This window comes from Zalophus californianus, chromosome 5, assembly GCF_009762305.2.
Source record: "Zalophus californianus isolate mZalCal1 chromosome 5, mZalCal1.pri.v2, whole genome shotgun sequence".
Classification (NCBI taxonomy): domain Eukaryota; kingdom Metazoa; phylum Chordata; class Mammalia; order Carnivora; family Otariidae; genus Zalophus; species Zalophus californianus.
The window spans coordinates 132,078,753-132,150,841 of NC_045599.1; the positions used below are offsets into that span (position 1 = coordinate 132,078,753).

At 34.9% G+C, this 72,089-nt stretch overlaps 1 non-coding gene across 1 annotated transcript; it reads right to left on the bottom strand.

The window, feature by feature from the left end:
• Positions 1-16,203: 16,203 nt before the first annotated feature.
• On the bottom strand, positions 16,204-16,335 carry LOC113930065. Its single transcript, XR_003522436.2, has one exon. It is a non-coding gene; the product is annotated as a small nucleolar RNA SNORA72 (small nucleolar RNA).
• Between the last annotated feature and the right edge of the window lie 55,754 nt (positions 16,336-72,089).

Consider the following 72,089-nt stretch of genomic DNA (forward strand, 5'->3'; position numbering starts at 1 on the left):
GTCCTTGGTAGTGCTAATGGCAGTCCTTGCAATGTTGGTTTCACGGGTGTATATAAATTTCAAAACTTTTCAAGTTGTACAGTTTAAATATGTACCATTTAATGTTTGTCTACTCTTCTATAAAACCATTTAAAACTTTAAACATTGTAAAGAAAATCTATCAAGTAAATATCTTCCTCTTAATTTTTACCCAATATGTTAGAATTATCATTTAAACTTTTCTATAAATACATTGATTATTTTGATAAAGCCATATGGAATGTAAACTAAAAGTGAAAATCTAATCTCCCTTTGCAAATAACAGCTAAATACCATCGTTATGTTTAAAATGTTACCAAATTGCCAGTACGTCATGATTTTTATGTTTAGTCAGTAAAGCACAAATTCTGGAGCCAACTAGGCATGGTTTCAACACTTGACCTTAACCATACTCTTTTATGAGGACCTGAACAAGTGATTTTTTTCAGAATTCTCATTTTTTGTAACATGAAAGGCAAAGTATCTATCAAAAACTGTTTGAGAAACTAACCATCAAAGGATCTGTCCTTGTTGCTCAATAATAGTTTCCTTTTCTTTTATTCTTTCTTTTTTCTATTTCCACTTTTTTATTTTTTAACATCTTTTTTTTCTTATTCTCTATCAAGTGCCTAAGGTTTATGAATACTGATTTAATTTAATTTCCTCAGAAGAATCTCATTATATCTGCCTCTCTTCTGTTTTCTAAGCAAGGTACACATACATCTTTGGAAAACATCATATAAAGCATTGATTAATAAGGCCCTTAGACTTTAAAATGTCATTAAAAAAAGATAAGTGATGAGAGCGATCCATTTTTAGTTTGCAATGTATGGAAAGCATTTTAGTTTATTCAATAGTAATCAACAGTCTCTGCACTGTTATTTACTGATTGCTATTACATCTTCCTAAGGGGCCTGAGTAGAGATTAAGTGCTTCATAGAAAAGTTACACAGCCTGAGCCTGAAGGCATTTCATAATGAAGGTAAAATTAGAGAGACAGTATTTTTGACATCTGTAGGAATCACATTTTGCAAATATAGCTTAACATTCTGGGATTTTTTCCTTCAAATTCAGTTTTGCCCCAAACCTCTGCAGATATTGTCAGAATAAAACTGTCAGCATGGTTGGTTTTCTCAGAATAAATCCAAATCTCCCTTCTAAGTTCCTGACATGTTTTTCATTTTCCAGTGGACTGAAATAGGTAGAAACCACAACACCTTTTCCCATTAATATAAATGTTATCTGATGACTCTTGGGTTCACATCCTTCTTTAGCAAAGATAAAGAGAAGAAAAGGAATACTCTCAGGAACAAATTCAAACTGAATACAAACTCTCTCTCTCTTTTTGATCCCTGCAAACTTTTTTAGAATAATGCAAATAACTATCATTTCAAAATCAAAGAAATTTTTCAAGACTGTTGAATCACAGATGTGTACCTTTGAAACAAATAATACAATATATGTTAAAAAGAAAAAAGGAGAAGAAGAAGAAGAAGATAGCAGGAGGGGAAACATGAAGGGGGGGAAATCGGAGGGGGAGACGAACCATGAGAGACTATGGACTCTGAGAAACAAACTGAGGGTTCTAGAGGGGAGGGGGTGGGGGGATGGGTTAGCCTGGTGATGGGTATTAAAGAGGGCACGTACTGAATGGAGCACTGGGTATTATACACAAACAATGAATCATGGAACACTACATCAAAAACTAATGACGCAATGTACGGTGATTAACATAACAATAAAAAATTTAAAAAAATCAAATGGAAGACTGGAGCAGGAAATAATCCACATGAACCTGAACATCTTATAGTTCCAGAAAATAAAAGCATACTCAAAAATAAAAACGAGCAAACAAGCAATCTTAATGGGGGTATGTCAAAGCGTTTCATTCTTAGTTAAAAATGATCTATTAAGATTGCCTCACTAATTAATATAAATGAAACTTAGTAACGTAACATTTTAATAATTGGGAAACTAGGTGAGGGGTATTTGGGAAGGAATTCTATCTTTGTAATATTTCCATAAACGTAAAGTATTCTAAAATTTAAAAGTTTAGTACAAAAAGAAACGAGTGTACTTAATCACACAGATTTTTAAAAATAATGTTTGCATTGGGCTTATCATTAAGTCTAGTATTAGTCACTACATATTTTTTTTTAACTTAGGAAATAAGATTATACACAGATATCCTTTACAGACTTAAAGAGAATATACCAATAATTTTCAAGTGTTCATCTAAACAAGTCAAATTAATTATTATTATTTTTGTAAAGGAACATTAACACTTCAAGATTGAGTTTTTGTTTATTACTACAAATACCTTTCCTTTTGACCATCATTTTTCATTTTTTATTTTCTGTGTAAGAAAAGGACTATGATAATAGAAACACTCTTTATGGATTAGAAAGATCTGCAGCAGAAATGAAGTAATAATATGTAAAATTTTTCTGAAGCCTCTAGAGCTTAAAATTATTCTCATTTGTAGTGGTTTTATTCATTGTGGCAAACTAAACAATGTATAAAAGTAGTTGATTGGAATATGCCATAAATTCAGTTTAGAAGCCTAATTTCAATAGTTACGGCCCAAACTCTGAGAAAGCTATGGAAACTTTATTATTTGGAAATAACAATAGGATAAGGTCCAAGCTTTTGCAATGTATGATCCATAGAACATAAGTCTTCTGAAATGGCATATATTATATTACTTTTTGGGTATTAGAACCATGTATTTTATATGAATAGCTCTTAGAAGTCTTACATTAACAAAGTCTGTGCAACATTGTTTAATACAGTATTTCCCAAACTGATTTAACTATCAAATGCTTTTTCGAGGTTAATAGTTATTAACCTTGTACAAATATGATATTTCATGGAACATGACTGGACAAATGTTACCATGCTAGACAACTCATGGGCTCTAAAAACTGAGACTAGAAATGATACATACCTTTTTGGAAATGAGAAATTCACTTACATTTTCCTAGAGTTAGCTTAATCAGATATAAAATGGATGTAATAAAACCTATCACGAAGAACCATGAAAATATTTTAATAAATGCAAATATATGCAAATAAATTTATGTCTGTGTATTTAAGCCTTATATTAGGATTAATGATATTTTAAAAAATCATATGTATTAAAAAACACACATAGACAACCATTTGGGGAGTGAAAATGGGATAGAAATTCTTAGAAATTGTATAATTTTCATGTATGTGAAGTGCCAGTATTTTATAATTGATACAGATTTCTCATCCTATTTAACAACCCTGAATTCAATACATGTATCTAGCAATTTTTCTTCTGTCTTGTACTCTAATGTTGGTTGGTTAATTTTCCCAGGCTGCAGTGATTTTTTGGAATTGATCATAGTATCCAAGACTCACCAATTACATGGTGATCTTTGCCTTCTATTCTCTTAAAACATTTCTTTGCATTTATTTGAACAATGAGTATTAAATGCTTCCTGTGTTTCACTGAGGTAATCTTATCAATTGCAACATTTGTCCCAGGCACTGTGAATGAAAACTATTGGTTAAAATAAAAATTTTTTTGATTTCACTTTGATTTACTACTTTACTACTTTGATTTTGCTATTTAGCAAGGAAGCCAGAAATTGTAAACAAAACATATTGTTGATCATTCTGAACTCATGAAAGTGTCGAGAGCATTTTGAGTATAATGTGAGAATGATTATGATAGAAAAATAGCACATTTTTTTTCTAGTTCCCATTAACTAAAAAAGTAAAAATACACAGAATCCATGGGGAAAATGTATCAAAAGTTTTATAAGATTATCTACCTGTCTGTCCATCTATTATTTACATACACATACATGTATGCATATGTATGTGTATGTATGCATACTTCATATTTATTTATATTTAGAGATATATAAATACATGTTTAGGGGCACCTGGGTGGCTCAGTTGGTTAAGTGACTGCCTTCGGCTCAGGTCATGATCCTGGAGTCCCGGGATCGAGTCTCACATCGGGCTCCCTGCTCAGCAGCGAGTCTGCTTCTCCCTCTGACCCTCTTCCCTCTCGTGATCTCTATCTCCCATTCTCTCTCTCTCAAATAAATAAATAAATAAAATCTTTAAAAAAATACATGTTTAGAGAGATATAAATACATGTTAAGTACATAGATATTTAACATTCTCTCCCTCTTTATAAACATTTTAGGACTTAGACTATTATAATGAATCAGAGGGCTAGGCCTGTCTGAGATTGTGCTAAACGGGGTCCATAGATACTGGTTTTCATTACAGCTTTTGTCATTTTCAATTATTTAATAAATAATACATACTCAATAACTCAAAAGTTACAGATCTAGAAAGGAAATTCTGTTAATTTTGATTACCTTTAACAAAAGAGTTTGGAAGAAAAATTGGAGTAAACTAAAATAGCAGCACTGGATGAAAACTTAAAAATCATCAAATGTATCCTGTATAAAAGGTGAGAATCTTGAGTTCTATCCAAGTTTGTAGAAATAAAAATAACCTGAGTTATTTGGTTTTGAATGTATACTGTTCTTTATGTATGTCACACTGATTTTATCCTATGTGTGTAGAGAAAATTACTATTGATTTAGAAAAAAAATTCCTCATAATCAAGCTAGATTTTCATAACTAAGAGAAGAAATGATATACTATAAAATAAAGATTACAGTAAAATCTGGATGTGAATACTCTCTCTCATTTAATGGCTACATGTCCTCCATGAAGTAACTTATCCATCTAAACCTTCTTAGCAATATATTTAAAATGAGTATAATGATAGATTAATCTCTTAAAGTATGGCTGTGATGGTGAAAATAGATACAATTTAAGACAGGCTTAGACATTAATAAAATGTCTAGTATGAAATGAATTCTAAATAAATAACATTTCTAAAAATAACTGTGAGGAAAAGTTAAGTCAAAATTCCAATTCAACTAATTCCTATGACGTTATTAAAGGATAAGTATAAGAACTGGTTTAGAGACCATTTCATATATTAATTCATTGTGAATTATAAAAATTACCTGATATAATTAATTTCATATGTCAATTTGACTAAGTTATGAGTTGTTTCAGATATTTGACTACATACTATTTTTGGGCGTGTCCCCGAAGGTGCTTCTTAATGAGATTTACAATTCAATAAGTGAACTCAGCATTAATTCCACTGGGTGGGGCAGCATTTAATCCACTGGGGGCCTGAATAGATCAAGATGTAGAGGAAGGAAGAATTCACCTCTTGTTCTGCTTGACTGATTGAGATGTGACATCAATCTTCCTACCTTAGACTGGGATTTAAACCATTAGTTCCTCTGGTTCTTAGGACTTTGAGGTTTGAGGACTTTTCGGTTTTCTTTGGTTGAGAACTTAGACTAAATTTCACAACTGGCTTTCCTGGCTTGTAGAAAGCAGACTGTGGGATTCTCAGCCTCCATAACCACATGAGCTAATTCCTTATGATAATCTCTTTCTCTACATGTATCTTATTGGTTCTGTTTTATTCTGCAGAATCTTGACCAATACAGATTTTGGTGCCAAGAGTGATTCTAGAGGAACAGAATGTTAAGGGTTAGTTTTTTTTAAATTGGGTTAACAGGGTTCTAGAATTGATGCTCTGATTAGAGTTAAAGATGATAATGAATTTTTAGTAGTAAAGAGAACACTGATAGTCCATGTCATCATCTAACAATAGAGATATGCAAAATTTCTGCATTGGATGCTACTAATCAACCACTTATAAGAAGCAAGGAGCTGGGTGACTTTGTGTATGATGTTTTTGAAGATTTTTAGAAAACTAATATAATGGGTTTGGCTGTAAGGGAGGATAGTCAGAAGAAAGACAGGCAGGGCCAAGGGAACTCATGCTAAGAGGAAACTACTCTTAAAAGGAAAAAGACCCCATCCTGTTATTCTACACCACCATGAAAGGAGCCCTCCACCTTTCCAACCTGATAGGTAGATGATCAGGTGGACAAAGACCTGATTGGGTGACAGAAACCTGGAGGGTTAATCAGATTAAAGCAGCCTGTCAACAATCTCATAAAAACACTAGACTTAGAAAGACCCAAAGACAACCCTCTCAGGCTCCCTCCCTCTTTGGGAACTTTGTACTATTGCCCAGTAAACTTTGCTTTGCTGGCCATCACTCTTGGTCTGGTCCAACTCTTCATTCTTCAAAGTGGCATGACCAAGAACAGTGGGCACTAAAGGAAAAGAAATCCTGAAACACCTGGTGGCCCCTAATGTCACTGGACAAAGTGGTCAAGATAAGAATGAGTTCAGGGATTCAAATTCCCAGGTAAAGCACTAGTAAATGACCTAAAACTTTCTATATGTGCCTTGAAGTTCTTTACCTCCTATGGCAACATGGCTGAGATTGCTAAATATTGAATGCAAAATGTCCCCTCAAGACTGGCTGAATCACAGGCCAAGTTGAACTTCCAGCTTCACAGGATGTCTACTATTTAAGTGAGGGCATTGACTGGGAAAGAATGGATCCTTCTAGTTGGAATGGGGATTTATGGGAAGACTCTGATGAGGACAGGTACATCTAAGTTCTGACAGTGGAAGAAACCTTTCCACCCCCAGGAAAACCAGCCTCCCCACCCCCATCAAAAGTGATGTCCACAGCCTCTCCACCCTCTTCTGAAGGGATTAACCCTATATTCACTGAAGAAACTGTGATGGCCTCTCCTGAGGTAGTTACTTTGCAGGACAATGAATATTTTTCTCAGGATCCACCCCTTACTACGCCTCTTTGTTTTTAGACTTTTTGTTTTGGACTCCAGTCTCAGCAGGCCCCTAAAGGTAAAGTACAAAATGTGACCCATAAAGTGTTGTTTTATTTTCCACAATAACTACTTGAGTTTTCAAATATATAGAAGTTAGAAAACTAGGGAACATACAGGGGGTGAGGTAATATAATGGCATGGTATGAACCTGGAAAGAACATAAAGTTGAGGGCACCTGGGTGGCTCAGTTGGTTAAGAACATAAAGTTGGATCAGGCTGAATTTATTGATATGACCTCACTTAGCAGAGATTCTGTGTTTAGTGCTGCAGCTCTGGGAGTTAGAAGGGATCTAACTATTTAGTTGGTTGGCTGAAACATGGGTCAAAGGTGGGCACATTGGAAATTTCAGACCTGCCTTGTTTTGATGTAGAAGAGATTCAGCTTAATGAGATTGGAATGTTAGAGTTGATTTGCCATCTAAGGCCTACTCAACCACACTGGAAAGGTCCAGAGAACATACATTTTGCCACTACTATGATAAATAATTGTATGAGGGGAGCAAGTCCCAGAATCCTTGAAGAGCTGTCATTAATTTTCTCGGCAGGCCGGATCTCAAGAGGGTAACTACAATCACTGAACTGGGAGACCTAAATGCAATAGAAGTAATTGGATCCCTAGGTATCAGGGGCCAAGTGGTGGCACTCAACTGACACAGGCAAGGTGTATATGATTTACCATAATGGACAGCAGAGTCAAAGTAGGAATCAAAATAGTCTGGCTCTCACAGACCTCTGGCATTTGGTATTTGATCATGGTGTCCCAGGAAGTGAAATAATAGGCCTACTAAGATATTACATAATCTGTATAAGCAGTAAAGTTCTATGTCGAATGAACAAAAATCTAATTTGAATTATAAAAGCAGAGTCATGATCTCTGACTTGAGCCAGTTTATACACCCAAAAGTCCTTGAATGAAGGGAAGGCTGGGACCTTTAGAGAAAGGACCTCATTAAACTGCCAAAAATTTATACTATTAATCTTTCTCCCAGGCTTTGCCAAGGACACCTACAACCTTTACTAAGGACACTGTGCATTGGGAAAAAGGAAATAATCAGAACTTTCAGGAAAAACTGGACATTTTGAACTGACAATAATTCCAAGAGACTCCAAAACATCACTGTGGCCCACCAATCAGAGTAGGGCCTTAAAGCAGTAATCAATGGAGTTTTAGCTCAGGTCCACTTCACAGTGGGCCCAGTGGTTTCCAAGACCCAGCCCGTGTTGTTTTTCCCGCTAGTCCCAGAATGCATAAGTGAACAGACATTCTCAGCTGCTGACAGAATTCCACATTATTTCCTTGATCTGGAGTGAGAGGTGTTATTGTAGGAAGGAAAGTGGAAGCCACTAGAGTTTCCTCTACCCAATATATATATATATATATATATATATATATATATATATATATATATATATATATATATATATATATATAGCAATACCATATTCCTGAATGGATTGCAGAGATTAGTACCAACTTCAAGGATGTGAAGAATGCAGGAGTGGTGATTTCCACCACATCTCCATTTAACTCACCCATTTGGGCCGTGCAGAAGACAAATGAACTTCTGAGAATGACAGTAGGCTTAACCAACTGGTGACTACAATTGCAGTTGCTGTACCAGATATGGTTTCATTGCTTGAACTTGAACAAATTAACAAATCCCCCAGTATATGGCATGTAACAAATGATCTGGAAAATGGCTTTTTCTCCGTCACTCTCAATAAGGTCAGCAGAAGCAGTTTTGCTTTCATCTGATGATGCCATCAATACACCTTCACTCTCCTACCTCTGGGGTATATCAACTATCCAACTCTGTGTCATAATTTAGTTTGCAAGGACGTTGATCATCTTTCTCTTCCACAAGATATCACACTGGTTAATTACATTAATGACATTTTGCTAATCAGACCTAGTAAGTGAGAAGTAACAACTACTCTGGATTTATCAGTAAGATACTTGCATACTACATGGTGAGAAATAAATCCAACAAAAATTCATGGCCTTCTACTTCAGGGAAATTGCAAAGGGGTGTTCTCTCTAAGGTGAAAGAAAAATCTTTGCATAAGACCCTTCTTGTAACCAAAAAAGGGTAATAATATCTCACGGACATCTTTGAATTTTGCAGGCAACATAGTCTTCCTTTGGGCATGTTACTCTGCCCATTAACTGAGTGCCCAAAAAAGCTGCTAATAGCATGGCCCAGAACAGGAGAAGGATCTGCAAGACATCTACGCTTCTGTGAAAGATGCTCTGCCACTGGGCCATAAGATGCAGCAGATCCAGTGGTGCTTGAAGTGGCAGTGGCAGATAGGGATGTTATTTGAAATTTTGGCAAACCCTTATAGGTGAATAATAGCTCAGGCGCTCAGGATTTTAGATCAAAATGTGCCATGCTCTGCAGATTACTACTCCCCTTTGAAAAATATATCTTGGCCTGTTATTATTCCTTAGTACAGATTGAATGCTAACCATGAACCATCAAGTTACCATGCAACCTGAGCTGCTCATCTTGAACTGAGTGTTTTCCCACCCATCAAGTCATAAAGTTGGAACAGCACTCCAGCATCAAAAAAATGGTGTATATGTGATCAGGCCCAATCAGGCTCTGAAGGCACAAGTAAATTACATAAAGAAATGTCCCAAATATCCATGGTTCTTTATTCCTGCCACAAGGCCTCTCTCCCAGCCTGTAAGCATGGTCACATGGGAATTTCTCTTTGATCAGTTGGCAGAGAAAGAAAATACTCCAGTCTGGTTCACAAATGGTTGTGTGGTATGTATGCATCACCCCAAAATGGACAGCTGTAGCACTGCAGACCATTTTTGAGATACCCCTCAAGAACAGTGGTGAAAGGAAATCCTCCCAGTGGAAAAACTTTGAGCAGTGCATTTGGATATTTACTTTCTGTGAAAGTATAAATGGTCAGATGTGGCATTATCTTTTGATTCATGGGATATGACCAGTGATTTGTATGGATGGTCAGGGAATTAGAAGGAAAATAAATGGAAAATCTCTGATAAGATTTGGGGAAGAAATATATGAATAGATCCCTCCAAGTGGGCAAAAAAGTGAGGATATTTTTGTCCCATGTGAATATACACAAAAGACTTACCCCGACAAAGGAGTATTTTAATAATCAAGCAAATAGAATGTCCTGTTCTGTGAATACCAGTCAGTTACTTTCCCCAGTCTCCTGTCATTGTCCAACAGGCTCATGAACAAAGTGGCAATGGTGGCAAGAATGGAGATTATGCATAGACTTAGCAACACGGACTTCCATTCACCAAGGATGACCTAGCTACAAGCACCACTGTGTGCCCAATCTTGCTAGCAACAGAGACCAACACTGAGCCCTTGATATGACACTATTTCCCAGGGTAATCAGCCTATTACCTGGTGACAATTTGATTACATTGGAATACTCCCATCATGGAAAGACAGCATTTTGTTCTTCCTAGAATAGATAATCTCGATGTGGATTCACCTTGCCTGCACACATGGTTCTGCCAAAGCACCTGTAGGTAAAACTTAAAGAATGCCTTACCCACTTTCATAGAATTCTACATAGTATTGCTTCTGAACAAGGAACTCATTTCACAGCAAAAGAAGTGTGGCAATGGGTCCATGCTCATGGGATTCACTGGCCATACTATGTTCCACATCATCCTGAAACAGGTGGCTTAATAGAATGGTGGATAGAATGGTGGCTTTTTGAATACGCAGTTACAGTAATATCTAGGTGATAATACCTTGTAGGCCTGGGACAGGGTTATCTGGAAAGCTGCGTGTGCTCTGAATCAGCATCTGATATATGATGCTCTATCGTATAGCCAAGCGTCACAGGGCCAGGAGTCAAGGGGTGGAAATGTGAGTGGCATTACTCAATATTAACATTTATGATCCACGAGCAAAATTTTTGCTCCTTGCTCTCCTTGCCTGGAGGTCTTAGTTCCAGAGGAACAAATGATTCCTCCAGGAGGCACAACAGTGATCTCATTGAACTGAGAACTGAGACTGCCACTGGGACATTTTGGATTCCTCATGTGACTGAGTCACAATGCAAAGAAGGGAGTGACTGTGCTGTTTGGGTAATTGGTCTTGACTACCAAGGGGAAATTGGACTACTACTGCAAAACAGAGGTAAGGAAGAGTATGCCTGCAATATAGGAGGAGATTGCTTACAAAATCTTTTAGTGTTATCATGCTTGTGATATCATGTTCTATGATTAAGGACAATGAAAAACTACAATGACCCAATCCAGACAAGGTTACTAATGGCTCAAACCCTTCAGGAATGAAGGTTTGGGTCACCCCAGCAGATAAAGAACCATGACCAGCTGAGGTGTTTGCTGAAGGCAAAGGGAATACAGATCAGACAGTGAAAGAAAGTAGTTCTAAATACCAGCTACAACCACATGACCAGTTACAGAAATAAGGACTCTAATTATTATGAGTTATTCCTCCTTAGTTTGTTATGAATATATTTGTGTGATGTTTGTGTGTATGAAACAAATATCTTTTTCTTTCCTCTCTTATTCCCCTATCATATAACATTAGAAGTGCTGAATTTATATTACAGTTTTTAATATTCTTTTAAAGATTCATTTATTTATTTATTTATTTGAGAGGGAGAGAGAGAGAACAAGTGGGAAGAAGAACAGAAGGAGAGAGAGAATCCACAAGCAGACCGCCTTCTGAGCGTGGAGCCTGATGTGGGGCACGATTCCAGGACCCTGAGATCATGACCTGAACTGAAACCAAGAGTCAGCCGCTTAACCGACTGAGCCACCCAGGCACCCCCAGTTTTTAATATATTTAATTTTACATTATAATATTCAAGTTATGGTATATCGAAGAGAAGAGTGAAACTCACACAAGCAGTTTTCCTTCTTTTCTGGGTAAGGGATTAGTACTTTTTCAGTATGTAGGATAGTTATATCATGATAGACAGAATTATGACATGGTTGTCTTTATTTGGAAATTAAGTATAATTGAAGGACCAAGTTGAATAGAAGTAAACTTGTGATGGTTACTTTCATGTGTCAACTTGAGCAGGTTACAGTGCCCAGTTATTTTGCTAAACATTATTTTGGGTGTGTCTATGAAGGTATTTCTAGATCAGATTTTCATGTGAATTTGGTGGACTCAGATTACCTCTACTGCTAAGGATAGGCATCATCAAATCCACTGAAGGCCTGAATAGAATAAAAGGTGGAAGAAGAGAGAATTTATTCTTTATTCTGCCTAACTGATCAAGCTAGGACATCCGTCTTTTCCTGCTTTCAAAATGTGATTTACATGGTTGGCTCCCTATATCTCAGGCCTTTAGACCTGGACTGAATTACACCACCGACTTCTCTTGATCTCAGCTTTCCTTCTAGACAGCAGAATGTGAGACTTCTTGGCTGTTCATTATTGTATAAGCCTATTTCTCATAATTATCTATCTATCTATTATATATCATCTATCTATCTATCATCTATCATCTTCTATCTATAGATATCTCCTACTGATTCTATTTTTCTGGAGAACCCTGACTAATACATACCTAAGGTACATGATTAAATAATTTTCCATGATCTTTTCTAGGGGTTTTGATTCAGAACATATGAAGTGGAAGTCAGAGATACATATTTTAAATAAGTATACAAGGTGATTTTTATAATCATTGTTTATTCCAGTTGAGAACTAAAAATAAAAAAAAAAATAAGTGGGTTCAACTATCAGATTTAGTTGTCAGGAAGTTGTAAGATCCCACTTATTAGATATTTGAATATGGACATGTCACTAAATCTCTGTATCCATAACATGGGGGAAATTACACGTATTTTATAGAATTATTATAGGAATTGAATGAGAAAAGAAGTGTAGACTGAGGATGCAGTGCAAAATATTGGTGGTTTGGTTCTTGTTTAACATAGAAACTTTTTCTATCTCTATCACCATTCTACTTATCTATCTTCTATCATCTACTACCTATGTTAGAGTTTTCTAACCATAAATGTCCTAATGTTGATATAATTGACTAAAACAAAGAAATATCAGAATTCCATATAATTAAAGGTGATTTGTGGCTTGATCACAAAATTAATGAATTATACTTTTGTTTCTTTTTTATAATAAAAGAAAAACTTACTGAATAAACCTTCAAAAAAAGCTAATAGAAATCAGCCTTAATTCCATAACTCAGATACAAAAGTGTTAACATTTTTTATTCAAATGAGTTTTCTTTGCTTGAATAGGTATGTGTTTGTCACATTATTTTTTATTTTAATTTTTGCCAAAGAGGGAATTTCCACAGCATCATTGAGCAAATGATTTTTGCTTTCCCATTAATTATTTTCCCTTTTATAACATATATTATGTAATTACAAATTTGAAGCCTATTTATATGTGTGTAACTATGATTATGTACATTTATATATTAATTATAATTAAATTTGTTTCACTAACGTAAAAGCCATAGCTGTTAAAATATGACAGACAAAATTTTTGCTTTAACTGAAAGAAATGTTGGATATGACAAAAATTAAATGAACTGGCAAACATTAAATATATTTGCTATATTAACAATCAAAAAGAAACATCTCCATAAATGTAAATTAATTACTCTTTTGGGAGAAGTGATTTTAGCTGTCATGTAACTGAATGCATTATTGTTCATTTTCTTGTTCAAAGATACAAGTTGTGCTAGAAAAAATAACTTTTATCAGCACGTTGCAGTACAAACTGCAATTTGAAAAATATATATTATAGATGGTATTATGTTGGCATTTGTTATTTTCATTTTCAAATTCTGAAGACATATTGTTGTTGAGAGCCTTCGAATCAAGTAAGCAATCTTTATTATTTGACAAAAGTTTATCTCTGATTCTTTGCCTCTTCTGTAGTGGATTTCATTCTCCCTATTTTTCTCTGGAAAAATAAACAATAGTTTTCAGTATCTCCATACTTTTCATTCTGAAGTAGAGACTTACTGGTCAATGGCTAGAAGAGGAGAGATAGGTGACCATCAAGTGCTCTGAACTGCCCATTACCTACCCATTGACTTGGCTTGACTAAAATTTAATCAAGTTTTATTCTGGATGACATATACTTTGGATTTAGATTTGCCCTTCATTGTCTGGTTTCTCTTCAGATCCTATGAATTTTTCTCCTTTTAGATTTGCCCCTAAGCTTAAGAAAGAACTAAGATGCAGAACATCTTCCCCTTACAGCTCATCCTGAAAACAGACTGACTCCAGGGGGAAGAAATCCTGTTCAACATCCCTCATAATACCATCTGTTCCACTCCCACCTGCTATCACCTACAAAGTTCCTGCTAGCCCCTCACAAGGCTACCACCCCTCTTTATTAGAAAAAAAAGAAGTCTTTCTTTGCTTTGATTTGTAACTGCAGATCTGTGGTCAGAGCATTCTTCTTATTGCTATAGTCTCTTTAAGTCTCTCCTTTCTCGAATTCAAACTGATTGTTTATTTGACAGTTACATACTCAGATTTAGGATAGAAAAATAAACCTAAAAATAATTACAGATGTGGGTAAGATGAGAAGAAACTTTACAGAAAAGAGGAAGATATCTATTTCTAGAAAGAGAAAGACAGAGAGAAAGAGAAAGAGGGGAAGAATGGAAGAATAAGATCTCAAACGCCCAGATTCAAGTAAGAGACTTGAAATGTGAATGTTTCATAAGTAAACATTTGCATTGCTTTCATTAGACTTTATGTATATTCATTAATTAAATGTTCACAATAGCTCTATGTAATGTGGTCTATTATTATTTCATTCTCTACACATGGGTAAAATGAGAAACAGAGAAACTAAGTAATTTGCTCAAGGTCACGGTTTTGAAATGAGATGGAGTTGGAACCTTAGCTGCCTGACTCAGGGTCTCTCCTTCCAAACATCACATTCTCCACATCATTCTATTGGTGATTTAAAAAAAAAAAATCCAAGTTTGAATCATCAGAACATGGAAACTGATTATTTCTAAAATAGTACACATAAAAATGGAAGCTAATTATCAATCGAGTGGCTCAGAATCACTCCATAAACTTTGTCTCGAGAAAAGTAAGGAGATTTTGTACTTGGATGCAGCTTTCATTTTAAAAGGGAAACACAATCATCTTGTATGATTATACCTACTTTTTTTTGGTCAATTTTTTTTGGGGGGAGGCAGAGTTGCTTTCTTACCACCATTCTAGACTTCTACATCATCATATAATTAGTACTGCCACATTGACAGCATTATCTGTAAATTATTAATGAACTTATTTTACTTTGCTGGAGTACTAATTCTTTTGAAATAAAAACAAAAAAATGTTCTGTATAGAATTGATGCTCATGAAAAATAACAACGTGACAAGAGCAGATGTTTCCACCTCATTCTTAATCCCTTTATAAGTCAATTCAAATGTTCTGACTCCCTGAAATTCCAAAAATAATTAGTGAAAAACAGTGTTTGGAAAGACATCCAACTTTGATAATATCATAATCTTTCTCTTGAGATAAATCTGACTAAGACTGGATCTGAACAACAACTGGCAATCAGTGACACATTCTGTATTTTCATAACTTAAAATGATGTCAACTCTTTTTGTAACTGAATTTTAAAAATAGTAATTGAAAATAGCAGACATTTATTTTTTACTATTTCTTTTGTAGGTTTTAGTTTAGAAAGCCAAATTAAAGTACTGAAAATCAGCTCTTATGTTCACAATTCCTTCAATTTACATAAATAGTTAACACCGTTAGGATAATTCTCTAATATTTAAACCAACTTATATTTTACTTTTGATTAAAGTGCTTTCTTAGTTTAGCATTGGGCCATGTTTCTGTCTGAGAAGTAGTATGAGGGTATACCTTTTACTTTATTGAAATTCTTCTTGCTCTCTTTCCCTTTATTAACCATTTGACATTTGCAGACATCCTGTCACTTTACATACTTTAGAATGCATCTCTGAAGAATATACCATATAATCATAATACAATTATTGCACCAGAGACTTAATAATGTCAATAATATAATCTTGAGGTGCCTAGGTGGCTCAGTCAGTTAAGCTTGATTTTGGCTCAGGTCATGATCTCAGGGTCCTGAGATCAAACCCTGTGAACTCTGCACGGGGCTACGTGCTCATCAGGGAGTCAGCTTGAGATTCTTTCCCTCCCCTTCTACCTCTCCCCCCTCGTGCATGCATTCTCTCTCAAAAAAATAAATAAATTGAAATCTTTTTTTTTTTTTTACAATTCATTTAATTGCAACTGGTAATCATCAAATTAGCAATGGCTATCTTCAAAGGTTGTGACACTAGCTTTGAGGTCATTTCTCAAGGATAATCAGATACTGAGTCACAGGCACTTCCCATATATGATACATCATATAATCAGACTTGGTTTATCACCAGCATTGTTGAAACCAGACCTAGGGAAAGAACTAGTTCTGGGGACACATGCATGGTCTTAATATAGCGAATGTTTAGCCTGCCCTGATTATTACAAAATCAGAACAGCGAGAATATTCGCGGAATAAATTGAAATCTTAAAATATATATATCTATAATCTAATATATAGTCCCTTTTCAAATTTGCTCATATATTTTTTAGATGTTTTATTTTCGTTCATTTACCTTTTCAATCCAGGACTCAATAAAAATTCAAGCATTGCATTTAGTTATCATGTGACTTGACTCTCTTTTGATGTTATGTACACTCTCTATTATTTGTGTCTCTTATGACACTGATAGTTTTGAAGAATCCTGATGGGTTGATAGGTTTGCATTACCATCTTTTTTCCTGGAACATGTCAACATGTCTAATTCATTTTACCACTTTATACCTTAGAGAATTTGTATTAGCCCACGGAATTTTTTGGCTTTTTTCAAGGGATAAGGAGTTAACATTTACTGATTGCTTCCAATTTACCATGCAGGGGCACTTGGTTGGTGCAGTAGGTTAAGCAGCAGACTCTCTTTTGTTTTCTGCTCAAGTCATTACCTCAGGGTCTTGGGATAGAGCCTCCTGTGGGGTGTCTGCTTTAGGATTCTCTCCCTTCCTCCCTCCCCTTCCCCACTTGCTCATGCCCTCTTTCTTTCTAAAATAAATAAATAAATCTTTAAAAAAATTACCATGTAATATATTTTCCCAAATTTTATTACTTATTTATAAGTATATATATTATTTATATGCATAGACATATGTATATTTTTGTATATATATATATATATACACACACACACACACACACACAACAGAATAGCATGCACATGTGTTTTTTTTCACAAATTCATCTGTAGTATTTCTTTTCAGGTAAAAGGTATCACTATTTTTGTTATGAGATAAATGGAGCTCAGAGGTAAGCATGTTATTTAAGACCAATTACAAATGGAAGTTGGGGTTTTCCTTCAGGCTCTTTACCTGAAGACACACTGCTTACTCATTGGGCAGCATGTTAAGGAAGAAAATCTGTAAAGTATCATTTCTGTATTTTAAATCAGGAATACTCCACTGGGGAGATGAGATACAAAATATCCTGTACCTGTTGGGACAACTGAAAGTAGAGATGGGGGTGTCCAGGCAAGCCTTACTATTAAAGAAATCCTACTCAGTTAACCTTGGTCACCAATCTTTTTAGAAATACTCCATTCAGAAAAGAGTAATTGTGCCCACTCTTTTCAGTTTGATAATCATGATGGTATCACTTAATTATTATAAGTAAATTGTCTAAATTCTGTAATGTATATAAATGAACTGAGTAAACTTTTAAGTTAGAAGTATCTCAGCATTATTTAAAAACTTACATCAATGCAAGTGTATTCTTTATATTCTGAGACTCAAATGCCCTCCAGTTAGGCCCCTTGATGAAGTAAAATTAGTTTGCAACCAGGAATGCAGAAGAGTCTGTAGCTAGACCTGCAGTGAATCTTGCCTGGTTGAAACTCTGTTCCAGCCTGAGAAGAAAAAATCAGGTGTTTATGGGTCTCTGCCTTTGCTTGAGTCCTGATATGACTTTTTAATCCAAGGTTTCTAATTAAAGAATAAATTTTTAAAAATATGTTTTGTTAATTTCATTTTTTATAAAAATTGTATATATTTAAGATGTACAGCATGATGCTTTACTATACATCTACATAGTAAAAAGATTACTATGGTTAAGGTGATTAATGTATCCTCTTTCCATATAGTTACCTTTTTTTTAAATTTAGAAGAACTTTTGAAATTGTTAAATTTGTTTCTTCAAAAACTAAGGGAGACAAACCATGAGAGACTATGGACTCTGAGAAACAAACTGAGGGTTCTAGGGGGGGGGTGGGGGGATGGGTTAGCCTGGTGATGGGTATTAAAGAGGGCACATTCTGCATGGAGCACTGGGTGTTATGCACAAACAATGGATCATGGAACGCTACGTCAAAAACTAATGATGTAATGTATGGTGATTAACATAACATAAAAAAAAAAAACTAAGGGGAAATGTGGCCTTCAAAATTTGTCCTAAGAACTACAGTAAATTTAGAATCCAGTTTCTCAAAATAGGCTCAATTGGATAGACTGCATCACAATCATCTGTGATGATGTAAAGGTGGAAGATTCTAGGCCCCACATCCAGGTTTCCTTCCTCTGAATGTCTGGAATTTGATTCTGATACTGGTAATTTAAAGAACCACCTCAGGTTTTTGGTCAGCATTTAAGTTTAGGGACCATAGGATTACAGGAAATTCCCCCTCTTTCCAAAAAAAAAAAAAAATGCTTTCTGGGTTCAGAAGATTTATGCAAAACTGATTTCTTAAATACACTTCTTAGGTCAGAAAAAAATCACTGCAATGATTTTGGTAGTTCTCAAACTATCACAAATTCTTTTGCAATTCTATAGAAGCAAAAGTATCAATCTTTATGGGTTCAGGACAAATAGTAAAAATGATTCAAAAGATAGGTTTCTCCAGCTCTGGATTGTGGACAGAGTTTTTTGAGATTCTGGAAACACAGCTGGACAAGGTTGCTGTCATTGAGAAAAGGAAATAAGTACAGTTTTAGGAAATTAGAGAAGTTACAGGCTAGCATTTCCACTGTCTTGGCAATGTCAAAGAGATAAGGTTGTACTGTGGGATAATGCCGAGTATCTGGTTTCCAGGAGCCACAGGTAATAGTTTCCTCAAAAACCAGAAAAAAGATTGGAACAATAACATCTCCAAGAACTAAGCACTATTTACATTGTGATTCCTATGGGTTTTCTCGCAATTATTACGTTTTGATCAGCCAAAAACACAAAGTGCTAGCATAGTCCCGCCACTGATCTCTTGACATCTCTACCTCAAAGACCTCACCATAAGAATTCCAAATGAGCAACTTCTTACGTTCTCTGTCTCTCTGAGCACACCCTATATCTTTTCTTTTTTTACCTGCTAACTAATCCTCAAACCTGAGGGTAATTAGTTCCACTGAGGGCTTTCATATGACTGCTGTTTATTTGGTCACAGTCCCATCATTTTTATTGCAAGAGGTGGGAGTGATATACCATTTGATCTATATTTATCCAAGTAGACTTTCAATTGCTATTTTTTCCTAAGAAATTCTAGTATGTTGAGGCTTCTGCCATTTCACCATGAGGACAAGCATGCTCTCACTTTCCTTTTAATTATTCTCTACCATTATACAGAGCACTTCTATTTTATTGAATAAGAATAATAAGTAAAGAAAATAAAGAAAGGATGGAAGGAGGGAGGGAGGAACATAGGGGAAGAAACAATAGCCACTTGACTTAAAGTGTTCCTTTCATCATATTTTATAACCCTCCTGGTAATTCCAACATCCATGAAATAAATTGTCAAACTCTTGGTCTTTCAGCAATTCAGATTTTCCACGTATAAAATTATTTCTCATCGAGTCCAATAATAAGACTCAGCAAAACTCATAATCAGTTTTATCACTTGCCTTGCTTCCACCCTCAAAACCTCCTCACCCAAACATCCCATTCCCTACCTACAAACTTTTATCCCTCCATCTTGTTTCACTCAGTTTCTTCAGTCATTCTCCAAGCTTGTTCAGAGTATTCTGCTTTCATTACATCCATTCACTTTATGTCCCTCATTACTAATCTCAGATTTCTCGGTCCATCACTTCGGAGATAGCTTCCTATGAATCCAAACACTCTAACTGCTCTGTCGTTTTGTTTCACAACTTGAACAAATCTCAAATCCTAGTTGAGTTCAACTTTCTGTTCTCTTCATTTCTGAAGCAGCCTAAGCTGCTGGAGGAAGTCACAAAACAGGGAACGTGGACATGTGGCTTCGTATATGTTTTATTGGCGATAAGCTAATCTCTGTATTCCTATTAATATTCTCTGATGAATACACTCTCCTATAATCCCCTTTCATCACTGCTGTGTACATAGAACATAGAAGGAATCTGATTGAAATTTACTCATTTCACAGATGTTAAGTGTCCAGAGCTTTTTTCTTTTACACTTGTTAAAACATAGATGGCCCTATTTCTATTCAAATATCTTCCAAGTATTTTAGATTCCATCAGTACAAACTTTTTTTTTACTTTGTTGTATATATTATAAATTGAAACTCCCCCACTCTACTAGATTTTTCCTACATGTATATATATTTTAATAAAATCAGGGAATCAGACAGGAATTAATTGAGGTTATGAGGTCTAGGTAACATTTCAACAACAAAGATAACTGTGGGAGTCTTCTATGTCTCCAAGTATTTGATAATCTAGAAATATATTGCTCAACTCATTATTTTATCCTACATGATCTCCTAACTAAAATTAGCTAAAAAGTCTCATCTTGTTATTAGAATATAGATTGTAAACCAGCACAGAGGATTATTATTAGAAATATAAGGCAAAATGAAAAATTCAAGTTAATATTAGAAAAAATTATACAATGCCTACTGTATGTTGCTATTATACAATTGGTGTGTATGGATTATCTAATTCCATCCTGACAATAAATTATTTTTATTATATCTTCAAGCAAACTTCATTTTAAATGAAAAGTGCTGGGAAAAAAAAAAGCAAGGAGAATCCATGAGGATCTCGGGATATAAAAAAGGAATGAGTAGCCAAGTCGAGGTGAAAGTGGTAGGAGTGCTCTACCAGGTGAAGATTGGCAAGATTTCAATTAAATTATTATTGATTTAAAAAACGTCCTGTGGTATGTTGTGTATAATACTTTCTTGAGAAAAATAAAATGAAAAAATATTCTAAACTTTTCACTGTTTAATGCAAATAGAAATAGATTTTGGAACTGACGTAATGAAATTGAAATCTTGTGCCAATAGCATCTCAAATATCATCATCATTACTATTATTACTGTAATGATTTTTTTCAAGAATGTCTAAATTTTTACATAATAACATTGTTCTTTTAAACTTTTTTCTTATTGCTACCATAGTGTAAATTTATTCTGTACAATTTAAGAGTATTTTGTTTCGTTGTTTTAAGGAAATAGATAAACTAGATATTCTTTTCCATAACATTTTTTAAAAGGGAGACTAATCTATAAAAATTAAAAGAAAACATTTGCAAAATTGCATTTTCTTTTATCTTAATGATTATTACAAGCTTATATACATCATCATAGTTTTAAGTACCTAAACTTTCTAAAACTGATTTAGACTCTTTTAGTAATATGCATACTGAGTAAGAACAATGTGCACTGAATGTTCTATGAATTAGAAATCAGTGCTGCAAACACTGTGCTCAAAAAAATAAGCAGCCATAGAAACAGCTGGAAAAAAATTATGCTTATCCAGCCTTATGAAATATAGTTTAAAATGAAAGAAACGAGGAAAATGTTATTCATAATTTCTTTTAGACACAAAAGAATCATAAAAAGGCCTCCCGGAGGACTAGTGTACTCAATTCCCCCTAATGCTAAAGAATAGATTCCAGAAAAAGTATGTAAGAATATAATAACACGACTTGTCAAAACCGGACTTCTTTTTAGTTCTTATAATTTAGAAAAAAAAGTCAAGTCCTTGTTCTGAAATACAGAACAAAATTAAAGTTATAATTATACAAAAGACCACACAGTGGCAGCGGCAAAATCCCTTATATTACTCCGTAACTTTAATTCCCAGAATTAATCCTGATCTTATTGACTGCCTTATTAGCTGCTGTAAATAGCGAAGCGAAGTGTGTTTGTGGGAGGAAGCTGGAGGTAACTGAGTATAGGATGACAAATGGCATTATGATAATGTATTCTCCCCATCCTGAATGGTATAGTTAATTCCCAAGTATATGAAAAAGTATATCAAAAATATTGATAATAATATCAAAAGTTTATTACTTTCAAAATTAAACTTGATATATTTAATATATATATATATTTTTTTAATTTTACACGGACTCGGAGCATCTGTTCTCCTGATTTGTTAAAGAACACAACAGAATATAATTATTGTGATTTTCTCCCCTAGTAATTCTATCCTAATTTTTCTTGTGTTAAACTAGTTCTTTGCTTTCAGTTGCACGATGTTCAGTGCTCACAACTATTGATTGTGACTTCTCCAAAAACCCTGTATTTTCATTCAGCTTATGTTACTCTAACATTTGAAATTATACAATATATATAGCATATTCATTTGTTTTTATTACTGCTTTGGGTCTCTTTTTTTGGATCTCTCATAGTTCTGCATAGTGGATATTTTAAATATGTATTCCTAAATATGTTCCTAATATGTATTTCATCTCTTCCATATGGTTCTGGAGTAATACAGGTTGGGGAATTTGACATGCTCAGGAATGGCCCATACTTAGTCATAGCTAATCATTATAATTGCACACTCTTACCAGAGGATGATTTAGGGAACAAAGCCTATATAAGCCAATATAGGCCCTATATCCCTCTTTCTAATAGTCCTTGGTTCAGGAAAACACATGACATGGGTTTGCCAATTTTGACTATTTTGAAATTTCAAGTTTGATTCTTCAGGTTCTAATAATTACAATTCTTCAGCTCCCATTAGTTTACTAAAAGGAATACTAAAAATTAATTGAATAATACTTGAAAACCAAGGGAATTTCTTTTTTTAATTGAGATACAATTGACATATACCATTATATTAGTTTCAAGTGTGTAATATAATGAATCAACATTTGCATATATTGTGAAATAATCACCATGATAAGTCTAGTTAACATCCATCATCACACAAAGTTAAATTTTGTTTCTATGATGAGGAGTTTCAAGATTTACTCTCAGCAATTCCAAATATGCAATACAGTATTACTAACTATTGTCACCATGCTGTACACTATAACCCCAGGGCTTATTTATTTTATAACTGGAACTTTGTGCCTTTGACCACCTTCACCCACTTCATCCACCCCCCAGCCCCCATCTCTGGCAGCCACCAATCTAAACTATTCACTTAAAACTATAAAGAAATGTCTTAACATAAATAACTATAACTAAAGAAATGCAGTTTCAAAAACTAGAGTATTTTTTCTTTTGACAATATTCCAACTATTCCAAAATGACTTATTTCTGCATCATTCTACTGAACTCACTCTTACAAAAGCTATCAATTCATTCACTGTTGCCAAAATATGAATATGCCATTGTCCTCATTGTGCATGATCTATTTGTAGCATTTAATGCAGATGATATTTTCCTCCCTTGGATTTTCTGACACGTGTCCTTTGGTTTTGTTTCTCGATCACTGGAAACTCCTTCTCACTGTGTTACACAAACCAATTATTGATGATGAAAGTAGTCTTCATTCCCTCTTCTCTCCATGTTTTTTTCCTTAATGTTATTACATTATATGTTGGCAATTCCCAGATTTATCCTCTACCTTACACTCCAATTTCTTCTATCCATTTGCATGCATAATCTCCCACTTGCATTTCTAATAGTATTTGAAACCTAACAAGTTACAGATGTCAGTCATTTTTTTTTCTTCTAGAACATGGTACAGCATATGCCCAGTTCTTCTCCACTTCAGTTAATGTCACCACCAGCAAACCAACTGCTTCATCCAAAATTCAGGTGTTAGCCATAATTTCACACTTCCCTCAAGGTCCACATCCTTGAATCTGTGGTTAAAATGTTTTTGGATCCATGGCTAAAATATATCCTTAATCTGTCTAGTTCTCTCCAATTTTATTACCATAGCCATAGTCAGTTCATCATCTTGATCTGCCTGCCTTGCAAAATAAAACAGTTTATCACTCCTTGCTGTCATTGTTGCTGTCCTAAGATTCATTCTCCACCAAATCCTGTAGTTAATTCTTTAACATAAATCAGATTATATAATTCCCTTAATTAAAAGCCTCAAAACCTTCTCTCTTCACAAGAATACAATCTAAACTCTGTATTGTGCCTACCAAACCTTGTATGATCTACTTCCACTTACCCTATAAGATCTCAAACTATCCCAGAATGTATTAGTTCACTGACCCTTTGGCTGTCTTATCATTCCAGTGTCCAAAATGTTTGTGTTTTCCCTCTCCCTTACTTTGTCAGGAACCTATTATTAATCCCAAATTATGGGAAAAGCTATTGAAGTCCAGGATGTAGGACATAGTTTTTAGTATGTTGGAAGAATAGACAGAGGGTCACAGAAAAGAATAGACAAAGGGTCACAGAAAAGAAAAAGAAAAAGTTGGAAATTCACATTATCTTTAGAGTTTCCACTTTATATTGTAGATATGGTATCTTTGTAAGAAGAGAGAACAACTATTATTTGCTTTAAAACTGGTATATTTATTAAGATTTTTAAGGAAATCAAACTCAAAAAAACTAAGCAAAAATAGAATCAATTGTCTCTTATGACTGGAAAGAATACTGGGCTAGTTAGCAACATTAGATATTGAGCTGCAAGAAATAGGTACTTAAAGGTCCTGACAGCTTGCTTTTCTGGTTCATTCCTCTTTTCAAGGTAAAGCAAAAAAAAAAAAAAAGGAAACAAACAAACAAAAAAAGTATACAGTTTGGAAAGGAAGAAGTAATGCTACCATTTTTATTCTCAGAGTATTTGATCATCTATAGAGAAAATATAAAATCTACAAAAAAAGAAAAAAAAACACTAGTGAGGTAATGAGCTTGTTTACAACATTTGTAGGATAAAAAATCAATATAAAAATAAAATGCATTTCCATATAATGCAAAGAACATTTAGGAATTAAATTACGTTATCATTTATTCTGATAAATTATGATATATTTTAAGAATAAATCTGACTAAATTCATGTGAGATCTTTATACTCAAAATGGAAAAAAATTACTGAGAAAAACTAAGGAAAATCTAAAATTAAAAAATGTTATATAATGTTCTTGCATTAAAAAAAACCCTCAATATAGTTAAATATAAATATATAAATATATATTAAATATAGTTAAATGCCATTTCTCCCCAGAACCAATCTGTATATTAGGTGCTACCCTCATTGTAATCCTTGCAAGCAGGGTTTTTTAATCTTTGTCAGAAATTGAGGTACTATTTCCAAAATTCATACAGAAATGCAAAGAACATAAAATAGCCAAAACTAGTGCAAAAAAAAAAAAGTGAGGAGAATGTAGGAACGTATGCTGTGTGACTTCATGCTTATTAAGTTACAGTAATTAAGAAAGCATGGTATTAGCATCAAGATAGATCAATAGAACGGAATTCCAGAAACAGGCCAACAAATATGTTTGATTATCAGTTCATTAAAGAAAGGACAGTCATTACAACATATAGTTCTAGAACAACTGAGCAGTTTTATGATGAAAAATAAACTTTAATCCATTATTTGCACCTCAAAAATTAACTCAGTGTATCATAGACATAAGTGAAAAATCTGGAACTGTAAGAGGAAAGCATAAGGGAAAGTCACTTTAACTTTAGTTTTTAGACAAAGATTTCTTGCAAATAATACCCAAAACCCAAACCTCATAAAAGAATAAATTGATAAAAGTTGATTTTGTAAAGTTAGAACTGCTCTTTTACATACACTATTAAAAAAGGAAGTAATCAATTTGGAAAAAAAATATTGACAAATATTTCAAAGCTTGTATCCAGAATATATAAAGAACTTTTGAAACTCAATTGTAAAAAAAGCAACTATTTTAAAAACTAAGCAAATAATTCAAACAGACATTTCTTCAGTGAAGATATATATGAATAACAAACACATAAAAAGATGCTCAGCACCATTAGTCATAAAAGATATCCAAATTAAATCAACAATAAAATAAAAAATATTAAATTTTCAAACAGCTGAAATTAAACTAACCTTAAAAATTGTTGCGGAGGAACCTACCAAAGCCTACCTATTTGAAGTGAGTTTCTAATTATATTGAAAGTATTCCAACCAATACCATTTAGAAGCTACTCTAGCAAAGCTTAAGCTTTGAAATTAAAACTAGTAATTCTCATACCCTTATGAGGTAGGTGGTCTTGGCAGAAACGTTTTCTTGAGAAACAGGTGTTGAGGTGAATGTTTCTGAAACGAGTCTGTGACAGATTAGTCTATAGAAACCCTATAGTATTGGTAATGATATGAAGTTAATTGGGTAGGTAAATAAAGTCTTTCACGGCAAGAAAATATATCAGTATTTGAAGATCAGATAATCCTCTTAAAAGAGAATAGTTTAGGAGTTGCAAAGAGATAATCAGTAGGTGAAAAATGACAGATATCAGAAAACAAGTTGCATTAACTAACCTCTTATTCATTCATTTAACAAACATCTTGAATAACTGATTTGTGACTGGTCTTGCTTATTGTACTGAGGATACCATATGGAACAAAGCCGAACACCTTTGACTTCATAGATTTATGTTAAAATAAATTTTCCATGGTAAAAACAGCACACAAGTTGTCTGCCATTATGCAGATCCCTTTTTTTAATAAAGTGCAATTTTATGAGGCACCTATAACAAACGTTATTACTGCACTACAACTAAATTACATTGTTAACTTATTAAGAATTGCCATTAAACATAAATTTGCCTCGGACTTTTTTTTTTTTTTAAAGATTTATTTATTTATTTATTTGAGAGAGAAAATGAGATAGAGAGAGAGAACATGAGAGAGGGGAGGGTCAGAGGGAGAAGCAGACTCCCTGCTGAGCAAGGAGCCCGATGCGGAACTCAATCCCGGGACTCCAGGATCATGACCTGAGCTGAAGGCAGTGGCTTAACCGACTGAGCCACCCAGGTGCCCCTGCCTCCGACTTTGACTACAAAATCTTGGAATATATTTTCAACAACACAATGCCATATCTAATTGAGAAACAATATGCATTTCATTCAGGCAAATTAGACACTATACTTTGGAAACATAGGTTTCAGCATTTGGTTGGAAGCAGCATTGCAGCAAATGGCCAATGGTTATTAAAATAAGGGGCACCTGAGATATTTAATTGTTTTATATCAAAATGTGGACTGTATCAACAAGGGGTGTCAGTCCAAGAGGTAGTTCAAAATACTGTTTATCATGATTTAAAAGAATATCAAAGCATTGAAGAGACAATACTACAAGACATAATTTTATGCCGACCAGGTATTATGATTCCATAAAATCTACACTCTCAAGATCATGCCTGGGTGGTTGAAAGCAGTGAAATTTCATTAAAGTATGGATGATGAATGATGGTGGGCCATAGTCTCCTGCATGGCAGGGCTCTTCATTCTCTGCATGATGCTTTTGGTAGAACTCCTTTGCCTGAACTTGGGAATAAGCTATTAAATTAATGAACCAAGTTAGGATATTATCACAAATATTTTATATATAAATAAATATACATGTATATATATCTGGGGTTTATTCTCTGGTAAGAGAGCAGGACTGATAAGCATACAATGCATTAGCCCAAAATTAATGTGTAAGCCAAGAGAATAGATGATATCCCTAAAGAAACGATAACATGTATTAAAAACAACCCAAATTAAAATTAAAAAAGAAAGAGAAAAAAAAGTTGCGCTCAGAGAAAATAGAACAAAAGCACAAATTGAAGAAGTGGATTTTAATCCAGCATTTTAATATTATAAACCAAGAGGACATATTTGAGAAAAGAAAATTGTAGTTAATGCTAATAGCTGCTGTTTGTGAACAGAAATCGTGTTTGCTGATTTTACACAGCTCGCGTTAGAGACAAAACCAACTACTAAAATCAGCACCACAGAATTACTAATCTATATGTATTTTGCACCAACCAAAATATTTTATTGGTTTCATTATTTGTTCAGCTATAAAGGACTCCAGTAAAACTAGTTTTAAGATAAAACTTTGAGGAGTTTGTATGTCTAGTTTATAAAAAAAAAATGTTTTCTGCAGAAAATTATATGAAAATTCAGGGCCTAGGCAATTTTGTTTTTAAACATAAAATTAAATTGTAACATTTGACCGGATTATGAAGTCTCTGGTTAGCCTTCATGAAAACCTTAACAATATAAGGGAATAATATAAGCTAACACATTCAGAGATGAGAAAGGGATATTCCTAAAACAATTGGATTGTGACCAATCGTAGGTTAAAACTAGATTTTCCCTTATGCTAAAATTGTATATCTCTTCTGAATTAATCATTTCCTTAGCAAGAGACTAAATATCATTTTAATTTAAATCTTTCAGCACAAAGGTGCTAAGGGATGAGATTTAACTCGGACTATAAAACTTCAAATCATGAGGACTGAATAATTTACCTGAATGAAATGTATACTGTTTCTCAATAAGATATGCTGTTGTGTTGTTGAAAATATATTCCAAGATTTTGTGGTTAAACCAGGATGCACATCCATGTTTAATAGCCATTCTTAAACAGTTAGCAATATAATTTCTTTGATTAGTGCAAGATAATATTTGTTATAGGTGCCTCATAAGATTATAGCAATAAGTATCAAATGCATTTTGGAAATGCAAAACTAATGTATGGTACTATTATATATAAATTGTCTTATGTTTAGAAGGTTTACATTTTTGCATTGTTTAGTAAATGCCCTTATTCTCTATAAAAAAATCAAGACAACCCTGATTTTCTACTATAGATTTGACATTATATTACAATTACATTAAAAAAAGAAATATCCCTTGGGGCGCCTGGTTGGTGCAGTCAGGTGTCCTGATTCTTGATTTTGGGCCAGTTCATCATCTCAGGGTCATGAGATGGAGCTCGTCCTGGGTTCCACGTTCAGCTGGGAGTCTGCTTGAGATTCTCTCCCTCCACCCCTCCTCCTGTTTGTGCACTCATGCTCTCTCTCTCTCTCAAATAAATAAATAAATCTTTAAAGAAAAAGAAAAAAAGAAATATCCACACCTATCCTAGGTAGTTACATGTGATTGACAAACGTTTAGATAATAATGAATTATGTCAAAATTTGCAAGGCTCAAATGCTATTTCATACTATTGTTTTTAAATTTGTTTAAAGAGATTAGAAGAACTCGACTGCTTTAGTGATAGTTTTTGTATAAATTCATTACCTCATTCATTCAACAAATATACTTGAGAACCCAGAAGTGTTGTGTTGAGAACGAAAAATCTAAGCAAAGTGTTTGGTCATAAGGAATCTATTTTTTTTAAGTAGAGCGCAGCAAGCAATATATAATATATATAATAAGAAAAGTTCATATAAATATATGAAATGCACTATAGAGGTGACAAAATAAAACAGGATAATGTGACAAAGACTGGAGGTTGGGGGAGGGAAACTCTTGCACTGGTTATTCAAGGAATACAGTGTCTGAGGACTTAACATTTATTCACACACAGGGAGACAAGCTGGAGATAACGGGGCAAACAGCTGGAGGCTTGGTTCAAGGAGATGCCTCAGTGGGAAAGAGCAGCCTGCTCCTGACAATACTGAACCTTCAGGCAGCGGTCAGTGGTTTGTGGTTCAAGAATGGCACAGACTGCAAAACCCCGAAACACAAGAAAACTACTTACTATACCTAGAAGATCCAAAAGGAATCAAGAATCAGAATCTAGAAAGTGTCAGCTATTAACTTTCAAGACTGAACTCAGTTTAACATAAGCAGAGGATGAAGGCAAGCTACCCATCAAAATTTAGCATAAATATTTATTCAAATAGAAAGTAGAACCCAGAAATTAAGAATAAAATTAACAAACTCTGCTCTGCAATGCTGGAAGGGATATATTAAAGTAAAAAATAAAAGAAAGAAAAGGCATGCAAAGAAAACAATTAAAACCAAAAAAATAGGCAAAGAGATAACATTTCTATATATTTTATTGTAAATAACAGCATACATGCAAACATAGAACAATTTAGAACATAAAGAATAATCATCTAGACTATCCAGATGGCAGAATTGACCTTTTTACATATTCTGACAATTCCTTTAGTCTATATTTTTTCCCCAGAATTTGACAGTAATGTAATTGTATAGAAATCAGAATTTCTTAGTATATATGTTTACTTCAAATAGTGGGGCAAGATTGTTGCTTTCTCTGTCAATTGGAGTCTTTAATCTCCACCTAGTAAATCATTTATATCAGTGTATTTCAACCTCAATCTACCCATCTACAAGAGGTGGACAACTATTGTCCATGAAAGTCATTCATAACTTTTAGAGATAATACACAGATCAATATTAGGGTGATCATTTTGCTTTTTAGAATTCCACAATAAGCCAGGAACTTAGACCCTAAAAGTAGGAGATGGTTCTTTTGCCATCAGTACATCATTGTAAATGCTTCAAGAAAATTTTTGCAAAGAAAGAGAAATGCTTTCTTTGTAATAAAAGATATTCAAAATCATTTGATTTTTACATAAAATTAAACATAACCTTTGGAAATATTGGTTATAGCACCACTAAATCACATGCTTTATAAATGACTTGAAAGGCAAAAGTACCAACAGCATAATTTGGAAAAATAAGAACTTTTTTTTTCCCTCAGGCTTTATAAGAATATAAAAGTCTCCGCCTCTGTCAATGATATTTTATATATCACCAATAAAAAACAAACATTTTCTAAGCGTTGCGAAGCATTGTATTTATTGGTTAGGGCTTGAATTCTTGACAGATTTGTGACCATTTGAGACAGGAGATCATTGGGTCATTTTCTCATCTATAAACAAGTAAGCAACTATTGTAACTGCTCTCCAGGCTTTAGAGGATGTTATAGCTGAAATTCTAATAATTTAAATGATTAAATGCAACATATTACTGGAATCACATTTTAAACGGCTACGTAAGAAGCATATGAGAGCAAGGAGAAGCATCGTCCTTCATGAAGAAATTTTCTTGCTGTGCATTAAGTTCCATCTCTTGCTGAGGAAAACAGAAAGTTGTCCAAAGTGTTTAGCATCATATAATACAGGGGTATTGATCCTTCTCTTTCTAAACGTGTTCTTCTAATTGCCTTGGTTAGTCAGCTGTTATTATTTTGCTCTATCCATGGGTGTTTCTGTAGTTCACTTGTTATTTTTACTGTTATTGATTCTACTGTTGTATTGTGCTCCTCCCATAAACCAGAAAGTTTTCTGTGCATCCATCAGATTGCACACAGCCTAGAACCAAAATATGTGCATGTCTTTTACAGAGTTCAAGATTATATCATCAATCTGTGTTGCTTTTTGGTGTAAAAAATGTATGTGTTCAGAGTATTTCACCTGAGCTACTGTGTCCAGGATGATGTTACATACAGAGTAATATGTAATAGCTATGAAAACTAGAAAAATTACTATTCTATTGGCTCTCTGTCCATCACCTGGGAGGGAAAAGTAGCATTGTAGGGCAATGCTCAGAGTAGAATGATAGCTCCAAGAATAATACCCAGCCTTCTTGGGGTTCATAAAACAAACAAACAAACAAATGCACTTGCAGAGGATGCTGATGAAATAAAGCTTCTGCACTAATAAATTTTTGAAAGATACACTTGGAGTAAACTTTGAATATTCACAGGTTCCAACTAATAGGGGACCACCATTAGAGAAGTGACCATTTTAGCAAGGTAGAAGCTGAGAAAAATACACTGAGTCACATGAAAGGAGATCAAAAGACAGAAATTCAAGTGAGACAGTCAACCAACATGCATAATATATGTGAGAAATTCCCCTGGATATTATAACAATTCAAAGAAAGTAAAATCTCTTTAGTTGTCAAGGAAATACATAATTAGAGCAACAATGGGTTATAACTATACAATTGAGTAATCAGAAAAAAATGAAAAGACCAACAAGATCCACTGCTATGGATGGAAATGAGGAGAATAATCTCATAGATCAATGGTGGAAATGTAAACTGTTACAGCTTTCTTGTAAAACAAACCGAAAAAATGAATAATATGAAACATACATACACAAATATAAGTTTGTGTGTATACATATATGTACACAGAGATGTGTGTAGCAGTCTGTAGTAGAAGTATATTCCATATCAATGTTATAAATGATTGAATGTATTAATAAATGGCTAATGTATATCATAGAGTATCACACAGATATTATGTAGTTGGGACAGATGAGAAGTTGTCTATTATGTTATGGACTGAAAACATTTTATGTAATAAAATCCCCTTAAAGTGAGTGAGAACAACTTTCTAGTATGTGGGATTATATATTTATTTATTATGATGAGCATGAGAAGGCTTTGGGTTACCACAGAAATGACTTATAAAATGGGAAGAGCCTGGGGACTTCCAGAAGAGAATAAAACAAGAAGACCTAGGTGAGTTACAGTGAACAAAGACCACTAAAATATACATCCAAAACTAAATAGCATTAAGATCTTATTAAGTTTCACAGCTTTAACTACCTCTTAGTTTTGGCACACTTGTAATTTGTGTTAACATACCTAAAACTTCTCCTGAACTCCAGGCCCTTACATCCAAATGTGTTTTCAATTTTTACCTAATAATCCCCATCACACATTTGGTATGTTTTAAATAACACTCTTGATTTTTCTCTACAAACCTATTTCCTTTCACTGTTTCTTTATGAGGAAAGAGCAAAACCAATCTTCTAAATAAATCTTAGAGCTCCTCTCAGAAAGTCCTCTCTCCTATCCTTAAATTATATCCCGATTCTGATTATTCTCACGGTCTCGTACAAGCGGATCCAAAGTACCATGATTTCTCTCCTAGGCAATTGCAATCAATAATCTCCTGATGTTGCCCCTCTTTGCTTCTCTAGTATCAAATCAAAAGCAAAATGACTTTGCTAAAAAAATAAGTAATATATTAGTGTTCTGTTAAACTCTTGCTATAGTTTTCAGTCTTACGTAGAATAGTAACCATAGACCTGTCAAAGACTTAGAAGGTCAGCTTCCAGATTTCCTCTCTGATCTCATCTTTTAAAGCTTTTATTCATTCTGGTGTAACCATTCTGTCCTCATTGCTGCTAATCAAACTCATCAAGCACATTCATTCCCAAACCATGGCCTTAATTCTCGCTCATTACATCCAGTATGTTTTTCCTCCTGATATTCATGTCTTGTTCCCTCACTACCTTCAGATCTCTGTTCAAATTTCACTTTATCACAGTGATTTTCCCAAGTGACCTACATAAAATGGATCCTCCACTCCATCCTTTATACTCCATCAATCCCACTACCCCATATTATCACCACTCAAACACCTTCCCCCATGTATACACACACACACACACACACACACACACACACACACACACACAAATAATAGAAAAAAGAGAGATGAGAGGGAGAGAGAGAAATGACAGTCTCCCCCAGTAACCTTTTTCTCCACCATGTCTTTGAAACTTTGTTTTTAGAACTGAACATATGTAATAGTAGACTTTTTAAAAAATCAAGGTATTTTATTACTAAAAATGCCCAGTTATTTTATATTTTTCAAAATAGTCTCTTTTTCTGGTTGCCTTACTTTTTCACAGTGGCAATGTTAGTATATAAACATTTCCTCTGCCTCCTCAATACAGACATAAGCACATCTTCATTAGATGACTCTCATGTTTGCAAGGTGTCAGCATCTTTCTTCTCCTTTTTGGTCTTACTACCACCATCATAGGAGAACTATCTCTTGTTCTCTTGTCTAGATTCCATAGATTCCATTTATTTTCAACTCATGAACATATTTGTTACAATTTCCCTAACCACTTTGTAAGCTCTATCTCCTCTCCTCTCTATCTTTCTCTGTTTTTAGATATAACCATGTACTCTGAGACCAGGTTGACCCAAGAGAAGTCTGACATTATGACATCTGACAAATGGGCATCTCACCTCCACTTGCTGCATTTGCTGGATCTCTTGCTTCTTTAGTAGGGGTTACATAACAAGATATACATGGGGGAAAAATAACCCAGTTATGCAAATAAATCTACCAAATGACTCCAGGTTTACAAAAGTAACCTGATAGGTATACCATGTACCAGCCCAACCTATTAACTTATGGTCCTATTTCTATAAAACATTATTTGGCAGAGATATAGGAATTCATGGACCTCCTAATGTACTATATACCTTCCTCCAAATTCTGGAGTATTTTTGGCATTATTAAGCTTCCTAGTACTCTCCCCATGAGTCAAATACATGATATATAACTCTAGAGCATCTGTCTAAATATTTTCCCCTTTGCATTTCCTTTAAGAAGACATGTATATTTAAAAATGTTTAGACATACCAACTTACAATTCAAAATAATTAAATGTTGCCACTTATTTTGTCACAGAACACATGATATAGCCATAAAGAATATAATTCACCATTTAGCAATTGAGATACTCAAGAAGAGAACATGAAAATCCTCAATTTTAGGGGCGCCTGAGTGGCTCAGTTGGTTAAGTGACTGCCTTCAGCTCAGGTCATGATCCTGGAGTCCCGGGATCGAGTCCCACATCGGGCTCCCTGCTCAGCAGGGAGTCTGCTTCTCCCTCTGACCCTCTTCCCTCTCGTGCTCTCTATCTCTCATTCTCTCTCTCTCTCTCAAATAAATAAATAAAATCTTTAAAAAAAAGAAAATGTTCAATTTTAGGTACTAGAAACTGAAAAAAAATGAAAAAAAGGTAAGAGAAGAAAAAATAAAATGAAATATTTTTATTCAAAAATGTTATATTTCTTTAAATAGACATTCTCTTATGAAATTACTAAAATTGTATTCTTTTTTGTGGGGGAGGAAGGGTAAAGTGTGGGGTTTCCAGAAAAGGCAAACAGGGGCTCACAGGGTGTGAGCTATGTGGCTTCTGGTGATTGTGGGGACTAAGGGTGGTCCTGATGGGATGGGCAAGGAGAATATGGGGGCCACTGAGCGTCAGAGTGTGTTCAGAGAATGGTGCAATCAGGCTGGAGGCAGAGGTGGTACAGCTGGGCCACTCTTCCCAGAGGAAGCCTAATCTGGCAGGATCTCAGGAGTTCTCTAGGGGCAGCCAGGGAGTCCAGTGATGAGAAACACCTGGAGGTCTTTCGTCCCAGACCCCTCGGGAAGGAGTCTGGCTCATGATACTACCAAACTAACCGCAATTGTTGGTGATGCCTCCCCTCACTAAGCATTGCAGAGCAGTACTCAAGGAATCATTCAATATCTACCTAAAAGGCATTTAAAAAGTATATTACTGTAGGCAACAGAGACACAAGTAAAAATAAATAACTCCAGAAGTAGAAAAAGTGTGATTTAAATGGGCAGATGACAAATTGTGAAAAAAAATAACAAAATATCAGTTAATTATGAAATCTATGGTTGTAAAACAGAAGGCAAGTATCCTTCATAAAAGATACAAACCATTGAAATTATAAGCAGTAATACATATAGACACATATATATATTTATATATAAATGAATGTTTAAAACTTAGGCATATGTAACTGCATTGGATATATATAAAGAGAGAGAGAGACCAGTTTCACAAAATGTACCAAAACAAAAATACAGAGGGAATGGCAGATGAAGAATACTACAAGTGAATTATTTACGGTATTCTAAAATATGGAATCCATGTATGCTATTTCACTTGTTGCATGTTAATCCTTGAAATGTCCAGAGGAATCATAGAAAAATAAAAAGACTATCCTAGCAAAATACAGGAGAAAAAAAGTATAAAAACAATGAAAGGCAGAAGATCAAGGAATCGAATTACAACAGTATCTATACATTTTCACCACTTCCTCTGCTATTGCTTGATCCAAATTCCATCAAGATTATTGCAAGGGTTTTCTGTGTGCTCATGTCTCTCTACACCCTCCCTAGTCGCAAAACAGCAGCCAGGGTACAGCAGCCAGGGTGAGTCTCATAAAATGTTAGATCATTTTAGGGGCGCCTGGGTGGCTTAGTCTTTAAGCGTCTGCCTTCAGCTCAGGTCATGATCCCAGGGTTCTGGGATCGAACCCCGCATCTGGCTCCCTGCTCCGCGGGAAGCCTGCTTCTCCCTCTCCCACTCCCCCTGCTTGTGTTCCCTCTCTGGCTGTCTCTCTGTCAAATAAATAAATAAAATCTTTAAAAATAAATAAATAAATAAATAAATAAATAAATAATAAAGTGTTAGATCATTTTAAATTTCTTCTCTGGTAAGTACACTCAAATAGTGTCTTAGGTCACTCAAAATAAAAGTGTTTACCTTAACCAAAAAGACCGATTGTGATTTGTTCACTCCCCATCTTACCCAGCAAAACTTACCTACTATTCCGTTCACTCCTTTGAAGCCACACCTGATGCTCCTGCGGTCCCTTCAACATTGCCTGACAACAGTGTCCATGCTGTAAGTGCTGACCACTATCCTATATTCCCATAGCAGAAGGATAGAAAGAAAGAAGAAACAATTTATTCATTTTTTATACAATGGTATAATCCTTAAAATGAACTTGATAGAAATAGTAAAAGGAAAATAAAACTAGATGTCAATCTCATTTATAAGCTTGGACATAAATATTACTGGTAAATGTTCTGAGTTCTATACTCCTTCTTGCATTTGCTAAGGGTTTTCTCACGGGGTGTCCCATTGGTGCCTCCTGCAGTGTGACAAATACTTCCTGATCCTCACTGGTATCATTTCGGTAGGCACATCTGCTTCTCCAAGCCTATTCATTGCCTGTTATCGCCTTCTCCCTCCCTTGTACTGTCTAGTTTCAACAAAGCAAGACAAATTATTATGCTAAAACTTGGGTCGGTTCATGTCGTTTCACTATTCAGAACTGTTTAACTAATTCTTAATTCATTCAATAAAATTCAAAATCCTAATGATGTCCTGAAAGGCCTTCAAGATTTGCCTCCCATCATTTTTCTAATGCCATCTTCCAATGCCTTTCATTTATTCACTCCACTCCAACCAGACAGGGCTCCTAGCTCTTCATTGTTCATCCTCGCACCCTGCCCACCTCATGGTCACCTCATACCATTTCCCCCGAAAACTTTCTTTTAATATCCAGATGCTATCCTCTCCCCTAACTATACCTCACTTCCTTTATGTCTCTTCAGAAGTTGATTTTCAGTGAGGTACCCCCAGGACTCTCTATTTCCTCTCCTTGCTCTTGACATCTCATTTATATGTATGTGGTACATTTTCTCTATAGCAATCTTCAACACCTAGAATAGTGCCTGGTGCTTAAGTGGAGCTCAATACATGTATACTAAATGAGTATGTGGTTTTGTGTCCCTTTATCAATGATTTTAGATGCTTGGATTACCTTCCCCCCTGTTAGTCCTTTCCAGTAATGTCATTCTTACTTTGGCTTGGTCCTAACTCCGCATATCTGGTCTTCAAATAGTTTATTATAGAGACTTAAATCTCACAAGCAGAGACCCATGTCACTGAGAATACTGACCATCTGAGCATTAGAAGTACTAAAAAGGGGGACCCATGTCACAGATTATTGACCATCTGAGCATTAGAAGTACTAAGAAAGGGAAAAAAATCTTGGAAAAGTCCTTGCTTCTTAGAGAAAGGATCTTAGATTTTTCCAGCATCTGTGTGATCCCTAGAAGCAATTAAGTGGCTCTTCATTAATGAATTATGTTTCCACAAGTATAAAATGAATACTCAAAAATAAATAATTCATGAAGTATAAAATACAATGTTAGATTTCATTTAGGTAACCCAAATTTAGATTATGTGGGCCACTGCTCAGCACACATAGCCTCTACTAACAAAATGAAATTTTATATGAAAAATGTTGTGAACCATGTGGAGGATTTGTTATTAGTCCTCTCTTCATTTATTTATTATTAATTAATTAATTTATTTATTTATTATGTTCAGTTAGCCACTGTATAGTACATAGTTTTTGATGTAGTGTTCAGTGATTCTTTAATTAAGTATAACACCCAGTGTTTATCACATCACGTGCCCTCCTCTATAGCCATCATCCTGTTAACACTCTCCCCTGCTTCCCCTCTGAAATCCCCAGATTGTTTCTTGGGGTCCATAGTTTCTCATGGTTCATCTCCCTCTCTGATTTCTCCCCCTTTGGATCTCCCCTCCCTTCCCTATGGTCCTCCATGCTATTGCTTACATTCTACATATGAGTGAAACCATATGATAATTGTCTTTCTCTGCTTGACTTACTTCACTTAACATAATCCCTTCCAGTTCCATCCATGTCCATGCAAATGGTGGGTATTCATCACTTCTAAAGGCTGAATAGTTCCTCTCTTAATTTAGAAAATTATACTATGAATTAATTTTTTTTAATCTAATCATCTTTGATAAAGAGAGTATACTATTCCTTCACTATTCATTTGATGATGTCTTCATTAAGTGAAGAAATAATTGCCAAGCATCTATTTGTGTCAGACAGTGGGGTTTTATAAGGTTGAAGCTCACATGGGCTTTCAGTAATGAAGTTACAAATAACCATTTAACCAAATATCAGACATTCTATGGAGAATTTAGGTTATAAATAAACAGAGGTAGAATATTAACTGAGTTGTTACTTCAATTCAATAATTTAGAACTAATACTCCCTTTTACAAATGGGAAACAGAGGAAGAAAGAAGGTACCTCATTTATTTAAGACCATGTAACTCATATTTTGAAAATTCAACTCTAAATCATTTGGTTCCAAATCCTTGTTCCAAGAGACTAGAGTCTATTTTCTTGAATATGAATAAATACCATTCCTACGGCCAAAGACTTCATAGTATAACAGAAAAGATGAGAATATAAAATATTTAATTCTATGGTATAAGTTGATCTAAGTGCTATAATAAAAGTTTGTATTGAATTTTACAGAAACTCAGATTAACATGTAATTTTGCAAATGTGTAATACGTAGTAAAGCATGGAAAGCTTAAGTGTGATGATGATCTAACTAAATCTGAGAGATCATTTAACAAGGATATCTAGCCCATTCTAGAAAATAAGAAAAAAAAACATTACAATGAATTATCAGATGAGTTTGTGAGGTCACTTATAATTCTCTGTGAGTTGTTTTATCTATCTCTGTCTCCATGAAACAGCTTTCTTATTACTCTGAGGTATGAATATCTATTCTTGGAGCACTTAACTTTATAAACACTCAAAGACTGGAAGGGGGTATATTAACATTCATTAGATGAATCCTTTATTCACTGTTAATGTGTCTCGTTTCTCTCCTTCTAAATACAAGAGGTGCCTTTCAATTCAACATACAGTAAAAGATAATTGGGTTCTTGGAAATAACATAACCAAAGATGAGACCCATGAACATCCCATTGTCAGTCTGTCACATTAATAAAAGTGCAATCATCTTGCTTTATTTTAAATATGCCATGTGAGAAAATTAAAAAAAAAAAAGAAATCCAGCATCTTTGGTATGCACCATTGATATTTTTATTGCCAGGTTATTCTCTAATGCAAAAATCACAGATGTTGACTAAAATTAAAGTAATAGCTCACTCTCATGAAACTAGTGCTTTACAGATTTCTTAGATAATGCGATAACTAGGAGCATGGCCATATGCTTTACGTCCAGCTATTAGAAATGTTACTACATTTGTTTGATTTAAAACTTTACATCACATAATCAACCACTCAAAAAGTTTATGTTAAAATATTTTTGAAATGGTACTTCATGTTTTCAACTTTGAGTATTATCCTACACAGTTTCAGTTAATCTTCAGGATAGCTAGAATTACTGAAAGTTTCTTTGTACACATCTATTTCTGCTAGCCATGTCACTGAAACATGTAGCTTAGTAAAGATGCAAAGTAATGAAGTGTCTCAACTTTTAATTTTTGTAACTAGTGAAAATTAAGAGAAATCAATGTCATAATTTAGATCTGCCCTGTTTTTATCTAATTCTTAATAGATAATTGCTTCAGACAGTTCAAATATAAATTCTACAATTTTGTGTTGAGTTTTCACTTTATGTCAGTGACCTTCTGGGTATTGGAAACACAGGTATAAAAATGATCTGGAACTATCTGTTCATAGAAATGGACAATTTACATATAGTCAAACATAATAATACCATTTAATGAGTTCTGCATAGACAGTAAAAGAGCTATGATAGAAAGTGCTAGCTGGGTTTGTTTTGGAAGGTAAATGTGTTGCACTTGTGTGTGTGTGTGTCTGTGTGTGTGCGCACGTGCATGAATGGTCTCCCTGAGAAGATAACATGTGAACTAATATGTTTCCTGTGTGAAAAATCTAAAGCACTCTTATACACCATAATTTGTTTCCAATTAGAATACATTCTAAATTTGTACCATGACAAAGGAGAGCCAATAAGACCAGACCAAGTATATTTTTGTGAACTCTTTTAATACCATTTTTTCTTACTATACTCAGCCATATTGATCTATTTTCTGGTGTTTTGGAGGCAGAGCCATTACATATGGATTAAATATGGAAGTAGAGCAATTGCATATGATTACAAGTGACAGATAAAGAGAAGTGTTGACCTCCTAAGGTTTGGGCTTGAGTAACTGGAAGACTATTAGAGCCATTATGGAGGAACTATGCTTCCCTCCTTCCTCCTCTCCTCTCCTTTCTTTTCCTTTCTTTTTTTTTTTCCTTCCCCTTTCCTCCTTCCCCTCATCTCAGCACCCTCTCCCTCTTCTCCTTCCCTACTTCATTCCTCTCTTCCTTCTTTTTCTTCTTCCTTCCTTCCTTCCTTCCTTCCTTCCTTCCTTCCTTCCTTCCTTCCTTCCTCCCTTCTTTCCCTCCTTTGTCTTTTTTCTTTCTGGAAGGAAAGATTTCAATATATTAACCTTAAAATAATTTTAAATATTTTAATGAGTCTTGATCCCCTTTGCCCACTCATCCCCATCTCTGTGTGCTTCAATTCAGTAATATTCACTTTAAACTAACTTGACTTTTCTGTTATTTATATACATATGTCTCAATAATATACTTGTGCTCTTAATAAATGTAGATATGTTAAAATTAAGAGACTGAACAGAGTAATTGTAGGGTAAAGAAGATTTTGTGACTCACATAACTAACAATTACGAAAAAATCAAATTTAAATTTAATTCCATATATGATTGGCCAGAGAAATGAACAAGCATTTCATAAAAGAGGTTATGCATGTGACCAAATAATCATATGAACAGATGTTCAATTTCATTAATAATTAGGGGAATCCCAATTACAACCACAAGAAGAAAGTAATATAAACTCACAGAATGTCTAAAATTCGAAGAGTGACAGTTAACAAGTATTGAAGGGGAAGTGAAGTAAGGGAATCCCCCAGAATAATCTAAATGCACTGGTAGGATTTTTACATTGGTGTGTTTGCTTTGGGAAACTGTTTAGCTTATCTACTAAAGTTGAAAATTATTACATTCTGTAACTCAGCAATTCCTTTCTAGGCATGTACCCAACTTGAATGCATGCACAAGTGGATCAGAAGACATTTATAAGAATGATCATAATAACATTTTCCATAGTAAACTAAAACTGAAAACTACCTATGCTTGTCTACTGCTACATAAACTATGGTTTATTAATATAGTGGAGTACTACATAGTAATATAAATAAACAAGCTATAGGTGCCCACATCAACATGGATGAAATTCACGAACACAATATTAAGAAAATACTTCAATAACAAAAACACACATTGTAAAATACAGGGGCCTGACACTTTGTTCTATTTGAAAATGAGTTTGGCTTGATTTTGCATTTTAATTGATGTTGATCACTTAACCATAACTATAGTTGCACCAAATTAATATTTGACCTGGACAACCAATTTTAAACTAAGGGTTAATTGTTTCATTGACCCATTAAATAGAATATGCACCTCAAAGATTCAATTCCAAAAAGGAAGTATTAAATAGATGACCAGTATGAAAAGGTTCAAATGGTACCAGTAGGTCCAGATTTCTATTATACCTGTTCCTACTTGTATTGGTTTGCTAAGACTATCATAACAAAATACCACAGACTGGGTGTCTTCAATAACAGAAATCTGTTTTCTCATAGTTCTGGAAGCTAGAAGCCCAAGAGCAATGTATTGGCAGATTCATGTTCTTCTGGGACCTCTTTCCTTGGCTTCCAGGTGACAGTCTTTTCACTGTGAATTCAAATGATCTTTCCTCTATATGTGCATCCCTGATATCTTTTTGTGTTTCTAAATTTTCTCTTCTTATAAGGACACCAGTCACATTGGATTAAGGTCCACCTTAATGGCTTCATTTGAACTTAATCACTTATCTGAAAGTCCTATTTCAAATACAGTTACATTCTGAGGCACTAGAGGTTAGGGTTTCAACACATGACTTTTACAGGGACACAATGTAGCCTACAACATTACCGTTTTGTCCTCACACCCTAAACTCATTCTATGGCTTCATGGAATAGTACCTATGAGTATTGGAAGAAATGAGGAACAAACATAGTCTAATTTAATGATTAATCATCATGGAATACTGCTTATATATATGTGGTAGTTCATGGCAAATATTTTGGCTTGCTGTTTACAGACCTGAAAAAAATTTTGAAAATTTAGCAACAGAGTGTGAAGATGTTTCTTTTTTTAATGCCCACCAGAATATATATAATTGTAGAAGAGGATCTAAATAAAATACAAATGTTAGGACCCATCTCTGTCAAGGTCAGTTAGCCCCTTCCTCTGTTCAGTGAACCTCCCATGTACCTAGCAGTAATGATGGCAAGGATCAAGGTCAATGCGGAGTTTAGCAGTATGAACTTCCACCCACCAACTCTAATTTGATTATCACCATTGCTCAGTGCCCGCCATTGCAGAGGCTAGCACATAACTCCCAATGTGGCACCATTTCTTGGACATTGTTAGGTGAATAGCAATCTGATAGCTCTCTGGTAGCAGAAGAATACTAGACACCTTTGATCATGGAGGGTTGGTGCTTTCTCATCGTCGGAAGAGAGACACATATTAGGGAACAGATTTGCATTCTCTGGCTGAAGCACTTCTGCCAGCACTAACATTCATGGGCATGCAGAATATTTTATCCATCCCACATTTATTCCATACAAGATATCTTCCATCTAGATAATCCATTTTGTGATTATGGATTCCTGTCTAAAGAAATAATTTATCCTGGAATCAGCTCATTTGATAAGAAAGTGAATGACTTGCTGAAAAGTCAGCTACCACATCTACTGGAAAATAGAACCCAAAAAACCTAGAGCAGTTATCTCAGACGTTAGTTTCAGACATGCCTTAAACCAGAAGCCAGTGTTGGACGCCATTTTTGTCAAAGCAAGGAAAGAAAGGATAAAATAACAGTTTTCTCATCACAATTATCATAGCTCTTCAGATATTTTCTTTTCTATCTGCACCATGACCTGGAACTCATTTGGTTTGGAAACACCAGTGACCTAAAGAAAAGCTTCTAATAGGGAATATCGTCATTCTTTCATTGAATCTGAAATCGAGACCATCTGGGCTATTGGTTTTCTACTGAATAAGCAGATATGGATGACACTGGCTATGAAATCCTAATTATCATAGGTAAAGTGGATTGCTGTTAGACATTGCAGGAATGGAAGATCATATCAGAAATCTAAAGGATTCACTGAAATGACTTCTAGTACTTTCTTGCCCAGTGATCCTGATCAGTGGATAACTAAGGCAATAAAGGTCAGATCATCAGGGACTCAGCTCCTATAATATTAAACATTTGAATCATTCCACCAGATAAAGAGTTCTGTTAGGTGAGGTGCTGGTAGAAGATAAATGGAATATGGAAATACGGGCAGAAGGAGACAACAGTGATTCCCAACTTAGGCTCAGAAATAGTTGCAGAAATGAGAAAGTAGAAGCTGCTTGTGATGTTAATTATAAAGCCCTTTATCTCTTTGCCTTTTCATATGAAGAGCATGGTGGTCCCTGACATTTTAAGCTTTAGGTGGACATATGGCTGAACTGTCATTATATCAGGATATTTGATAGCTGAGGGGCTTTTTTGTGTTCTCTGCTACACAGTTTTTCAACCCAGAAAGAACAATAGTGAATGTTGTGGGGCAAAAGCGATGTAATATCCAGGATATTTTCTGTTCATTCAACTTCACTTTTGTTCCTAAAGACTGACAGACCTTGACGAAATCAAAAGGCTCTCTTGCTCTCTATTCTCTGGTGACTGATGACCAAAGATGGGTACCAGCAGGACAATAAAGAGAAAAAAAGTTGAGTACGTTTGCAGTATTTATTGTCTCAGCTCCATCTGTGAGGGTTTATTGCATTTTGATGGTATCCTCTTATCAAAAGTCACTGCTTGTGTAAGGTAACTCTCTTTAAGCAGTCCTTTCTCTGTGTTCTGGTAACACCTCTCTCCCTCCTTTCTCTCACTGCTTCTGATCCCTGGTGGGTATAGCTCCCCACTGTTAGTAGTTGTAGGAAACTACCCTGTTCACACAACCATAATTAGACCATATGTTAAACTCTTCTAAAGTTAACATAATTTATTGGTTCATGTGACCAATTCAGATATTAAGAATAAAATGTATTAGGGCGCCTCAGTGGCTCAGTCATTAAGCGTCTGCCTTCGGCTCAGGTCATGATCCCAGAGTCCTGGGATTGAGTCCCACATCGGGCTCCCTGCTCTGCGGGAAGCCTGCTTTTCCCTCTCCCGCTCCCCCTGCTTGTGTTCCTGCTCTCACTATGTCTCTCTCTGTCAAATAGACAAATAAAATCTTTAAAAAAAAGAATAAAATGTATTAAAGATTTTATAAATATAATGAGCTCCATATTAATACGCCCACATAAAGTTAATGAACATCTCAGATAATCTTGAAAAACTTTTAGAATTTTCTTTCATTGGCAAAAAGTAAGCTCTTGACACCTAAAACTATTACTATCTATTGGTAGGCAGAACTGGCTACCAAAAGAAGACTAATGTACAAGAGAATCAGGCAAAGAAAAAAGTGCCATTTTAAGAGAAATTTAGTAACTAATGGCACTTTGCCAAACAAGAAGCAGATGTTTAACTATAACTGTCAACAAAACGTGAAAAAGAAATAGCATCATATTATGGAAGTTTTAGTTTAGAAAGTACAAAATCTGAACTCTAAATAAACACCGAGATGGGAAAACAAAGGTGTAGTGAAATCAGTCACTTTCTCTAATGTTTCTAAAGGATAGATGGTTCCTTTTTTAACGCAAAGACTATTATAATAAGAACAAATTCAAAATCAATGAGTTTGATGGTTTACAAGATTTTTGGAAAGTTTAGAATAAAACTTCTGGCAAGTAGTGAGAGCAAAGTTCAGTGATGTGGCTAGACTATGTTAACATTTGGAACAAATATGGAGAGAGTATCCAGGAAGCAGTGTACCAGTTTGTAGAGCTCAACTAACACCATTGATCTAGAAAGACTTGTTTTATGAAAACAGTCTTTCACCAGAGAATTAATATCTTTCATCAGTGAGTTTATTAAATAAAATGAAAAAAAAATATTCCCTTATATGAAAAGTGTCAGCTCAGAGATCCTTCTATGCTCAATTTACAGATCATTTCATGGACAAATGTATAAATCTCTTTTCCCCTTGGTCACATAGCATGCTTTTATTATGCTTTCATGGATATTGAATAGTAACTACAAAATTCCTCAAAAGGCTAAATTTTATATTTAGTAACATAACCGTGCCAAATTTGCAACAGCAATTTATAAACATAGCTAAGTTATTTATTATATTGATATGTAATGACCCTTGATTTGTTGGAACATTTTCTTTGTTTTTTGAACATTTCATAATAATAATAATAACAATAATAATATTGAAGTGAATGTAGGTGTGGAAATTTGTATCCATAGGCAAAACCAGTGTTTTATGTGATAAACTTTGAGTTAAAAGTCAAAGAATCAGTATATTTTAATGATTATTACACAATATAAGCTCACAGGTATGAATGCACACTGTTGTTTCCAGTAATAACCAGAGTTATATCTACAGTCTACTCCCTAACAGATGGTGGAACAGATAATACTATCCTCCCATGGCTACACATCTGATTCTTTAAAGAATAAGAGTGAATTTTTAAGAGAAATACAAACTGGCAAGCCTCTCTTCATGCATAAACATTTATTTGAGTTTAAATTATCCAGTTAAAATGGTAGTGCTATTTTTTTGTAAAACACTGTTAGCAGTTTTAACGTTTATGCAGGTGTATACTTGAAGTCTAAGGGGATTTTTTTCCATTCTGTTTAAAATGTAGTAAAGAGTAAGTAGTGAAAAATACCTGATATAATTTCGATCAACTTGTCACATTTTATAATTAGACTGTTTATAGAGGCATAGGGTATTTTAAAAAGACAATAGGGACAACCCAGTCTATCACATTTATTCTATAAATGTGAAAACCGACAGCTTAAGTGGCCCATGAAGGGCACAAGGCTAATGAGTGACAGACCATCACTAAAGTGCAACATCCTGTTTTCCATAACGGCTATACCAATTTTATATTCCCACCAAAAATGTTTAAGTGTTTCATTTTCTCCACATCCTCATTAACAATTATTCTTTGTCTTTTTGATAATAGCCGTGATAACAGATGTGAGGTAATACCTCATGGTGGTTTTGATTTGCATTTCCTTGATGATTAGTGAAAAAAATTCAAAATAGAACCACTGTATGATCCAGCAATCTCTCTTCTGTGTATATATTAAAAAAAAAAAAAATTGGTATCAGGATCCTGAAGAGTTATCTGCCGTCCTGTGCTTATTGCAGCATTATTCACAAAAGCCATGATATGGAAATTACTTAAATGTCTGTCAATGGATAAATGGATAAAGAAAATGTGGTGGCAAAAATTAAAAAGAAAAAGAAAATGTGGTAAATATGTACAATGAATATTATTCAGCCTTAAAAAAGAAGGAAATTCTGGGGGTACCTGGGTGGCCCAGGTGGTTAAGTGTACAACTCATGATATCAGCTCAGGTTTCTATCTCAAAGTTGTGAGTTCAAGGCCCATGTTGAGCTCCACACTGCTTGTGGAGCTTACTTAAAAAAAAGAAGAAAAAGAAGAGCTTACTTAAGAAAAGAAGAAAAAGAAGAAGAAGGAGAAATAAGAAATTCTGGCATTCACAATAACATGGATGATGAATTTGAAAGACATTATATGAAATGAAATAAGCTAAACACATAAAGACAAATACTGTTTTATCTCCCATTTATGTCTCTAAAATAGTCAAACTCATAGAAGCAAAGAGTAGAAGGGTCATTTTCAAGAAATGGGGGAAGAGTAACGGAGTGATGTTCGTTAAAGGATGTGGTGATTTAGTTAACAATATTGTACTGTGTACTTGAAATGTCCTAAGAAGGTCGATCCTAAGTGTTTTTACCACATACAAAAAGAAGAAAATGATAACTATTTGAGGTGATTGGATATATTAATTAGCTTGATTGTGGTTATCATTTCACAATGTATACATATACCAAAATATCACAATGTATACCTTAAATACAGACAATTTTTATTTGACAATTATAACCCCAATAAAGCTTAAAAAATGTACGTTTGAACCATAGTTAATTTTTTCCATACTATTCCACTGCTAATAATTTATGTGACACTTTCAAAAATTGATATGTCTTTAAAATGCATGTATCTTCCATAGTACACATTCTGCTTTAGGAAATAATACCTAAAATATTTTTAATTTATACAAACCTGAAAGATGATTTCCAAAAATATGAAGTAGGAGAAAGATTCCATTAATTTCATAGTTATTCTGAGAAACCTATTAACAAACACAGAATATCCATGGGGTGCATATTACTGAATATGTGATAAGTGGTAAAAAATATGTTGCCTATTATAAACAGAGCTTAAGCTTGATTATTAATATATAAATACAATACTGAAGAAAGTGATGGTCTTCAGCTGAGCAAGTTGAGACTATGAAGTCCTATAACAGAAAGAAATTTATAGGCCTAAAAGGGTGAAGAAATCACTAGTCAAGTGTGAACCATTTGTCTATGCAGAGCATGTAGCTGAGAGATCTACTGATTAGAAAACTATTCTCCTGACCCCCTCCCCACATACACTATCACATGTCACATTTCATTGCAGTTGGTGAAGTCATAAAAAGCATGCCTACTCTACTACTCAAATCATATGAGTTTGTGTTTATCACAAGATTTAAGGTTTCCCACACTCAGTCCCTTCAGAAGGCCAGTGTAGATATAACACTATATGGTACCTATGTTAGTTCTCCTCATTATCATTAGATCCCTTCCAATGCCCTTTATTGAGATCCAACCACATTTAATTCTGGTGTATTCAGAGGTATAGAGAAGGGTCTGCCACACAGCATAGCAGATACTTCTCATACCAAAGTGTACATTGAGACTATGTGAGGTAATTGTCCTGTCTGGACAACAGCCTTTTGTAAGTCTCATAAAAATCTCCATTTGGATTCTGTCTCTTTTCTGGTCACTTGAGGTAAGTGTAATATGTATGCACCAAATGAAAAGTGTGTGCCTCTCAAGATGCAAATAAATCCACTAAATGTTGTGCTTCCTTCTTATTGGTGGGATCCTTCAAACAGAATGTTTTGTTTTCTAATGCTTGGGAAAATCATATAGTAATTTCCTAAAATTTCATACTGAATTTAGCTGGTTGCAGAATGTGTCAACCAACTTCTCTATGTTGTGTCAAAAACAATTCCTGGCAAGCCACCTATTTAAGGTGAGCTACATAACTTGTGGAGACAGCACAAAATAAAAATTCAGGTCCTCAACACAGAACAGAGGGATTTTGTTTCACAGTTGTTATTGACTGAATTCTGCCAACAGCCTCAAAAGCTTGGAAGCAAATACTTCCCAAGGTGAGACTTTGGATGAGCCTCTGTCCTTAGCTGACATCTTGATTGCAGCTTTGTGAGAAATGCTAAAGTAGAGGATCCAGTTAAGCCATTGCTAGATTCCTGACCTAAAGAGAGTGGACGTAATAAACATGCTGTGTTTCAAACACTTAAGTTTGTGGCAATTTTTTACATAAGAATACATAACCAACATTTATAAATGTTGAAGATCACATCTGATTAGTTAGTACTTATCAAGTAAACCCCTGATAATAGTATACCTCTTACAAAATTATTAGACTCCCAATCATTTCTTCTGAGAATTCAAAATAGTAAAGATTCTTCAGACATCTTTTGCTATTTTTCTGTATACATTCTAATTATTTTACACTGTAGTCCTTAGTTTCAGTAGATAATGCTTTATTCTTACACTGAGTCTGGACAGCTGTAAATTTCGTTATTAAATGTCTCATGGGATAACACTATGATTATGATATTTTCCAATCTCACAGAAGCATTGAGATGGCAATGTGAGTGAGCTCTTATTTCCAATACTAATCTTAAAGTAATACGATTAGGGCCTCCCTCTTCTCTGGTTATTGGATTTACTTTTGCCAATGCTTTCTGTAGCTGCCGGGAATAGTATCATTTGTATTTTCCCTGTCACTTTGGCTTTCTTTTTCTACTAATTTAGCCATTTACAAAAGGATCATATGAATAATCTAAATTCCACTGATATTGTCTGTCACATGCCACTGACTTTCATTAGCTCAAACTTGGATCAGTGACAACCATCCCAGCATAAAAAAAATATTGAAAGTACTTCCCTCCTTATCATATTTTACATCCAATAAAACATTTTCCCCCCATACCTATGGGGGGGAAGGATGTCTCTGCATCAATCTCACTGTTGTTATTAATCCACATGCTACATACTTAGGAACTCAGTATCAGTTGGTTTTATGTTCAGAATTCACAGAAGTATCCAAGAAAATACTCAGCTTGAATGTTTACACAACAAGTAAAAAGAGTTTGCACAATATTCCAAGTGTAACTTCCAGGCTTCTCAACAGCATAGTGAACATTTGATTGTAAGGATGAAGTAAAGAAGATGGGAACAATTTCAGATTATAGACACTATACCTTCAATTCACTACCTATCTTTTTCACTGTGCTTATTATACAGCCCTTCTGAAAGTACATATTAAGATCACTCTTCTTTGTGCAGCTTTCTATCATCAAAGAGTACAGAATAATCAATCCCCAAAACCAAGTACAGCCTGAATGTTCCATCTTTGTGTTAACTTATATATTTGGAGAGCAGTATTGCAAGAAAATAGAAAATGTCATAATATCAAGTCTCCCTGGTACTATTCTAAAAATGGGAAAGGTAGGTGGCGCCTGGGTGGCTCAGTAGTTAAGTTGCTGACTCTTGATTGCACTCCGGTCATGATCTCAGGGCCCTGGGATGCAGCCCCAAGGTTCACTCTGTGCTCAGCGGGCAGTCTGCTTGAGGATTCTCTCTCCCTCTCCCTCTGCTCCTCCTACTGCTTGCATTCCTCTCTCTTTCTCTCTCAAATGAATACATAAATAAATCTTTTTTAAAAAAGGATAAGGGAACAAAAACAAACAAAATTTAATGGAATGGTGCTATGAAATATAAAAACTAAATAAAGTCCATTATCCACAATTTTTTCAAAAGGAAATATCTCTAGTAGGAACAAGTAGAAATAACAAGTTATGTCAAAAAAAATCAGTGTGTACATTGCCTATCATGTTCATAGATTAAGTGGGAAAATATGAAAATTCAAAATTTAAAAGATACTCTCTCAATATTAAGATCATAAAGTTTATAGGTATGTTTATTCATGCTTCTATCAGTTAGACTCTCTTTATCAAAGTGCTTTATAAGAAGTAAAAAATATAGGCATGCCATAAAAGAATTGGCACAATTGAAATCCTAAAATGTAAACACATAAAATATAACAAATAGAACAAACAATAAAATGATAGTCACATATTTTAAGCTAATGATTTTTCCAAATAACACTTTAGAAGGAGAAACAGGATATAGCTAAAATACCAATGGCATTATCTATAGATTCAACCTACTTAGTCACCATCTTAAGGGCAGAGCTTTGGGTACGGGGATAACATGATTATTTTCCCATAATGTGTTTTGCTAACTCTCTTTAGCTCTAGGCTGATGTAGTTGCTAACTACAAACACCACCAAATGGGAAGAACCTCTGTCTTTTTGCTCGTTTGTTTTGGTTTAAACAACATACATCTCTTTCTCACAGTTCTACAGGCTGAAAAGTCCCATACCAAGGTGCTGGCTAAGTGAGCTCTTGGTGAGAGCTTTCCTTCTATCTTGCAGAAGGTCACCTTCTTGCGAGGGTCCTCCCATGGTTGAGAGAGATCTCCAGAGCAAGCTCTGTGTTGTTTCTTCTTATAAGGCCCTTACGAGGGCCCTACTCTCATGATTTCATATAAGATCATGCCTCCCAAAACCCTCATTCCCAAATACCATAATACTGGGGATTAGAACTTCAACATATATATTTGGGGGAGACACTTCTGTCCATAGCACTATTTTTTAAAATTGTTAAGATTACTATAGTACTGAGCTGCAAGGGAGTCTGGGAAATATAGTGCTTTCACTTGGGATTTTTCAAACTCTGGAATAAAGGAGGCACATTAAAAGGAGATTAAGGGATGCTGGCACCATCTGGTGGGTATCACCTGAAGGCAGCATTAAAGACCACATGGAAGCTGATCCCCCACAGACACCGTCACCATCTATCACCAAGAAGAACGCTCATTGGTATTGTTTTGCAGTTCTTGGAGACTTTTAATCAGTGTCTATTTACACCCAGAAAAATAAATGAGATTATACTCAACATATAGCTCAATGGCTCTTTATCCATTTGGTACATTGTTGAATATTTTCTCATGCCCATAAACATTCACCATCAATTTTAACAGCTCCCTGATATTTCACAGTCTGGATAAACCATACTTTATTTAACCAAATGTCTACTGTCAGGATTTTTAAGAATATATGTAGATTGTTCCCAGATTTCCCCTACTAAAGACAAAATTATGAAGAAAATTTCAGAAGTGAAATCTAATGATGTGTCTGAAAGCAAAATTGCTTTAAAAGTATGAACAGTTTTAAACTTGGTATATGCATTACTAAATTGTCCTCAAGAAAAATTACATCAAATTAGACCTATAAGTAGCGTTAGAAAGTGTTTGTTTCCCCATGTCTTCAACAATCCTGTGTATGAGCATTAATATTTTTTTCCCACTTGATAGGGAAAAATCTCCGGACCCTGCTCCTATTTCTTTTTCTTTATTGAAATATAATTGACATATAACATTGTTTAAGTGTACATGTTGATTCGATACATTTGTGTACATTGCAATATGATTACTACCATAGTGTTAGCTAACACTTCTCTTAGTGGCCTAATTATAGTTTATTTTTTGTGGTGAAAACATTTAAGATCTAGGGGCACCTGGGTGGCACAGTCAGTTAAGCACTGGACTCTTGGTTCAGGTCATGATCTCATGGGTCGAAAGATCAAGCCTCACATAGGGCTTCATGCTCAGCAGGGAGTCTGCTTGAGGATTCTCTCCATTTGCCCCTCCCGCTATTCACGCACACACGCATTATCTTTCTCTCTCTCTTTCTAAAATAAATAAATAAATCTTTTTTTTTTTTTTTTTTTTTTTAAGAAGCCATTTAAGATCTAGTCTTCTGGCAACTTTAAAGTATATATACAGTAGGGCGCCTGGGTGGCTCAGTTGGTTAAGCGACTGCCTTTGGCTCAGGTCATGATCCTGGAGTCCCGGGATCCAGTCCCGCATCTGGCTCCCTGCTCAGCAGGGAGTCTGCTTCTCGCTCTGACCCTCTCCCCTCTCATGTGCTGTCTCTCTCTTAAATAAGTAAGTCTTTAAAAAAAAATAAAGTATATATACAATATTGTTGACTATAACCACAATGCTGTGCATTCAATCTCTAGAGCTTGTCTTTTAACTGCAAGTTTGTAGCCACTGACCAATATGTTTTTGGAGCCCCTGTGTTTGAAAGATGAGTCAGAATTGGGAAGGATCATAGCAGGAAGATGATATGAAGTTGATAATCAACCCATCCTAAGACCTCGGCCTCTAACAAAAGCAATAAATAATTCTAAAACCTCACAGGGGGATTACCTATACATGAAAGGAAACTAAAGAGAATATTTACATATAGATGAGCTTGCATATTTTAAATAATATGGCTATTAAAACATCATTAGATAACATGTACTACACACTTAAATGTTCTAGGTAATTTACATGTATAAAGTAATCATCACAACAAAGTCATGAGGCAGGTAGATCAGCATGCCCCTTTTCTTGATAAGAAAAATAAAGTGCAGGGAAGATAAATAATATGAACAAAGTCACTTACTAAGATTTGAACCATCAATCGAATTCTTAAGTTCATACCCTTAACCATGGAATTATTAGGTTGACTTCTCCAAAAACTTAATGGGGGAACAATGGTCACTGACTGAGAATTAGATATTGGAGACATGGCAGTATTTCTATAACAAGTGAAGTATTAACAAAAAACTTATTTTTTTATGATTAATTTCATGCTATATTAGGTGTACACACTTCCCCACACACATTCTAACATACGTATATACACACATAGAAAGTAATTTTATGAAAAATTGACAGGAATGTTGTTTTAATTGATTAAGAAACATTATTTTTAAAAAGAGCACTAGAAAAACAACTACAAGTTACTTGATAAAATGGAGAAGTAAGTAAGAGTGAGATAAGGCTGATGAACAAAAAGGTCAGTTCATTGGACATTAACAAGCTTCTTTATCTGTGTGATTCCAAAAACCTATTTCTATAACGGTGTGATATTATAGGAACACTTTGTATGTGGTTATATTACTTAAATTTTTATGATTTTTTCCTCTTTTTACATTCTATTTCTAAGCAAAGGTTGAATTTTAGATTTTTAAAATCTGAGTGTTTATGAAAAAAGATACTGCAAAATTAAGTCTAATTTTTCATATAACCTTACAAAAAATTTTCATAGTTACATACCTTTATTACAAATACCACAAAAGAGATCAATAAATACCAGAGCTGTTGAAATGTGAATTGGTTGTATTTTTAATAATAAAATAATAGTGAAACTGATGTTTTGTATACTCTCTTTTTCTCATAGGTGACCATTTTTACTGCGAATCTTATCAGATTTTGATTTATCTCTTTACCCATTCTTGTAGCTAATGGGGAACAAATTACTTATTACTCATGAAAGACACTAACTACCTAGTGTTGCAGAAAAAGAGAATATTACAATTTACATTTAAATGAGATTTGAAATGTTAATGAACAGATCCAGTATTCTAATTATCTCTACAAATACTTTAAATTAAGGTGAACTTTTGTAGATGGATCATTCCTTGAGTCTTAGTCTAGAGTGCCCTACAAGGTTGCCTGAGAACATATAAAGTGTATAGCATACATATTAGATACATGTATTATTATAACATAAATTATATAGTCAAATAGCTGTGATTATTATTAATAAATATATAATTTTACTATAATGAATGATCATAACCACATAAAGTATTTTTAAATCACAAAATTATGACAGTATCAATTTGGGGGTTTTATTCATTTATTTTCTTCTTGTTAAAAAATCAGAGATATAATTAGTTAGAAACATAGTTTTGATAAAAATTGTCCATACAACATAGATATGTCCTTCTTACTGTAACATAGCACTTTCTGCAATGTATCAATGGATTTGTAAGCAGTAAATAAAAACACAATGGAAAATAAGATCATATGCAATTTTTCAGTAGTTCACTATGCTTTAAGCTATCAAAGAAAATGAATTCAACCTAAAACCTTCCATCTGACTAAATGTAGTGACTCATGGGGAAAAACATAAAATACAAACACAAATATGTTTGTCTTTGTTGTTGTTGTTTTTTTTCTTCCATATCCTTGTTTGACTATTTGCCCTCTCCTAGAGGAGAACATTGTGCTTTTCCCCCAAATTTATACAATTTTCCTGATACATGTATTTGATGAAGCATCCCAGGATACAAGAAGTCAAGTAGTGACCTCACAAGAGGGACCCTAAGTTTTAAAGAGAAATTAATAAAACATTTGAATAAAAAAATAGAATAATAGGCCTAAAGGAGTCTACAGTGCTCATAGACATTGCAAGAGCTAAATACATCAAGTTATCATAGTTATTATCTGCTTTAAATGGGATTGAAAAACTTGCAGTGAATTAAAAGTAATGGTGACAAGGCCTGGCACGCACGATGCCACTTTATGGTATTTGGTCTTCTTTGGGCACATGAATAGCTTCTTCTTCATCAATGGAGAAAACAGGCACCCCAAACATCAGACTTATGTTTTAAATCAGAGCAAAGAAGAAACAGGAAAGTGAACCACAGTCATCAATCCTCTCTGATGTTACAAAATTTCATCTGGGGCATGATGACATCCTGTATTAGTTTGCTCAGGCTGCTAAAACAAAATGCCATAGAATGGGTAGCTTAAACAACAGAAGTCAACTTCTCACAGTTTTAGAGGCCCAGGATGCCAGCATGGTTGGGTGCTGGTGAGAACCTTTTTCTGGCTTACAGAAGGTGGCATTCTTGCTGTATCCCTACATGGCTGAGAGAGAGAGAGAGAGAGAGAGAGAGAGAGAGAGCTCTATGGTGTCTTCCTAGAAAGGCACTAATCCCATCATGAAGGTCCTACCTTCGTGATATCATATAACCTTAATTACCTTTCAAAGGTTCCTCTTCCAAATACCACCATGTTAGGGGTTACAGCTTTAACATATAAATTTTGGAGGGACATGATTCAGTCCATAGTATTTCACCAGTTTTGTGCTCCCAAAATACAATGGTGAGACAGATACAGGATAGACATTCCATTCCAAAAGGGAGAAATAGGAAAGAAAGAAGGGATGATGGGTTCTAAGCAAGTCCAAAACCTAGCAAAGAAAATTCTATGAGATCGTAACACACAAGAATAAACCTCCTTGGTTTATAGTTCTGCCGTCTAAGTCCACTGGAGTGGCAACTGGCCCAGGGAAACCAGAGAGCCAGCCCCACCCTCTGAAACTGAGGAACTAGCCTTGCCCTCTGCCTGTGATGGGAGTAGCAGCTCTGATGATCTTTGAATTGCCTCTGGCATCATTCTTTCCTTTTCTTGGGGAATAATGCCTATTGCTAGCAGAATAGTTCTTTGCTTTGTTTTGTAGAATCCAAGAAGTCCAATAGCCTTACTTCATTCTTTTTCTGTTTGATCTTCCCCTTTTAGTTAAAATGGCAGTGTCTTTGCTAGCATAATCTATCTCTATTCCTAGCCTCTGCTAAAATAGCTGGTTAAATTCATGAATCACACCCGTAATCTCTACCAAATGACTGCTGAGCCATACCTTTAGCAGTTCTTTAGATTAAGCTTTCTCACTTTTTGCAATATAGACAGGTTCAGTTTGGTTTAACAATTCCATCTTCAATTTTATCTCTCTCTTATCACATTTTACTGTAAGCACTCAGGACAAACCAAGGTGCTCCTTCAACATTTTGCTTAGAAATCTTCTCAAATTATCCAATTTCATCTCTTCCAAGTTGTACCTTACACAAAAACTTGAACACAATTCAGCCAAGTTCTTGGCCACTTTGTAACAAGAATTGCTTTTGCTCCCGTTTCTAATAGCAGCTTCCTCATTTCTGTCTGAATGGCCTTTACTGTCGCTATTACTACCAACACTCTGTTCATGATGATTTATGTATTCTCAAAGAAGACGGTAGATTTCTGGACAGCTACTCTCTCTCTCTCTCTTTTTTTTTTTCTGCAATCTCGTCAGAATCAACTTTAATAGTCCCTTCATGGCAATCTCAGCTTCTTCTGACATGCACCTCAAAATACTCCCAGCCTGTAGAGAGCAAGATGGAGTCTCCCATGTCAAGCAGAGCCTGTGTCAAGCAGGTAAGGTATTGCCATTAGGAGATATCACGGGGACCAACGTTAGCTGACACCCCAGAACTGATGACCAGCAGAAACGATAGGTTTCAGGTCCACAAGGGCCTGAAACCAATTAATCCCTTTAAAAAGGGGAGGATTTTGGCAGCAAACTGTCAGACTCTTCAGACATGACCCCTCTATGTCTGACCACTTAAAAAAGGCAGCCGCGGCAGAAGGCTCTGCCCGATGGATCTCGGAACAGACCCGAGATCCTTCACTGCTTGAACATCGGAAGCAGTAACTGCAAAGAGCTGACCCAGATCAGACCAAGGCCTTATCTCAATTGCACACCCCTAAATGGACTTTGCATTTTGTTCATTAACTTCCTGCACTCTTCTGTTATCTTGTTTGTTGTGTGGCTTGTCTTTGGTCCTGCTCTGTGTGCTGTGTAAGAAGCCAAGTTTAATCACATGGTAAAATGTCATTGAGTTTGGAATCTTAAACCTGCTTCATAATTGTGATTTAACTTTGCCTTATGATTGAATAAAGCTGACATCGTGGAAAGACACAACTCACGTTTGAGCCTTCACAGCATGTTCATGACACAGCCTGTACCCATTACCCAGTTTCAAAAACACTTTCACATATTTTTTAAAGATTTTTATTAATTATTTGAGGGAAAGAGATAGAGGGGGCAGCAGGGAGGGGCAGAAGGAGAGAGAGAATCTCAAACAGATGCCTGGTGAGTGTAGAGCTGGACACAGGGCTCAATCCCATGATTGTGAGATCATGACCTGAGCCAAAACCAAGAGTTGGATGCTTAACTGACTGAGCCACCCAGGCGCCCCAATACGTCCACATATTTTGGTATTTGTTACAATAGCACTCTACTTGTGGTACCAGTTCTTGTCTTAGCCCAAGTTGCTATAACAGAATGCCATATACTAGTTAAGTTAAACAACAGACATTAATTTCTCATGATTATGGAGCTTGGAAGTGTTAGCGTGGGCAGTTAGTTAGGTTTCTAACAGGTTGCCTAGAGGCTAGCAAAGATGAAATCATGGCCAACTCTGAGGAAGTCAGAGGCTTGTTGAGCAGCACTCCAAAGCAAAACCACAAGAAACCAGATCAAACCAGACAGGCCCAAGGTGGATGACAAATTAGGCCAAAGTTCACATTTTCTTTCATTCTATGACATTACCATACTAAAATCTCCTCCCTAAGGATGCCTTAACAGGAAACCCCTAGTCAAATAAGGAAGAAAAACCATGTAACCCTGTTTACAAGAAATCTCCACCTCGGGTAATGAATATCTCACCCCTTGTTAACCACTGTCAATTAAAGAGAGAAATCCCAACTCCAGGGGACACAGCTCTCCCTAGAGCTCACCTACTTTCATATCTCCGGAGTATACTTCCACTTTTATAAACTTTCCTGCTTATACTGTTCAGCTGCTGTCTTATGTCTGTCCATGAATTCTTTCTTCTGAGGAGACGCAGAGCCTCCACTGACATCTTTTGGACTGGCTGGGTCAAGGCCTCAGGACTCAGTCTCCCCAGTCCACCCAGCAACAGAAGTCTGAGATTGGGGTGCCAGCTTGGTTGGGTTCTTGATAAGGACCCTCCCTCTTCCTGGATTGTAGGTGGCCTTTTTTTTTTTTTTTTTTTTTTCCTGTGTCTTTACATGATAGAGCAATCTCTCTGGTCTCTACTTATATGGGCACTAGTCCCATCATGAGGACCCTACCCTCATGATCTCATCTAAACCTAATTACCTCCCAAAGGTCCCATCTGCAAAGAGCATCATCAAATGAATACTTTGAGGGCATACAACATTAAATCCATAACACCTTCTTTCCATCTTTAATCCATAATTCAAAAGCCACATCTTAACCACATCCACCTCAACCAAGGGAACTTCAGGTCTTTTATCTAGGTTTGGTGCTATAATTATTATAATATATTGCTCTATTTATTAGGAAACCAAGATATTTAGGACTACTAGAAAGGTTTCCTTGGCTTTGTAGTAATGAAAAGACCGAAAAAAAAAATGGAATGAACTGTCTCAAATCTACTTTGAGCATGAAGCTATTGCAAAAAAAAAAATATATATATATATAATGCCAAGATTTTAAGAACACACATACAATGTTTCCAAAAAAGCAAAAAATCAAACCCATCCACCAAGAAATGAATTTGACTTTCTATTCATCAAACTAAAAATCATTACTCAATTTACTATTAAACTTTAATTAATATAAATTAATATATAAGTGAAAATCTCACACATGAATTTGTACAGAAGAAAAATGGAGAAATTCATAATTTCACTAAAAAACTCAAAAGAGGGGCACCTGGGTGGCTCAGTCGGTTAAGTGCCTGCCTTCTGCTCAGGTCATGATCCCAAGGGCTTGGATTCAAGCCTGGCAACTGGGCTTCCTGCTCAGCAGGGAGCCTGTTTCTCTCTCTGCCTGTCCCCCTGCTCATGCTCCCTTTCCTTCCCTCAAAGAAATAAATGAAATCTAAAAAAAAAAAAAACCTCAAAAGAAACATAGATATTAAGAACTAATGCTCAAATTAGCAATTTAAGTTTTTGAAATATAAAAATAGTCAACTATAAAACAAAATAAAGATTAAAGTGGGATTGAAGTGACTTCCTAAATTTAAATTCAGTGGAAAAATCAGAAATGAAAAACAAGATAAGTTTTAAAACATACAAGTAAAAAAAAAAAGTTTGAAAAATAAATTTTATAAAATATAAAACATTTCCTAGAATCATGTATTTAATGTTGTTAATGTTAAGCCCAGTATTCTAATCTAATTTGTATTTTTTATGGAGCAATGTTGCCAATTAAAGAGGAAATTCAACATGGGCTCAGAACACATAGAAAGCTAACTTAAAACGTATATGTCTTATAAGTGAAAACATAAGAAAACTTTAAGAATGTAGCGTAAGTACTTAGACTTATTTGATCCTCTCTCATTTCTAGAAATGTAATCTGTTTGGTTGCAGAGCGGCAGTGAGGATCTCTCAGTGAAAATAATTCAATTATGATCTTGAACAGAGTGGATTGCTTTTGATCACTTGGCCCCAATTAGGCCAACGACAATCTATTTTCTACTCTTTGTGCACTTGGGACATGTTTTTTTGTGTTGAGAGGTGGTACATATTCAAGAGAGGTTAATGGACCTGAATAAAAATTTGTTCCAGGGAAATTTACCGACAAGCTAGGATAAAGTTTTGTCTTTTTTTTTTCCTCCAAATGGCTTAAAAACTTAGAGAATGACAAATTATAAAAAAGAGTAAGATGAATTAGATGCATAATTAGGAAGAGGGGCTAAAGAGGGGTAGAAAGTCATTGTTGTCATCATATTCTTAGTTCCATTTTCTCCTGGGTCCCAGTTATATTATAATGTCTGAATTCTTTATGAGTCTGGGGTTATTATAATAAATCTCTCCTCAGATAGCCCAGTGAGTCTTTGTCACAGGGTCATATGATTGAACATCAAGACTCAACAGAGCGTAGCCATATAGGGCTTTCCTAAAGGCAAAGGATATAGAAGAGCAGGAGAAAAAAACAGGCACAGATGAGCAATGAGGACTAAGAGTTCCAGACACAGCCCCCAGGAGGCACTTATCCAGATTAGAACTATCAAGATATGTGCAAGAACTCTTAGTTTCAAAGGAACTTAAGCAAAAGGATCCAACAGTGTCTTTTTATGTCTCACTGGTTATAAAGACTGGCTTTGTAACCCTTTAAAAGAAACCTCTACACATACTTAAATCATATAACTGGCTCAGGGTGTTGCCAGGGGGATTTAAAACTTTAATAACATGTTGTAAATAATGATTTTGCCCATCTCATTCATTTTTTGGCTAAAGCAACTGCCAGACTTTCAAACATGCCTGGGGAGAAGCACAGAGCTGACAGTTCCAGATTATGCACAGTCCAACACAAAACACTGCTAAAAATATGTTAAATATGTTAAATATGTAAATAAATAAATATGCATTTGTTTATTATTACTTGTTTCCCAACCATTTCAAAGTATATTTTAAAAATATTTTGATGTCAATTTTTTTTTAAATATACATAGGTTGAAATGGGTAAACATTTTCTAAACCACTCTACATGTAAACTAGAATTGAATAATTAACTACATAGATGGTAAGTGGTGGGAGTCAGGTTTCTCATTATTGGAGAGAAAGATTACAGAGAAGCAAGAGGTGAAGGTTGAACTAATACATGTGGTAATGGATTAGAGTTAGAGACATGAGTATGAACAAACATTTAACTTAATATAGATACAAATAGTTACATATAGACATATGTATATGAATATGAGGATATACAAGGATTAGTATAGACACATTCATTCCCTTGTCCATCTGCTGTGTAGCCTAGATGTTGAGACATCTAGGTAGCAGTAAGTACACACAGCAATATCATTCTCCAGTGTTAGAGGGAACTAGCTAGCACTCCTTGGAGAAATGGATGAGTCTAGAGGTGGCACAAGGAATACATAACATAAGCATGGAGCATCTTGTAAGGCTAGAAAGTAAGGAACCGCTCAAAAAATAAACACACACACCAATGGAGTTACATCAAAGAGACAAAGGAACCAAATGAATGAGCTTCCAAAGGTCAAACTGGAACTGTATGAGCAGCAAAATAAAAATGTATTAGATTCTAACCCAAAGAATGAAATATTTACATGGCCATACATACATAAATGTGAAAAAATCAGCAATCTTCTGTGTCGAAGAATTCACATAACTGATGCAAAAACTCTGTTCTCAAGGAGGTGGAGAAGAGAGATTTTCCAAAAGGTACATTATGGAAAATGGGGGGGAATGCACTTTTTTGGGGGGAGAGAGAGTTAGAGAGAGAGATTGAGCATGAGCATGAGAGCATGAGGTGGGTGGGGAGAAGGGCAGAGGGAAAGGGAGAGAGAGAGAGTCCCAAGCAGGCTCCACACTCAGCATGGAGGCCCATGCAGGGCTCAATCCCACAACCTAGAGATCATGACCTGTGACAAAATCAAGAGCTGGACACATAAACGACTGAGCCACCCCAGGCCCCAAAAGGCACTTTGTAATAGAGCAATCTGACAAATATTACCTCAGTAGGATGATCAAGATTAACAACAGCGATAAGTCATGTTGACAGCATGTGCCCTTGATATGATGTGATAAGAATGACAATTTATTTCTGTGATTTTCCTCTCAAGAGCATATAGACCATATCTAAAAATGTCAGAACATATATCCAGTTGAGGGGCATTCTACAAAATACCCAACCAGTATTCCTTAAAACTGTCAATGTCAGTAAAACAAAGAAACCCTTCGAAACTGTCACAGCCAAGAGAAGTATAAGGGGACATGATGGCTAAATGTAATATGGTATCCTGAAGGAGACCATGGGACCAAAAAAAAAAAAAAAAAAAAAGACACTAGGTAAAAACTAAAGAAATACAAATAAAGTATGAATGAAGTTTAGTTGATAATAGTGTATCAATATTTTTATTAGTTGTGACAAATGTATCATACTAGTATAAGTTGTTAACAATGGAAGAAACTGGGTGTGAGTCAAATGGAATCTGTATTATCTTCAGATTTTTTTCTGTAAATTTAAAGTTATTGTAAAATTAAAAGTTTATTTTAAAACACATGTAAAAACCCAAGAAGACAGATTAAATAGAGATTCAATAAATCAATCAACATTCACTTGGTGGAATATTATGCAGCCATTAAGCATTTTAATATTTGAAACTTTCTTACAACAATAACTATATTTATATAACTATAGAACACTACAGACCACTACAACATAATATATATCACTATATGTGACACTATATAAAATATATTAAATAATGTATCTTACTGATAACCAATATGCTTCATGTGTATATCGCTGCCTGTGTATAACACCATATCTTCACATACATTAATACAACTGCCAAATGTATTTGGGAAATCAATTCTACTATCAGGATAATGTAAAGTTTTGTAACTTTGAATATTCCCTTTTTAAGCAATGATATTATTTTTATGAAAACGCATAAATAAATACAAATTTTCATTCTGGCAGATTCAGTATCACTATATTTTTGGAAGTAATCTATTCTTTGTAGGTAATGGGAATTGGTTTATTTTAAATTCTCTTTAGTAAAGGTATTCAGTACAAATGGCTGTCCTTGGGCCACCTAGCAATTAGAATTCAGGAAACCATTTTCTGGGTTACTTCAGTTATTTTCCTCAACCCGAGGAGCTTATCATTAATTATAAGTCTTTTAGCATAGTACAGAGCTCAATAAAATTCTATGATTTTTAGTCCTATGAGTTCTTCACTATCCCTAATCACCAGAATCAGTCCACAGCGGGTTTTGTAAGTCTTCACTGAGTAGATACTACCTTGCTCTCCTTCTCATCACTTTTTCCTCCACCTTGCAATCTAATCTGGCTTTACACAGTTGCTGTTTACCAGAGGCAGGTACAAAACATCAGCCAAGCCTAGTGTTTTCCAAATAGAAGAGTGTGATCAGAGGCCAGAGGTTGGCAAGATAACATTATTTTCCTCCTTCTGTTGTTCATTAATTTACATTCCCTGGTGAATAACACTCTCTCTCTCTTTTTTAAATCTACGTTAGGAATGTAAAACTCTATGAACATTTTCTAAATAAGGGAAACCAGTGAGGCTATGGCTATTTCTATGTTCTGTTTTGTTTTGTTTTTCCACTGCATTTACAGCTTTTTTAATGGAGCTTTCAATTCATGATATATAATAGAACAAATAAATGTGAATGGATTGGATCATGTCTCAGTTACATACTGCTCTTGTAATCCAAGACACAGTCCCAGGGATTATTGTAATATTAAAATTTAGATAAAAAGGTAATGAAAAAGATGCATTGGGCATACACAAGCAACTATTATTATTACTTTTAAAAGTTCTTTTTTTCATGGCAAGACATAGTCCAGCCATAAAGCTCTTGAGTATGCATGAAAAAGACAATGAATAAAGGTACTGGGCTATGCTTCTGTCAAGATAAAAGTGGTACATTGTATATATATTTGATTATACAGCTACATTTTCAAAAGTATTTTCTACATAAAATCTCATTGACTTCAATTAGAATTTGCAATCTCAGTACACCATATGGCTTTGCTTAAAAGCAATGAGACTATTAAATTTAATTACTTGTATATGTGTCTCGCATGGTAAAGGTGTTTGTTAAAGGAGCAGCAGTATATGAGAATTATTTCTAGTAAAAATTGAAAGCTAGGAAGATGGCTACTGTCTGGTGGTTACTAATTGGCAGTCAATGCCACAAGAAAAGTAATTTTTGTAATACTGAAAAATAGCAGGCAGAGAACAATGTCACTTTGCTAGTTTCATTGCTTCTTTATATAGCAATATTTGAATATAATGTGAATTAACACTAGTGTTCTAAAAGCGAAGTATTTATTCTACTTTTAGGTCTTGTCTTCCCTTCTGCCTTCCCAATAACAAATATTGAAAACATTACAGTTATTCCCTTCATCTTGTTCCATTAGAAAGAGTGTTGCAAAGTTAAATCTCTAATAAAGTCAGATATGCAATATAACAGAGAGAAATGAGTTATATTTCACTTGCAAATATTGTTGGACAGCATTAGGGAATACTAAAGTACTGAATACTAAAGTACTAAAGCTGAGTGGTGAAGGGGCAAGGTGGAGTGACCTTGTTTTGTTTGCATAGAATAGCAGGTTCCTGCCCCACTGAAGTTAACTATCTTTGCAATCATCATATGCATTATATTTCAGGAAATGCCTGCTCAGGTAGGGAGGATATATCCTTTATGATTTAAAAAAAAAAATTATTATGTGATTTATGTTGTCTGGTGGTTACTAACTGGCAGCGATTAGTACTAAATATTTTAATTAGAAAAAGTGTTGCAAAGTTAAATCTCTAATAAAGTCAGATATGCAATATATGCAAATATATCAACACTAATATTAGTACTATTCTAGTGATTAGTACTAAATACTAAATACTAAATATTGTGGCAAACTGGAAATAAGACAGCATTTTAAAAGTATAATCTTATGTTAGCTCCAGCTAATTTTCCCATGTGACAACTGAATTTTATCCACTATTGCCAGATCTGGTGATTTTTCTTTAACGAAGCTGAAAATCTAGATATGAACTAAAATATTCAAATTTTAAAAGATGAAAAAAATTAAACAATTATGGACAAAAATATATATATATATAAACATATATACGTATATATATCTCCAGGCTAAATATCGTTCATGGGTTGTCTTTTTTTTTCTTTTTCTAACATTCTGACTTATATCACCAAAAAAATTGCTAAGAAAGTAAACAAAAAGCATTTTTTCTCTACTTGCTCATGCAAGCAATAAAATCAGAAATATCAGAAATTCTAGGCAATGAACAGTAGATGTTTTTCCCTAAATAAAACCAAACAGTCCAGTAAAATTGGAAAAAAAATTGCATTACAAAATCTTATTAAAAGCTAATAAAGTTCATTCAAACAATTTCTAAAAAGTAGTATGTCTTTCATTCTTATGGTAAAATGTTTTTTTTTTCTGATTTTGACTTTCTTTAAGATTCAGTGCTTATTCCTAGTTCAAAAATGGTTGACTGAACATAGATGATTATCATTCCTTCTATTAGAATCTCAATAAAATCACATAATAAATATTTTTTTAAAATCAGCGCAAATTGTTTTGTTGAAAAACCATAAAGGATATATCCTCCCTACCTGAGCAGGCATTTCCTGAAATATAATGCATATGATGATTGCAAAGATAGTTAACTTCAGTGGGGCAGGAACCTGCTATTCTATGCAAACAAAACAAGGTGACTCTACCTTGCCCTTTCACCACTCAGCTTCAAAAAAAAAAAAGTACATCCTTCCACTTTCAGATCATGCTTGGATTAGCTTCAAGATGAGAGGAAAAGAAGAAGAACTTTTTGTTGTTTTGTTTCTTATTTTATTTTTGTCTTTTGGAAGTGGCCTTGAGGCTCTTGACAAGGTCACTGTTTAAGGAGCTGTGGAACAGCTGTATCTGTCACCTGTTTCACTTAGCTATTTCTTGCATTTTCCTCCCGTATTAACTATAACAACGATCGAAATTGGAGAAATATGCGTCTGGCAGCACCCAGAATAGAACTAAGCAAAAACCTTGGATATCTTCCCCATAAGAAATGGACATCTTCACTCCCAAAGGTATTTTCTCTACATTTCCTTAAAAGCAGCCTATGCATGCACACCACTAACTTACTTTAAGAGACCTCCTTTAATCATTGCCAGAGGAGCAAAAAGTGTTACTTATGCTAAGGAAATGTATGCAAGTAAACAATATATCTCAGGAGATACCCCTATTTATAAATATTAGAAGACAATTATACATAAAATTGTTTGACAGTTGAGGGAAGTCAGTAGTATGAAGGAAAAATAAATATAACAAACTTCCAAGGGAAAAAAAAAAAAAACACAAAGAATGCTGGAAAAGTAGTGATGCAGGCAGGCCAGTCCGAGGACCCAAGGAGGGACCTGTAGGACCAGCCAAGAGGGTACTTGGCTTCCTGCAGGAAGGAAATCAAATGTGAGCCAGCAGGCGGTAAAAGCAGAGTTTATTGAAAATAGAGCAAATACAGACCGACTTAGTGTCTGGGAGACTCAAAAAGGAAAGGAGGGAGTCTCATTTTTGTTTTGGGTCTGGGGGTTTTTATTGACGATTGTGATCTGGTGCACGTGTCCTTTCGGGCATCCAGGAACCGGTCAGAATGAGGACAAGGTCCAGGCGTCCATCATAAGTCACTTATTTCCTGAAGTCAGGGGTCTTGGCGTCAAGACGTCTAGTGCCAGTAGTCTGCAACACCTGCCTGATAGCTTCACTGGTTATTCTCCCCTGGTCCTTCTTTAGCTGTTACCTATTCTAGAGAAATCATTAATTCCTTGTCCTTAACGAGGAGGACATACACTATTTGCATACACTATTTGCATTCTGAGGCCTGTGTAGAGTGGGGTGGCAATGCAAGCCCTAGCAAGAATAGAAGCCAGATAGGAAGCAAAAGCAAACCAAAGAGCTTTTTCTCTCAGGGGGACCCTTCAGTTTCCCTGTATCAGTAGCATGAATCTTAGAAAAATAAAATTAATACCCTCAAAGGGACTAACAGCAATATCTCATATAAAACCAAAATTAGGTTGTTATCAGAAAGTAGAGGCAGATTTCTTTAAAACTAAAATTTGTGACTATCGAGAAAAAACATACAGAAGAGAAAATAAAATGAAAATTGTATATTCTAACAAATACATTTTTGAGACAAAATCTAACGGTGGCAAATTACCAAATGTTAGGGCAGAAAGTCAAACAGACTTGAAAAAATGTAAAAAAAAAAATATAAAGCACATGAATAATTGATCCAATCTAATAGGACTAACACAAAGTGGGAAAGGAGACAAAAAGGATGGGGGGGGGATCCCTAAAGAATTTCTTAAATCTCCAATAATGAAGGCTAATATATTCCCTCATAGCAAGAGGAAATACGGAAGGAAAAAATTCACATGTTTAAATGTACCTCAATGTGTTTACTAAATGCAAGATCATAGAAATATATTGTCCACAGAACGCTTTGGAGAAAAAATTGATTGCAGATCAGGAAAATATAAGATGAACCTGGAGAATAACAGAAAATAAGGAAACATTCAAAACAGAACACGGTATGTTGTAAATGCAAAAGAATCAAAATGAAAGAGCTCCCAATGGTCAAAAGCTAAAATGATTTGGACAAAAATATAAATAGCAATAGCACTGGATTATAACACATCAAATAAAATAAATATCCATAAAACTGTATTGTTTTCTATAAATAACTGAATGAATACATATACAGAGGAGAAGCAACAGCTGTCCCTTGTGGAAGAAGTCCGTGCAATGCAGAAAGGAATGAGGAACGCAGAACACCGCCATTAGAACGCCACTGTCATAATTGCTGGAGGACAAAATTTCCAATAGACTGGAAGCTATTTGCATCATCTCAAACTGTTGCTTCCAAAATACTCATGAATTTCAAAGGGAAAAATGGTCAGTTGCAGTGGAAGAAGCCAGCAAACACCATACTGGAGTAAACTGGAGGGAATTGGTGGCATGTAAAGTACATTTAGTAGGAAAAGAAAAAAAAAAAACATTAAATCTGCATTATAATTGTAAGAAATATAAAACTAAAAAATTGGGAGGTGCCCAAGATTTGTCCCAAGACTTATGGGTTATAAAAAGGATTGATCTTTCCTTAAATAATAGTGCTCTGGGCTTTACGAGCAAGTCTGTTGACACCTTTTAAAAAAAATTGTTGAGGGGCGCCTGGGTGACTCAGTCAGTTAAGCGTCTGCCTTCGGCTCAGGTCATGATCCCAGGGTCCTGGGATCGAGCCCCACATCGGGGTCCCTGCTCAGGAGGGAGCCTGCTTCTCCCTCTCCCTCTTCTGCTCCCCCTGCTTGTGCTCTGTCTCTCTCTCTCTCTGTGTCAAATAAAAAAAAAAATTAAAAATAAATACATAAATAAATAAATAAATAAAAATAAAAAAATTGTTGAATTAGTTAAGAGAATTTCCAAACATCTAAGGAAAGCATCAAATTTTGAATAGTTGGTTATCCTGCTCTCTGTCATTCTACTAAAGTTATGCAAAATTATTCTTTATTTTATTTGTGAGTAAAATGAGTTGAGGTAGCCCAAATAAAAAATCAAGTACACTTTCTAGATGTAGAAACATGATCATTGAATAACTGTATAATTTTACTCAATTTTAAAATGCGAGGGACAGGGCGCCTGAGTGGCTCAGTCGGTTAAGCGACCGCCTTCAGCTCAGGTCATGACCCTGGAGTCCCAGGATCGAGTCCCACAGAATCGAGCTCCCTGCTCGGCAGGGAGTCTGCTTCTCCCTCTGACCCTCCCCCCTCCCATGCTCTCTCTCTCTCTCATTCTCTCTCTCAAATAAATAAATAAAATCTTTAAAAAAAATGCGAGGGACAATCATTTGTTTTCTCTCTTGAAAGACATACAAAATTCAATAAATAGAACCAAACCTGATGGAAAACCTGTAAAATGTTTAGCTACCTTAGAGATAAGCACCACAGGTTTGGGTCTTGGATTGGGAGTTTATGCTTTACAGTTTTTCTTCTTGTAGAGCAATTCTACTGCAACCCACTGGGTCAGTCAGGTGGTCTATGAAATGCCGAACCAAATCTTAGAATGGGTTTGATGGCTTTGCATGGATGATAGGCAAGAATAGGTTTTCATATTATCATCAAACCACCTGCCTTTTCCCCCAGGGACGGATCTATTTCTCCTAATTTTGCAAAGGTATTATTAAATTCAATCTCATTATGTTATAAATCTATTTCAAGATATATTCTACCTGCTCTTATATACTACCAAATATTTTATCTGTGATTCCTGGCCATTTCTCCAAAACTGAATTATATTTCCTGCTTTAGAAAGGTCTTAGATTGCATTTCCTCTGCTTGTGATATATCCTCAAATTTAATTTAACTTGTCCTATCAACAGAATATGATGTTGTTAATAATATGGTAGATGCCATAATAACTCAATCATATCAAAGAAGAAACAGGCAGGCAAAGAATTATTTTGGAGTCCAAAAATGACTTGGCACAGGATGTAGCCAGAAAGAGACATGCTAAATCATTTCATTGAAATTTGGATACCATAAAAATTGGCATGGAGGAGATTTAAGTCAAGCTGATCTAGGTTTATTTGCTGAGGCTAAAGGAAGCCTTTCTCATGTTCATAAAACCAATAAAATACATAATTAAATATGCATTTTTAATTTGTGCTCATAATAAAGAATTTGATAAATTACAAAGTTATTTTTAGTTTCAAAATCTTTTAAACTATAATTTTACACTATTTCATTTGAATATGAAATGTACAAATATATGTACATATATACATATATGTGCATGAAGAAATAGAGACTATGTAATTTTATGGTATGGGTATTTATTCTTTTTTCTTAAAATGTCCAGGATCTCCTCTCCAATCCTAGTGTCTAGCTCCACTGCATCTGCTTTTAAAGTCTAACAGTACAATAAGCCACTGTTCTTGTCTTTCAAATAACACTGATCTGTAAATCTGGTATGTGTATTTTATCATTAATTGTCTTTGTTCATTCAACCAATCCTTGTAATAATCCTTTTTTATAGGTATAATAGTTATCAATATATTATATAGATGATGAAAGTAAACCTCATAATCGTAAAATTAATTATTCAAAGTCAAATAAAAATATTTCAGCCCAAGATATCTCAATCAACAGTATAATTATAGCATTTCTGACTCAATCATTATCCCTCACAAATACAAGTATCTTTTGCCTACAGTGTTGTTTTTATTTTTAACTATCCAAATAATGTCAAAATCTCTAACTCTCTTCTCTTACCTTGCCAAAATTACTGGCTATATGTCCTATATCAATGATTGGATTATAAAGAGCAAGGACTATATTTTTAGAAATTTCTACATTAGACATAAAGAGTGAGCTGATTCAAGATATATCTGGGAAAGTTGAGAATCAACTATCAGAGGAGCTCAAAGCAGAACTTTTCAATTCTTTTTCAAGTGGTAAAATCAAAGACCAGCGATGAATCTGATGTGAAAGCATGTTCTGAATATTTGAGAGTAAGGAGCAGCAAAATGGTAGATCAGGCTTCAGAAGACGTATTTCAACAGAAGACACCTCATTTAGTGCCTAATGCTTATCAGCATGTTCTTTGATATACATGGTCATGTGATAACAATTCCCAAAAATATATCCACAGCCTAATACCTGAAAACTGAGATTTTTATCTTACATGGTGCACTTTTCACAGATGTAACTAAATTAAGGATTTTGATATGAGATGATCCTGGATTATTCTAGTGACCTCTCTATCGTATCACACATAATCTTATAAGAAAGAAGCAAAGAGATGTTTGATACACAGAAGAGGAAGAGGCAAGGTGACCATTGAGTCAGAGATCGGAGAGAGGCAGCCATGAGCTAAGGTAAGCCAACAGCCACGAGCAGGCACCAGAAGCTGGAAGAAACAAAAGACAGATTCTCCCCCAGAGCCTCTGGAGGAAGCACGGCCTTGCCAACACCTTGATTTTGGACAGTTGGCTTCCAGAAATGTGAGAAAATAAATTCTTGTTCTTTAAGCCATCAGTTTTATGATAATTTGTTAGCCTCAGAAAACTAATATATTCCTCATGATGTTCTGTAGTCACTGTACTTGGGCCATTGAGAAGGTGGCATCTTCTCACAATGCAGAATGGAGTGAGCATGAAAGTAGAAGGCATTGCAGAGTGGTGTCATTCTGGAGTGAACGGCATTACATTAATATAGTGATTTTTATGTTCTTAATTATAGACATATTGTTGACCATAAATCTAATCATGCATGAATGGTTTAATATACTGTTTTAGTACATTTGATTAGCTCATCAGTGCACAAAGGTAGGTAGGTCCTGATATAGAGTGTTCTGAGTAATGTCTCCCAAACTTGTTGGAAAATAAAGTTGATCTTTGTAGTAGGCTAAATTATGCCCCCCGGCTTAAAGTACACTTATGTTCTAATCCCAAGAATCTGAAAATATCTAACATAGCAAAAGAGTGAATATTATTTTATATGACAAAGGTGTGATTAAATTAAAGATCTTGAGAGGAGGGTTATTCTGGATTATTAGGGAGGGCCCTACATGCATCCTTGTAAGAGAGAGACAGGGTTTGGAGACAGGCAAAAAGAATAAAAGGCAATGTGAAGATGGAGGCAGAGATTGGAATGATGCATCCAAGAAATGCCCTGCTTCCAACCAAAAGTTGGAAGAGGCCAGTAATGGATTCTCTCCCAGAGCCCAAAGGGAGCAGAGCCCTGCCAGGTTTTGGACTGCTAGCCTTTGTGAGAGAATATATTTCTGTTGATTTTAGCCATTAAGTATATTTTGTTATAGCAACCATAGGAAACATACAGTCACAAACAGGAAGAAGTAGCAGCTTAGCCATAAAAGTGGAGTACCATTTGGTGTGTAGAATGTCAGAGGGGCCAGTGCAAATAATTGTCTAATGCAGATTATACAAATACATCATTTTGATGACTGATTTCACCACAAAAA